This window comes from Carassius auratus, unplaced genomic scaffold (assembly GCF_003368295.1).
Source record: "Carassius auratus strain Wakin unplaced genomic scaffold, ASM336829v1 scaf_tig00024249, whole genome shotgun sequence".
NCBI classification, from domain to species: domain Eukaryota; kingdom Metazoa; phylum Chordata; class Actinopteri; order Cypriniformes; family Cyprinidae; genus Carassius; species Carassius auratus.
The window spans coordinates 6,340-78,428 of record NW_020525327.1 but is presented as its reverse complement, the minus strand read 5'-3'; the positions used below and the strand labels follow the sequence as shown (position 1 = coordinate 78,428).

At 36.2% G+C, this 72,089-nt stretch overlaps 2 protein-coding genes across 3 annotated transcripts; both read left to right on the top strand.

The window, feature by feature from the left end:
• The first annotated feature begins 32,047 nt into the window (after positions 1–32,047).
• On the top strand, positions 32,048–43,389 carry LOC113078115 (protein shisa-6-like). 2 transcript variants are annotated; one of them, XM_026250427.1, is made up of 4 exons: positions 32,048–32,178; positions 34,358–34,378; positions 35,567–35,692; positions 42,687–43,389. In XM_026250427.1, the coding sequence occupies exons 1-4, from the start codon at positions 32,067–32,069 to the stop codon at positions 43,310–43,312; spliced, it is 885 nt and encodes a 294-aa protein (XP_026106212.1). In that variant the 5' UTR covers positions 32,048–32,066; the 3' UTR covers positions 43,313–43,389. The 2 variants fall into 2 exon arrangements, with proteins under 2 accessions (XP_026106212.1, XP_026106213.1); XM_026250428.1 differs by lacking the exon at positions 34,358–34,378.
• A 27,228-nt stretch (positions 43,390–70,617) lies between these two features.
• On the top strand, positions 70,618–71,016 carry LOC113078114 (phosphoinositide-interacting protein-like). Its single transcript, XM_026250425.1, has one exon. It carries the CDS (start codon positions 70,618–70,620, stop codon positions 71,014–71,016), a length of 399 nt encoding a protein of 132 aa, XP_026106210.1.
• Positions 71,017–72,089: the final 1,073 nt, after the last annotated feature.

Below are 72,089 nucleotides of genomic sequence, written 5' to 3'. Positions count from 1 at the left end.
AAATTCCATGGATGTTAAAGGTTCTTCATGGAACCATAAGCCAATAAAGAAACTTGAATTTTAAAGGGGTCATATGATGCGATTTCAGTTTTTCCTTTCTCTTTGGAGTGTTACAAGCTCTTCGTGAATGAAGAAGATCTGTAAGGTTGCAAAGACTAAAGTCTCAAATCCAAAGAGATATTATTTATCAAAGTTAAGAGTCAACCACTCCTACCTAACACGGCTCGTTCTAACACGCCCCCACGTGTCTATGTCACAATGTGGGAAGATTTGCATAACACCGCCCAAATGTTCACGCAATGAAAGAAGGTTTCACTTTCATTCTTTTCAGGCCGATGAGCTTTGAAAAAAATATATGCGTTTCAGAAAAGCAGGGCATAGAGGAGCAACAATAATGTACATTAAGTGGAAAATATTTTTTTGTTTGTTTGTTTGTTTTTTTAACTTTAAACATAAACACATTTCATTACAACAAATACACAAAAGTATGCTCTTTTTAACAACATCATACGACGCCTTTAAGAGACAAGATTCCTTTAAGAATTGTTCACTGAAATTTCTTTGGAGAAGCAAATCTGTCCATCCTTTCATTCATTTATTCATTAATTCATTATTACTTCTTTCTTTCTTTTTCTTTCTTTCTTTCTTTCCTTCCTTCATTGTTTCATCCATTTATTCATTCCTTCATCCATCTGTCCATTCATCTATAATTCCATGAAGAAACTTTAACATCCATGGGACATTTCTATTGCACAAAAGGTTCTTCATAGTAGAAAAAAGATTGTGTTCTTTGTACGTCACACTGTAGGTTGAGTGAAAGTTCACTGGGAAATAAAAAATGGATCTCCAATGGCATCACTGTAAATAAATAAATAAATAAAGGTCCCTATGGAACACTTGAAAGTAAAAAAGAGAAAAAAAAATCTATTTGCAATGCTTAAAAGTTGGGATGGGTGCCGAGAACCGATATTTTTTTGGATGTAATTGGGTCAATATCAGAATACCGATAAGCTTCAGGACAAACAATACTGTTATCGATACTTTCGTTGTTTTATCTCTGTAAACTTCAATGTTGACAACAAATAAGAAGCTGCTGCTTGTCATTTCCCTTCACTGAATGATGTGTCCGATGTTTGCTCGATGTGTGTGTGATATCCAGCACATGTGCTGTGTGTGTGTCTGTGTGCAGTCAGTCATCATGGCAAGAGTGAAACGCTTTCAATTTTAATTTGTGGGTGAACTATTCCTTTAATGTTAATAAAATAAAACAGAGAGAAAAGTAACTCCCTGCTCTTGACTGAAGAAATTTAATACAGTTGCTAAAGTTCAGCATTAATACAATAACTTTTTCAAATGGTCAACAACTTTTCACTTAATTTTCTTTTTGCACCAAATAGTATCGATAACATTATCAATAAGTATCGGTATCGATAAAATGTTAACGATACCCATCTCTACTTAAAGATTTTAAGAGGGCTTTTCACAGCAAATGTCATAAAAGAAAAAAAAAATTGGTTTCTCAAAGAACTTTTAAGCAAACAGTTCTTAAAAAAATAATAATAATAATAAAAAAAAAATTTAAAAAAAAAAAAAAAAAAATATATATATATATATATATATATATATATATATATATATATATATATATATATATATATTAGGGGTGTAACGGTTCACAAAATTCATGGTTCGGTTCGATACGATACACTGATGTCACGGTTCGGTTCGGTTCGGTACGTTTTAGATACAGCAAAATGTAAAAACATCTAAACTTTTCAGAATGCCGCAAGCGCACCGCGGGTCATGTGACAAGAACTAACCAATCAGCTTCATCCTTTCCCGTAACAACGTTGAAAACTCAGCCAAGATGAAGGAACAGCTGATCATAGTTGTATATTGATTGCAATTTTGAAATAAATTTAGTAGCAGAGCTACTGCAAGCGATTTTTAGAGCTGCAAATCCATTTATCCTTCGCTGAAATTTCCGCGTCTCATGGAGAGAGCACGTCATTGTTGCTTAGCAAAGACAGACGCCTCACGAGCGCTTCTGCCCGAGCGCTTTGGGAAGGAGGAGAAAGACGTGCTTAGCGTTTTCCATGCGTTTTTAGGCACGATATGTGAACGGCCCCTAAGGCGCTCGCTCACTCAGCACGCGCTGAAGGCTCGTTGCAAAATGTCTAATGCATTTAACAGACCAGAAATATAAGATCCTAAAATAACCAACAGGTCTGGTGTTTGGGTGCACTTTGGATTCCCTGTAAGCTATAATACCGGTGTCTAAATGCTGCAGGGATAGTTTGTTCCGTGCATGTTTCTCTTTTTTTCGTCTTTTCCCAGATACTGACACAATAAGGTGATGTCGGCGTAAATGAGTTGACAAGTTTCAAGTATTTCCGCTGGTGTTTTTTTTTTTTTTTTTGTATTCCCGCTGGTGTACCCTGTCATGTTGCAGATGCGACATACCGTTGTTTTTTTATCCACCACTCTCTTGCCATCACCATTATAGCTTAAAGGGAATCCAAAGTGCACCCAAACACCAAACCTGTTGGTTACAGGAGGATCTTCTTTTTCTGGTCTGTTAAACGCATTGGCTATTTTGCAACGAGCCTTCAGCGCGTACTGAGTGAGCGAGCACCTGACTGAATAGCCTAACATAAACATATAAGTTGGTGTTTTTTTCTTCTTCGGGAGTGTCAGGGGCGTTGCCTGTTACGTCGTTTTGGTTATTGGGCTACCTTGTTGAACGCATATCATTATATTTCTCTCTTTTTTTTTTTTTTTTTTTCAAATATAATTAATTAGTCCAACGAACCGTTTGGTATACAAAATGCGTACCGCGTACCGAACCGAAAGCGTTGTACCGAACGGTTCAATACGAATACGTGTATCGTTACACCCCTAATATATATATATATATATATATATATATATATATATATATATATTTATATATATAGTAGTGTAAAGAACATTTTAAGAATTTCAAGAAGCTTTTGTGGCATAGGGAGGCTCATGGAACCACATATTCCAGTATAACCTGTATTTTTGCGAATGATTTGCTGTGCTGTTCTGCTTGACTGCAGAGGAGGTGCTCATCTGAACAGATCTGGCCCAGGACAGAAACAGAGGCGGTAGGAAGCTGATTTCCGCCCACAGCCCTGAGCGTCTCCCACTGTGAAATGAATTGAGCTCCTGGTCTGAGGGGCAGGCATCAGTGTCCAGTCAAGAGCCCCACGTGCTGACCATCCAAAGCAGGTCATTCTGGTCGTGAAATGTTTCTGTCCTCAGTGTTTGAAAACCCCCCAAAACATGCACAGCTTGTTTAGCTGAGGGTGTAGAAACACACCATTTCTCCGTCTCAGCAGTCAGTCGCCTGGGATTGGGCCGGTTGGTATCATTTGCAAGGATGAAATAGTGAGTGGTATGTATCATTGTGACTTATTTTACTTTATTTATTTTTTAAAATTTTATTTATTTTTTGTTTGTTTATTTATTAATTTTTTATATACTTTAGTTTTGTTTTTGTTTAGTGATTTTGCTTTGATTAGTATTTATTTATGTATTTATTCATTGTTTATTTTCTTTCAGATTATTATATTTTGGAGGTTTAGGTTTCATATTTTATTCTATTTTTGTTTAGAATCATTTTTATTTGTTTATTTTGGTTTATTTATTTCTTATTAAAAGTTCTATTTTATTTTATTTTTCTATTTTATTTATTTTATTCAAATGATGAAGTCCTTTTGACCGTCATGCCAATCAAGCCCTATGATTTTTTTTTTAAAAGGTCACTACTTGATGTCAAATGCAAAATATGCATTCCAACGCAAAACTGGTTGTTAATGAGTGCACTGAAGGACAAAGAGCCCCCATGTCAGATTCACACAGAGCGGCATGTCCGTCCCACATGATTGCATCACTTCTTCTTGTCCATTTCATCACCCGCTGTCTCTTATGTTACAGATCAATCACAAAATACCTGCTTCTTACTCCTTTGAAACTGAGAAAGAGCTGCAAATAACCGAGCGCATTTCTGCTGACCTGAAAAGAAATGAGCATGAAGAGAGTCAGTGATGAGCAAGCTACTTCTAAACTGTAGCTACTAAAATTAGCAAGCTATTAAAAGGGAACAAACCTTAATAAAATCAAATTAGAGCAGTATTTTCTGGTAATGCGTCATTGGCATTGTCTCGAAATATGATGTCAAGTGATTTAACACTTGTCAGTTAAGTAGTATTGCTACATTTAGTTAGTAACTCCCCAACACTGATTCCCACACACATATGAATAACTCCAAAGCAAGTAAAATGAGTGGAAAGGTTAGGAAAGCAGATACACGTGTGGATAGTCAAGCAGAGAGTAGGATGATCTTCAGCGCTCACAGAACTTGAGCACAAATCGAAACCCCACAGAAACAATCTGTGCCGACCCAAATACTGAACAGACACTGAGCTTTCAACAACACAGACACACTACTGCGCACACATTCGTCAAGAGACTCTAAGATTTGTTCATGGTTTACCAACGCTATCTCACGGCCAAATTGTACGTATTTTACGAGGTGGCTTATTCGTACGAATTTGTACGACCTCACTCACTACGATTTGATTTGATTTGTCTAAACCCCAGTGATGGTTAGGTTTAGGGGCGGGGTTAGGTGTAGGTCATTCGTACAAATTCTTACGAACTCGTAAAATACGTACGATTTGGCAACAATCCTATGAATTTGTACGAGTGTGGTCGTACGAATTCGTACGAATAAGCCACCTCATGAAAAATGTACGAATTGCCGTGAGATCGGGTTGGGTTTGCCAAAAATCTCTTTTGCTCACAAAGGCTGCATTTATTTGATAAAAAAAAAAACGCAATTTATTTCTGTGACGTAAAGCTGAATTTTCAGCAACATTTCTCCAGTCTTCAGTGCCATGTAATCCTTCAGAAATCAAATCATTTTAATAACTTTTTTTCCCCACTTTGTTTTGATTTCTTCTGAATAATTTATTATTATTATTATTTAGTATTTTATTGTATTTTACTTTGGTTTATTTGTGGTTCAGTAATTTACATATTGGATAAAGTTGATACGATAAATAAATGAAATGTTTCCCAAAAGAGTAACCTCTTAACAATGAAGTCCAATCTGGGAGGTTTTTTGGATAGTGGAATGCTTCAGAGGGTCTTATAATGGACCATTCTTCCAGTTTAGTATTACGTCAAAAACATATTTTCATGTCCGGATTTAAAAACGCCGACAACAAACTGTGCTCATTTTTTAGTGTTTCAAAGAAAGAGTAACTTTTGACTTTGGAAAAATAAGAAATAATTCAGATTTTTAGGTGAACTGTCCCTTTAAAAACAACAGCATTTTGCTGCAAAGACCAATAATTCAGCGTTCTCAATATGTAGCTTTAAAAGCACAACACCTTGTGAAATGACCGTGTCTCTCTTGAAGTCATATCTGCGGTGAGCAGGCGCATGATGAAAGCACTGGCCGTGTAGAAAACACAAGCAAATTACGGTGTAAAAGTGCCGGCCGGGTTTGAATTGGCGTTCCTGAAGGCAGATTACAATGCAAAGGAAAGCCCTAATGCTCGCTATGCACTCGCAAAACCACAGAAAGCCTCATTAGCAGCGCTGTCATTAGTCTGTTTGAAAAATATCTCTATTCATAGAGCCAGTGCTGACGTCTGTAGTGTAAGAAATAAACAGCACATTGTACTTCTAAGAGAAAAAGAACAGCTGCATTGATGAACGCAGTTATACAACGCTTTCTTTTTTAGATGTATGACGGGTCATTAGGAACAGATGATAGATTGATTCATACACTGTCAGATAAAAACAACCAAATCAAGCAGCGTCAAAAAAGGGATATACTGTAAAAGCTCTACTCACACACCTTTGAATAATAGTAGTGCGGAACTGAATCATATGGAAAAAAAAAAAAAAAACGTTTCTCCACTAATGTCTGGTTTTCTGACAAAGAAACTTTGGTTTAGATAGGAAGAGACTGAACAACATGTTTGTTTGTTTGTTTGTTTATAAATTAGTAATTTAAATTAAGATCGCTTAAAATAATTAAATAAAAAAAGATTACTTAAAATAAGTAGTCTGTGGTAAAGAAACACTCAAACACAGGAAAATGCCATCTGACCAAAATGCTATTTATTTGTTTGTTTGTTTGTTTTTCTGTCTGTTTGTTTGTTTGTTTGTATATCATTACATAAAGTATGATATACAGACACTTTCTTCTTATGTAAATAATTAGTTTATTTATTTATTTATTTAAATAAATGTTTGACAGGTACTTTCTTCCTGTCTAAATCAGTAGTTAGAAAGAAAGAAAGAAAGAAAGAAAGAAAGATAGATAGATCACAAACTGATCAGGACAGAATGGCTGTTTTTTACTCAGCTAATTGAAGTTCAGTAAAAACAAACAGAATTAAGTTTGCTCTTACAGCGCCACAAAAAAATGCCTTGTCTGTAATGTTTGAATCTTTGGCATATATTAGTTGTGTCACAAATGACATATTGTACACTTTGCTCTTTTGCTGTGCCCTATGAAGTGTCCAGCGTTTCACACTTGATTTTGTCAGTTGAATGAGTGCATCATTGGATATTTGAAGTGCACTATATTTTGCCTACTCACACTGTTTATACTATAAAATCGCATTAATTAGTGCAAAAGTATGTGAATTGGAATGGGAAATTATGGGAAATGGGCAATTTCTTCCATCATGCCACTTAAATATGTGAAATACACATTTCTGTGGGTAGCATTTGAGACATTGATTATCAGTTATTTGATATGGGATGTAGCGGGCTCCTGCTCGAATAATCAATGCTGTTTGCTTGTGGTTAATATGCAGATTTCTATTTAAACAGTTTCCTTGAAAGAAGCTGAGCACAGAACCATGTTATTCAAGTTATTTGAGCATATGTTGTTTTCATATGCGAATCATTGTGCCGCCATCAGCAAAATGCATGGTGTGAGTTATTAGCACATTAGCGAAGTTCTTCAATAGACACTCATCAGTTTCTTTTCTTCAGCGTCCTTTCTGTCGCTACTTCATCACTTAGTTTTTCCATCTCGGATGTGATTGTGTAGTTTAGTTGATATATATAGCACTGATGTTTGATTGAAACTCGCTCACTCTTGCTCTCTGGAAGTCTGTCTTGTCTCCCGTGGTTGACATCTTGAGAGAGATTTTCCTGTGGCAAGTAAATGAACCCGTCTGGGAGCTCTTAAAATATTCTCTTAACTAGGACGATTTGAGGAGGTTTGGGTGGTTTAGCTCAAGGTCCTGTACTGAGATTTCATACGCACTCGTTTACTCAGCTGTCTAAATGAGGACATAACATACCAGACCAGATACAGCTAATTAAGGATAAATAAAAGGAAAGACCATGTTCATTAATCATCTAGAAATATTCAAACATCCTTTAATTATGATCATTTAGTTAATTATTACGGTGTTTCCTGCCCCATGGATTCCTTCGCCACAAATTTCACCTCCCTCGCACGCAAAGACCTTTCCCTGTTGGAGTAAGCGGTTCAGTTCAGACGATGCTGCGCTGAACTCGTTCTGGATCGGAGCTAATTACTACCGCCCGGTAGACCTCCCAGACACCACCGGACTGAGCTGGAGGGAAGCGATCGTCCGGTGTCTGGAGAGTGTCTATGTCCGATCCAAAGCCCAGCCCACCATCTCCCTGCTGCGTGGAGCATCAGCCCGGGTCCACCGTTGATGGAGAGCCCGAGCTCGCTACAGTCGATGAGCCGCATTGGAGTTACAGAGCAATGGATTGCCTCGGAGCTCGACCTGCAAGTGACGTCAGTCAAGGTGCGAGAGCCGGCCACAGGGACCCCCACAAGGGAGAATACCGTGGACAGTGAGAGCACGGAGAGGAGATCCGCCCCCTGCACCGTGGCTGAGGGTAAGCTGATAATAGATGTGGGACTGCTGGTATGCAAGGGAGAGGATATAGAAGAGGACCGCATCGACTGGGATGCTGGGATGCTTGGAAAGCCCTCTATCACTCTTGTTTCCATGTCCAGCCCAGAAAGGGCTGCGGTTTCCATGTCCTGCGCCAGATAGTGCTCCGGTTCCCAATTCCAACCCTGTGTGGTCTACTGTTTCCATGTCCAGCCCAGAGAAGGCTTCTGTTTCTGAGTTAAGCTCAGAGAGGGCTTCCGTTGCTGTGTTCAGTTCAGCTCCTGCCTCCTCCTCCACTGTCGTCTGCCAGCCCCTCTGCTCACCCTCAGCCCACTGTTAGCATGCTGCATGCTCTGTCTTTGCTTCAGGCTCCTCTGCCTCCATTGGTCCGCCCCCTGGAGTCATCCAGCCCTTCCTCCAACATGGCTCCTCCCTCCACTGTGGGTCGCCATTATGGCTGTGGCCTGGGTCCCACCTGGCACCGCATGCTCCAAGTCCCCCCAGTCATCTCCTTGACTCCTTCCTCCATCTGATCCACCGTGGCTCCTCCTCTTTCCTCCTTGGCTCCTCCCTCCGTGGGCACCTCCCTTGACTCTGTCTGCCGGCCTCCTTCCGGGTGTCCAACCTCCTCCTGAGCCTCCTCCCATTTCACACCCGTCCCTCCCTCTGTTGGATCAGCAGCGCGAATGATTAAAACAAGATAAATAAATTCTAATTATTTAAGATATAACAACTGCGCACTTTTGTTATTAAAAATATAATAGATATATATTTAAACTGGTATGCTTAAACCAAGAAAAAATATTTGCTGAAACATGAAATGTCTGCTTTGTTACATGCTTTTATTATTAAATTATAACAATAATTGATTTTTTTATTATTATTATATCTTTTATTTTACTAAATGTATTGTAGTGTATTACTATAATACACTAATTTATTAGCACTAAAATGTTTTTAATTTCAGAAATAATAATTATAACTTCTGAACTCTTAAGTAGGATGTTTCCAGAGGGACTGAGAGTGGCACTTTTGAGCCCCTGAGAGCTGTATGAGTGAGTCAGATCTGGAAGGTGTGATGTTTGGCCAAAGACAGGAACAGCAGTTTCAGATTGGGTTTAACACCCTGCGCCCCTGCGCCAAAACACAGAGTAGCACAAGCGTAAATGTGTTTTATTCTCCTTTCAGGACAAGTGTGGATGTAAACTCTAAACCAAGTGACTAGACAACAAATCCACACTCCACACAAATATTGCTCCTCATATAAACCCATGAGAGATTTCACTCACAAGACATTTCAGTAAACGTTCATTTTTCAAATGTTTTAATATTATCAAGTAACAAAACTGTGGATCTTCATCGATTATAATGTGATCGATCATCAAAATTCCACACATATAAAAAGTACAAAATGTTGTGTTGTCAATCATAATTAAACACTGAATCACATTATTATATAAATCACATTATTAATCAATAATGGCATTATTAATTTTGGATCATCAGATAGATCTTCAAAATTCCACATGCTGTATAAAAAACTACAAATGGAATGTAATTATTCAAAATTAGCAATATGATCAATTTTACATAATTAAAATTCCACACATTAAAAAGTAAAAATATAATGTTTTTATATTTGGTTTTATGTTTAATATAACATTATTAATTTTGGACCAGTAAAATTGACCATCAAATTCACACACACACACACACACACACACACACACACACACACACACAAAGAACAGAGCGTTGACAGAAAGCAGCTCTGTGAACATGCAGAAGATTTGTGGTGAGTGTCTGTGCTGTGTAATATTTAAGATGAACGAGCAGGTGTGTGAGGGTGTGTGAGCACAACTACGTGGTCATACTGCACATTTGTCACTATTACCGAAGATCTCAGAAGCGTAACAAGATGAATGTGAATCTTTGGCCGGAAGAGAGCGAGCAAGAGAGACATTTATTCAAATCAAACACTCTATTATGAAATTCTCCCCAGCAGGCAGCAGGTAAAGGCCTTCATTTACCATGATGCACTGCACTTCCAGCTGTGCCGCAGATTAAATTGGTATTCATGACGCAGACGTCACCTTCACCTCGGACGCCTGCTTTAAATGAGATGAGATTTCTCAGGGGCCAGAGCTCTGGGAAATAAGAGAGTGGAGAGCGTTTGGTTGCGGGGGGAAATAATGGTGTGATGGCAGGACTTCATGCAGCGGGGGGATAAACGTGTTCAGGGAGGCTGATGTCAGTGAAGATATGAGCAGGTGCTAAAGGAGTGTAATCATAAACTGGCCGGAGGGAAACACCTCCCATCGCTCGTGATGACTGAGGAGATTCATAAACTCACACTCAACGCCCATCCGCTGTAATCAGGAGTTTTTGACGACCACAATCACGTTCAGTTTATTTTTATATGAAGTCATGATCATGATAACTTTATTTATAGCAATTTATGTAAAACTGCTGCCTGTGACTTAGGGGCAAAATGAGGCCTGTTTTCTTATTCAACTAATGGTTGTTGACAGGAGGCACTTAGCGGGGTTATAAAAGTTCACCAAACTAAAACCAGAAAAACGTTACATTTTGTGAGTTAAATGTTAAAAGAAATAAAATAAAATAATATATATAATTTGTCATTTTTAATTAATTTCGATATATAGTGTGTGTGTGTGTAAATTTATATATACATTTCTAATTGTCATTTCATTTAGTGTAACTAATACAAGACAACTAACATGAACATGAATAAAAACTATATAAACTATATAGAAAAAAACTACAAAAAAAATAAATAAACGGTTACTTAAACTTTAACTAAAATGTAAATATAAAAGTAAAAACTAATTATTAAACAGAAATATTGTTACAAAGTATACAAGTATTTAAAATAAATTAATAATTAAAAAAATCTTAATAATATACACTATGAATAAAACACTAAAATTAAATATGAATAAAAATAATAGGATAACAAGTATTAGTTTATTTATATTATGGGACCAACTGCTTGTTTATAATATAATATAATATAATATAATATAATATAATATAATATAATATAATATAATATAATATAATATAATATAATAAATAAATAAAGTATAAATATTAGCATTGTATTTTTAAGTGCGTTATAAAATAATTGCACTTATTTAATACTCATTAAAAATGTAATAGTGTTATCTCACTTTATTTTTATTTTATTATAATAATTATTATTATTATTTTATTTTTATTTTTTTTAAAAGACTACATAAACTACTGTTCAAAAGTATGTAGAGTTAATCTCACACTTTGATGCATCAGTAATGAAAGACCCTGAACTGTTACACCCTGCAGGAGGTGCACACAGCTTTGTCACCTGGAGTAATCTGCGGACGTCATGCACTTCTGTGTTATAGTGTGGTATCTGTGAGCGTTCAGACCAGCACCTGTTCCTCTCCTAATGAAGCTCCGTTTACTAAGATGGGTTTCTAAGAGCTAGCGGGAGATATTGAGAACGGCCCCCATGACTCGAATACCTTCAGGAGGAAAACCTGTTCACAGACTCCACATCCATCTATCTATCCGTTCATCCATCCATCTATCTATCCGTTCATCCATCCAGTTTCAGTTAGTTGTAATTCTGCTTCCTTATATTTGCATTCAAATTTCAGTTCTGCATCTTGGGGCTGTTTCACAAAAGTAGTCTAAGATGGTTAGAAGATGCTTGTAAAATCTTAATATACAGTATTTGTATTTTGAATATTTATTATTATGAAACAATCTGCTGTTTGCTGTCAGTTGATGGCCAGCTCAATATTAATAGCTGTATACCCATATTGTAAGTCAACAGTGTGTTCTCACGAGTTTCTGTTTTTATTTTCTCATAAAGAACTTTATGAGAGACATCTCGGAGAATTGCATTATTTCAAGGCCAAATTCTTCTCCGTGACAACTTTTTTTCTCATTTAATTGAATTTGTCCCTGACAGAAAGGCAATAGAAATGAAATATAGTGTTAATGTTAACCGAATGGAAGAAATGAAACATTAAATGGATGTCGGAAGGGGTGGAATAACCCAAATCCAGAAATACTTCATCCTGGTGGGACGTGGTAACGGCCCTGCCGAGAGTCGTTTCGTCAGATCTTCAGCGAGCGCTTGGGAGCTCCAAAATAAGTTTGACATTAATCTCACAAGGTCCAATATCTCCCCGATCTTTTATCACAGCACATGCTTTATATCGCGCCATTCCTCAAACGATAAAAGATAGAGACCTACGACACTGAGGCAGATGGGAAATGAAAGAAAACAATGATTCAGACGGTTGAGAGTGTGTTTAATACAGGTTAATATACGCTGAATAACAGCACTGTAAAATATCTCTCTTTTTTGATATTATTCGAACATGGCTTTTATATAGTTTTGATTTTTTGTGACGTAAAACATGTAAAGTAGTTCATTTTGGTACAGTGGCAATCTCAGTGTCTGTAGAAACGCAGAGGACCCACTGTTACTGATCCTAAATACTGCATCGATTCCTCTTTGGCTAATGTCAAGGTTACCTTCTCGACGGATCTGGGTCTTGGCAGGTGATACTGAGACTCAAATACCTTGAGGAGTAAAACCTGTTCACAGCACGCCGATAAAGTCCTGCCGTCAGCCGTATGAACTGATTCGTTTAAGAGATTTGTGCCAGTTCTGCGGGAGGAAATCTCCTCGGAGGACGATTCGAGTACGTATAATATATTCAAAGATACTTTCATATCATCCAAATGCAAAATTTGAGAAAGTAGCCTCATCTGAAAGCACAAAGAAATCCATTCCGTGCAGAAATGTTCAGTGCTGCACAGTTGTCCTTGTGTTGTGCTGTTATAGTTCACATTATTATGATGAGAGGCTCAATTTCCTTATTTGTGATCCGCTGTGTTTATTGCTTGCCTTTCTAATGACGACGGCGTACTAACAGTACAAGTAGAGCACATAAAGTAAAGCATGCAGTGGTTTATAGTCCCGAGTCTCCACCAGGACCAGCTTGGGTTAATTGTGAATCCCTGGACGACGATCATGAATCACTGTCTGTGGTTTGTGTGGACGATGCAGCTTTAGAAAAGCCTGCATTCTCACCCAAACAACAATTATCTGCGTTTAAGATCCAATTTAGAGGGTAAACTGTGCCGACTCAGGCCCCTGGGGGCCGCGGGGGTCCTGCGCGCCCCTCTCAGCGGGGCGGTTAATGTGACGTGACGGTCAGGAGTGGGAGGAGAAGTTTACTGCATTCTCTGAATGAAATCAGAGATGTGTGAGGAGTTGAACTGAGCTGAAGCAACACGAGACCAGTTGATTTTACAATCATGTGGTTTATTAGAGCACAAACGGGAGATGATGTGTGTTTCTTTCTCTGTCCCAGCAATATGTCTTTCAATAGCCCTCACATCTAAGTATAAAGAAATGTAAAATGATATATAGAGCAGCTGTGGCTCCTGCAGCATCTCATGCTCACCCTCTTCATCCTTAAAAAAAGATTACAGCCGATAAACGCTTGATTTACATCCCGTCTTCTCCCTACAAAAGCTCAAAGTCTCTGTGATGAGGTTATTATCATGTCGCCTGTGTTTCTGACATTAGACTGCAGTCCGAAGCGTTTAAGTGAAGGAGAAAAGCCGCCCAGAAAGTCATGCCATCGCACTTCTGCCTCCATTAGGACGTGTGCCAATGTGATTATAATCACAGCGTATCACCCATTCACTAAGGACAGGCTTTCGCCAGGGGAATTTGATTGGACGCAATGTTTTCCGGCTTCATTCAGCGATCATAAACACGAAAGGCTTCTTGTGAACTGAAGAGCCGGCGAGTTCAAGTGAGACACGCCATTAGTGTTGCTTTTGCGGCAGGTGTGTGAGTTTATTCTGCTCTCGTCTGAGAGTGAATCATTAGTCGGTTGTGTTTAACTGGAACGCGCGGCATCCGACGCCACCTGCATGCATTAACCTGTGCAATTACACAGGTATATTTACCCCTGAGAAGCACGTGAAGCACGTGAAGCCCAGTATCAGCGATTCAGGATTCTAGATCAGAGGCACTGCATTGCAGATCATTGTGACCTGTATAGAGATGCGTGTGCCATATATCAACTTTTATTAGCTCAGAGGTCCCTCTTCCAGAGCTCACGAGACTTTAAGGAGTTATTGGTTGTATTGTGTTTAATAATATATTGGTCTTAGATGTTTGTTTGTTTTTTATTGTAGATACAGTATGGTATTCTGTTCACTACAGTTCAGAAGTTCAGAATAAGGCTTTTTAATATTTTTGAAAGTAGTCTCTTCTGCTCACCGAGGCTTTATTCATTTGATCAAAAATACAGTAAAAAGAGAAATATTGTGAAATATTTTTACGATTTATAATATCTGTTTGCAGTGTGAATATATTGTAAAATGTAATGAATGAAAATGAAAAGCTGCATTTTCAGCAACATTACTGCAGTCTTCAGTGTCACTTGATCCTTCAGAAATCATTATTTGCTGCTCAATTATAATTTATTTTTGATGATCAATTAATTGTATTATTATCGATGTGGGAAAACAGTTTTTGGTTCTCATTATTTATTTATTTTATTTTATTTTTTATTTTATATATATATTTTTTTTATTCATTTTAGGTTCCCTAAAAAATAATGTATGTTATGTATCTTTATGTGTGTGTATATAAATGCTTTTTGCATTCATTTAATTAAACAAGGTGCATAAAATTGTTAATATATCAATGTATTGTTTGCTGTATAATATTTAATGTAATATTGTGAGAAATGTGTCTAATTGCCATTTTTTACTCCTTGTAAAAAGCATTTAATTCTAAAATTGAACTATAAACATGTTTCAATTTATAATTTATTTGTAATTAAAAAATAATTAATTAACTAATTACTGTATATTGTATAATGTTTAATCTTTAATGTAATATTGTAAGAGACATTTGTCTAATGTTCATCACTATTTAAAATTTAGTTTTAACTGCTTGTAGAAAAGCATTTAATTATAATATTGGACTATAAACTATTTGTTTTTACCCCCAGTTTATTTAAAATAAAATAAAAAACGCTGGATAAATAAAAAATGTATACAAATTAGATATTTTTGACAGTAATATGGAGAGCATGGTTCAGATCTCAATTTGAAAATTTGTTGAGAAATAATTCAATGATACCGTTAACAGATTCTAGTATATTGACAAATATGACTATATTGTCAGATATCTTCTGAAACTCTGGGGTGACGTGAGATTTGTTTGCTTTTTTAGGCTTGAGCAAACATCTCCATTTAATGGTACTGGTGTCTAGGAAAAGCGATTGAGATATTTTTATTCATTAGTGATCTTTCAGCTTCAGTAGAGTGTCTTGATTTGATAAAGCAGAAATCAGTCCTTCACTGTCTTTCCACGTTTAAACGGATGGTCGAGGTCGCAGGAGCCCAGCCTTGCGTCACAGATGTTTGTTTCTGAAAAGCACAGATAAAATATATTACCATGCAGCATACGGCATCCCTCCTGAGGCCAGACTGAAATACCAGGCTTTATCAGTCGAGCGTTTCAGAGCGCCTCTCTTCTGAGATCTGACTTCTCCTGCCGTGTGCTTCCTGATATCTGCGGCCCGGCGGTTCATGCTGTGTCTGGTGAAGGTGTTTGACTCCTGGGGACGCGCGCGGTCAGATGAATCGCAGTAACACAGATGAAATCACACAGACAGCCGTGCGTTTATCCGTTCATCTCAGGTGTCAGATGGGCCAGATCGTTACAGCACTTGTGTCGTGCAGATGGGATTTTCCTTGCTCTGCAATAAAAGAGTCTGTGAGATGATCTAAAAGCGAAAGAGATAGAGTCTTAGAAGCAACATTTAGAGTGGGATGAAAAGGATTTTACAGCTTTGTGTATGAATTTGTGGTTGTCGTAAAGTTAAGTTATAACTTTAGAATTTTCCAGCAATTAAAAGCATAAATTATTATAAATATATCATTTTAAATCTGTTTTAATAATAAATAAAACTTATATTTGACAATTAAAAATATCGCTAAAGAACATTGTTACTAAAACAAAATGTTTTTTTAAAGCAAATAATTAAATGAAAAACTGTAAATTTTATTTTCTGTGGCTTATATATTTGGTGAATATATTGCTACAGAAAAATGTTACTAAAACAAATTATCTTTTGTAAAATATATATTTTTTTTCTCATTAAAATGTTTAATTCAAAATATAAATGAGTTTTATTTGACAATTAAATATACTACTAAGAAAAAATGTTACTAAAACAAATTAATTGTTATAAATATATTTTTGTTATAGTTTTAAAAATGTTTTAAAAAATAATATATATATATTTATATATATTATATTATATTATATTATATATTTTATATATATATTATATTTATATATGTATATATATATATATATATATATATATATATATATTTATTTTTTTTATTTTTTTTTCATTATAACCATGTCTTTTCTTGAGAATTGTTTTTGAAAAATAACTACTTAAAAAAAAATGTTGTTTTTTTTGTGAAAATTCTGAGTGTAAAGGCTCGCTCACACCAAGAATGATACAACTAAAATATTATCCACACTGATGCACAATAACTTTTTTGTTTATAATTACTGCACTCTGCAGTTTTGCCATCTGCCGCTTTAAATGCTCACGCTCTTTAAAGTTGGGTGGATTCTGATTGGCTGTCGATGTTGTTATCATTTAAAAGCTGGAAAAAGTGTTCTGCTAGTTGTTGTGTTTAGAATGCTGGGGAGTTCTGTTATGAAGCTGTTGCTGGGCAGTTGTTAGAATGTTCTGATGGGGTTTCCTGGTTGTTGTGGGTGGTTGCTGAGGCTTTGTTTAGGAGTTCTGTTTTGAAGCTGTTGCTGGGCAGTTGCTGGGGTAGTCTGATTGGTCCTTACTAATGGATTTCTAAGCATCACTGGGTAGTGTGGCGTCTGACAGACAGATAGACTGAATGGTTTTGTCAGGTTTGGTGGACATCACTTTAGCGAGGGTTTTATTTCTTTCTTTTCTAACGTGAGCAGTGTGGATCTCCTCTCTGCATATACTGCAGTCAGCTGTGTGTATCTGTATCATGCATCAGCGCTCTCCTCTATTTTCTCATTTTCTGGCTCTTTGACTCTGTCTTGTCTCTGTATCAGTGGCTCTGGAGTAAATGGAGATGGACTCACTTTCTGAATGAATGCCTCACAAACTCTCGCTTTAGTCTCTTCCTCACTTTTAAGGACTCCTATCATGAGAAAGCAAATTCTAGTTGATCTTTTGAAGTAAAAGCAATCCTTGTAGTAAAAACATACTCCAAAAGCCTTGGCTGACAATTAGACCTCAGGGAAAGAAATAAAAGCCTTTTAATCTTAATCAGGTAAGATCCAGATAACAGGGAACATTCTCAGACTGTTGATTCTGAGCTCTCTTTCACATAATGTTCTCCAAACATTAGCAGAAAATGTTTATTTATACTTCATTCATGAAATGTTTTTTTTTTTTTACATTTTCGTTCAATGTTCATGAAACGTTTTCTTAATGTTACGATGTAACGACTAAATGAACATTCAAGTAGCGTTCCCATAATGTTTGCAAAATGATCAAATTGAATGTTTGTATAACCAAGAAGAAAATGCAATAAAAAAAACTCAAAACAAATAAATCAATAAACTGGACGTTTGTGCATTCAGAAAACATTTATTAAATTTATGCAGATGATTTTATCCAAAGCGACTTATTCAGGCTAACATTTTTTACCTAACATGTGCTCCCTGGGAATCGAACCCACAACCTTTCGCTGCTAACATAATGCTCTACCACTTGAGCCACAGGAACATTTATTTATATATAACATTTATAAAGAACATTTTCAAAACTTAATTGCATTAATAACATATTTTTGTCATTGAAACGAACTTTAAAACCAAAGTACAGCTGCTTTTTATTTAGTCTGAACATCGCATTCGTTTATTGCTGTGATGTAAACACAGTAGCTAATCAGCAGCCGGAAGTAAATTGACTCGTTTTATCATTATTTGTGCTTATGCATAATTATTGGTGGGTTAGAATCACATGTAATCATGAATCAGTCCAGAGCTCTGTCTGGAAAGAGGAAGACTGTAGTCATGTTAAATCAGACACTCATGTTTGTTTGTGTGAGCTGGCTAATTAAGCGTTTAGCGGCTGATTATGGTTTTAGGCGAAGAAACGCTGCTCATCTGGACACTCATCTGTTTCACCACAGACCACCCAGCAGCTGCTGTTTTTAGCTTAAGGAGCTTCACACTTTTTATTTAGACAAACACCCAGCTGCAGCACTGCAAAAGCTTTAAATTGGTTCCCAAAATACATTTTTATTTTATAAAAAATAAATTTTATTTGTATTTTTTATTTTTTTTTCATTTTAATTATTCCTAGATTTAATTTTAGAGGTTTAATTTAATTTAGACTTTAGTAAACAAACAACGTTTTGTAAAAGTTTTCTAAAAAGTGACATCACATTTTTACTTTAATTCTTTGCTTTCAGTTAAAAGTTTTCAATACACGATTTTTAAGGTTTAATTAAATGTTGAAAACCATAAATAATGTTTAATCGATTAAAAAAAGAATAATAATAATTAAATAATTTCTTATTCCTTTTTGTAGGACCCTGTGATTTATTTTTTTATTTTTTTGAAATTCAATTGCTTTTTAGTCAAGGGTCAAGTTGAACAAAATTTTGAGCACTATGAAATCCAAAATTTCAATCAGTGTATATATATATATATATATATATATATATATATATATATATATATATATAATATACTGAATTCTGTGCTTTCTGTTTAAAAAACAATTTTTTCATTAAATCTTAATTTTCAAAAATTTATTTATTTTTCCTAATTAAAAAAAAAAACTGCTGTCTGTTTTTATTTTTATGAATTTAAGTTTTAATAAAATGTATTATTAAAAACTGCCAATCAAATTAAAGCATAAGATAATACAACTTTAATGTAAATAAAAATAAAATACTTATTTTTTTTAGTAAAAAAACAAACAAATAAAAAAAAGAAAGATAAATAAATAATATTCATTTAAAAAAATAACTGTACACTGTAAAACATTTAATTTGTAAGTACAACAAAGATTATTGGAGTATATTTTACAAGAAAGTACTATTTTAGACTTTATTTTAGACTTCAAAATGTCATATTCAAATTGAATTGCACTTGACATCTCTAATTATTTTTCAAATTTACTGTCAATTTCTAAATTCTGAACTGTTTGAAATGAATTTATTTCAGCGTATTATTATAAATCGTGTATTATTGTCATAAATAAATCCGTCACAGTGCTTCTTAAACACGTCGGGCTCTGGTGACCCTCGCCGCGGCGAGCCACTCCACAGCACCAGATGCCAATTATTTCCCTCAATATGCTAATAAAGGTGCTTCAGTGACACTTTCTCAAACAAAAGTCTTGGTCTGCTGCCAGCAGCCTTTAATTAATGGCTGATATCACCTGAGCTGGAGTGCTTGTGTTTGTTCGAGAAGCACTAAGAGTCTCTCATCTCTATGAGCGGCTGCAGTAATACAGGCAGATAATCAATAGCGTCGTATAGCTCCTCGTCCAGCCGCTCCACTCCATCACAACGCATCTGTCCGAGGAGCCTGATAGTGGCGCATAAATCACGACTCATAATAAATGGCGGGAGACGATCATTGGACGTTTCTGCCAGTCATGCGCATGGATTTCGTCGCGTTCTCAAAGCCAGAGTTAATTGGCTCCATTCCTCCGTGTCGATGGGGCAGCGTGGAGACCTGGAGTGGTCGATTAGGCCTCACGAATCAATCGGCTCGTGCCAGATGGCGTACGCGGGTGGCCGATAACCTGGCTTACTTAAAAAGAGACGTTTTTGGAGAGGCACGTAACGGGAAGGTCATGCGCGAATGTGAGGGGCTTTTAAAAAGCTTTTACGTCGGGCTGTTTGGCAAGCTGTTGGGAAGAGCTTTTAAAAGAATGTCCCGAGCAATCGATTGTCATTTATTACAGCAGAAAGATTATGCCAGATGCTCGCAAACTTCATGCTTCATTCAGTTCAAGGTCAGATATGACTTCTATGGATGACCATTCAGCTTTGCTACTAGTAGCTCTGCAGATTACCCTTGTGCTTATTGATTGATTGATTGATATTTTTGTTATTATTATAGTTTGTGCACTGCAAAAAATACTTTTGTTTCATGGCTAGAAACAAGACAAAAAGTCTATTAATTTTTTTATTTTCGCATTGTGTTTTTTTTTATTTCTTTATTTTTCTTTTATTTTTCAACGTTATATTTGTAATTATATTCTGTTAATATTATTTTGTTATTATAGATTTATTTATTTGTCATTATTTGTCTATATATAAATATATATATACCATTCAGCTTTAAGGGGTGTAACGATACGCGTATTCGTATTGAACCGTTCGGTACGACGCTTTCGGTTCGGTACGCGGTACGCATTATGTATACCGAACGGTTCGTTGGAGTAATTAATTATATTTGAAAAAAAAAAAAAAAAAAGAGAGAGAGAGAGAAATATAATGATATGCGTTCAACAAGGTAGCCCAATAACCCAAACAACGCAACAGGCAACGCCCCTGACACTCCCGAAGAAGAAAAAAACACCAACTTATATGTTTATGTTAGTCTACGTCAGGCGCTCGCTCACTCAGTACGCGCTGAAGGCTCGTTGCAAAATAGCCAATGCGTTTAACAGATTAGAAATGAGAAGATCCTCCAATAACCAACAGGTCTGGTGTTTGGGTGCACTTTGGATTCCCTTTAAGCTATAATGGTGATGGCAAGAGAGTGGTGGATAAAAAAACAACGGTATGTTGCATCTGCAACATGACAGGGTACACCAGCGGGAATACAAAAAAAAAAAACACCAGCGGGAAAATCTGGGATATATGCGTCAGTAGTATCTGGGAAAAGACGAAAAAAAGGAGAAACATGCACGCAGCAAACTATCCCTGCAGCATTTAGACACCGGTATTATAGCTTACAGGGAATCCAAAGTGCACCAGACCTGTTGGTTATTTTAGGATCTTATATTTCTGGTCTGTTAAATGCATTCGACATTTTGTAACGAGCCTTCAGCGCGTACTGAGTGAGCGAGCGCCTTAGGGGCCGTTCACATATCGCGCCTAAAAACGCATGGAAAACGCTAAGCGCGTCTTTCTCCTCCTTTCCAAAGCGCTCGGGCAGAAGCGCTCATGAGGCGTCTGTCTTTGCTAAGCAACAATGACGTGCTCTCTCCATGAGACGCGGAAATTTCAGCGAAGGATAAATGGATTTGCAGCTCTAAAAATCGCTTGCAGTAGCTCTGCTACTAAATTTATTTCAAAATTGCAATCCATATACAACTATGATCAGCTGTTCCTTCATCTTGGCTGAGTTTTCAATGTTGTTACGGGAAAGGATGAAGCTGGTTGGTTAGTTCTTGTCACATGACCCGCGGTGCGCTTGCGGCATTCTGAAAAGTTGAGATGTTTTTACATTTTGCTGTATCTAAAACGTACCGAACCGTGACATCAGTGTATCGTATCGAACCGAACCGTGAATTTTGTGAACCGTTACACCCCTAATATATATATATATATATATATATAGGAAATATTGATTTTTATTTATTTATTTCAGCAATTTAATTTCTTAAATGGGGGTAATTATTGGAAACAAAACTAGAAACTTTTGTGTACAATGAAAAAAATAATGAATGAATGAATGAAATAGAGCAGGGGCTGAAAAGTATTCAGCACATATGAATGCTCTGGATGCATTTGCTGTAGAAGTGCACTGTAGACTCACATACCGGAAGCGTTCACTCAGATGAGAGCTCAGCGCTTGAGAACATTCTTACGAACTTCGTGGAATTTATCTTAAGAAATGTGTTAATTTATTTCTTGAGAAGATTTTCGTGAATCCAGCCCCAGGTGAATTTCTTGCACCTATCTTGTGGCACACAGGCCTTCATCAGGGCTAAATGAATGAAATACTTGTGTGCATCCAAATTAAATCCGAATGTGTGTAACATTCAGCCCAAAGAATGAAATTTCAATGTCTTGTACAGACATTCGCTTGTAATTTACAAAGTCTACACTATTGAGGAAACCCTTGATTACAGTAAATGATGAGGGAGACTGTGCGGTCTGTGACAGCATCCCTTCAGGAAGTGGACTTGTGTTGGCATAAAAAAAAGAACAAATGGATCGGAGGTGGACTGAATCAGAAAACAACTTTCCTTTGTCTTTCTCACACGTACAGATCCCTGCCTGCAGAAGCGTCACGAGCTCGAGCCTCATCAGAAGGACCTGATGACTAATTATTAAGTGTCTTGACAGCAATGACACATCTTGCTCTTTTGTCATAAAGCTCCAGGGTGGAAGGTGTTAAATTTACAAACTAGGTTAAATCCTGCGAGGTCTTCCAGAACAGAGCTGAGTCGTCCAAGCCTTCAGACTTTCTTCCCGTGACTCCTTGAACTCTGGACTAACTGGTGTTGATTGCGGTTTATTGATGTGAATGCTGTTGGTTTGCTTGCCAGTGTTTTTTCTGGATGTTTCATTGATTGTTTGATCAATATTTGATAGCGACAGCAGATTCACTCGTGTGTGTTCATCTCTAGACGACAAATGATGCCCGAGTGACGCCATCAAACATACTATGATTGATTTGGATTAGTATGGATTAATTGAGTGACCAATGTGGCGTGAGATTTTTTTTTATCTGGTCTAAATGTGAGAGATTTGTAGCTCTTCTGTGGTGGCCTTTTATTTTTTATATTTTTTTATAGAAACTTTTAACATTTAATGTTGGCCTGACAAAGTCTTGTCTGAAGGCTTTACTCAGAAAAGTAAGAGAAAACCAATAAAATGTTGCCAGCGTGATTTAACACTACATCTGTGTAGCTAAAATATTTGAGCATTTTGCCAGCACAATTTAGCATGTTGCTAACATGATTTAACGCATTGCTAGTGTGTTTCTAACATGATTTGGCACACTGTTTTTAGTCTCAGTATGTTTTGCTATGCTGCTGGCATGATTTGATAGTTTGATAGTATGTTTCAGTATTTTGCTAACATGATTTAGCATACTGATTGCATGATTTACCAAATTGTTAACATACTACTATTATGATTTAACACATTGCCAGTCTGCCAGTCACTTTGCTAGGATGTTTTACTTTGTTGATAGCATGATTTAGCAGCTACCTTAATGCTATCTAGCATTGTTTAGCACTTTGTTAGTATCTTTAAAAATGTTGCAGGCATTTTTTAGCATATTATTAGTGTGATTTAGCATGTTCACATAATGTGCCATGTTGCTAGCATCTGAAAGCTGGAGTAATGATGCTGAAAATTCACATGAATACATTTTATTTCAAAATATATTACAATAGACAACAGTTATTTTAAATTGTAATCATATTTCACAATTGTACTGTTTTTACTATATTTTTAATCAAATAAGTGCAGCCTTGATGAACAGAAGAGACTTAAAAACTAAACTTTTGAGCAGTACTGTATTCTAGCATCGTTATGCACAAATATTATTGTTCACAATCAGAGCGAAGTATTCCTGAGAGCCTGACGTTCCTGGCAGGTTTCGTGTGATTATCACAGAATAAACAACAGCCGCATGTAAGCATGCAAATTATGCATTCAAGTCTAGTCACTGAAATGTCAGTACGCAGTCAAAGGCAATCCATAATTGCCAAGTCATTTACAGATCTGTGGTGCAATTTTCCAGTTTGTGGCGTCTTCACAAAGCCTGACATTTCTCCCTCATTAGAGCAGTTTATATTTCGTGCCTATTCTCTGCAGCCTCGTGCCGCAAACACCAGCCTAATTGGGAGGAAACATGCAAAGCAATTAATCAAACAAAATTAGTGCCAATGAGAATTCATGAAAATAATCCACTTTACGTTTTTTTGTATCCTCATGCCGTTACGCACCGTTAACCGAGTGAGAAGCTTGTTGTGGCGGTTTGGAAAGTTTTGATTAAGCCACACAGAATTAAAGTAGTTTATCATTCCCTGCTGCCGGAGAGAGCTTCATTCACTTGGTTTGCAATCTTTTGACCATTTTTTTTTTCCAGTAGCAGCAGGGTTGAGGGAACAAGATTGAGTTTGTGGCTCTGCGTGCCAAGCGTTTTAAGAGAGACACTCTGGTTGAATGAAAGAGTGAGATCTGATGTGCACTGAAAAAGACATTGGTGTAGAAAGAGTTTGCACTTGGAAATTACAAGGTGTGGCAAGCAACAAAATACTGAAATAATATTTTCCTGTAAAACATACTCTAATCATCTTTGTTTTGTTTATAATAAATACAGTATACTGTATATATTTTTTTACTTTGAAGACAACATGGAAGTTACTCAAGTTCACTTTTGAAATGTGAAACACCTGTAGAGATGAACTTATTGTATGTGGCCAAAAATGTGCATTAAAGAAAGGTTTACCCAAAAATAAAAATTAGCTGAACGTGTCCTCAGATTTGTAGAAATGTAGCATTACATCAATAGTTAATCTGGGTGCCGTACAAATCTGATGAAGAAACAAACTCATCTACATCTTGCATGACCAGAGATTAAGAACATTTTCAACAAATGTCAATTTTTGGGTGTACCGTTTCTTTAAAATCCCTGTAATATTCACAGTATTTATCAAGTATCCTGTGAAGCATATTTGACTGTTTTGCGTTGTTTTGTACATCATGTGTTGTTTCTCAATCTCAGCTCCTCAAGCTCCTCCAGGACATCATGTCACGTCAGCTCACGCTGCACCCCGGCGGTCGCACGAATCACTGCGTACAGATAAACACAGTTTTGAATGATGTTACTTCTTTCAAATTGAGGAAGACATCAATTAAATCTGTGCTTATCTCTACAAGCAAGGCAATGAGAGCCGGATCCCAGCTCCAGCACGCCACGACCTGCCAATGACGGATAACACAGCTGTAACAGAGCTTAGTCTCGCTTCACAGCCTGTATCGCCCTGGAATATGAATGATGCTGTTCTATAGAGGCTCATAAAATGCATTTCTGTACTTAGCCTTCAAAAGTTTGGGGTCAGTAAGGGTTTTTGTTTAAGGAATTAATACTTTTATTCTGTGAGGATGCATTACTTTGACTAAAATTAACAGTAAAAACATTTCATAATGTTCATAATCATCAAAATCACCATATTAGAATGATTTCTGAAGATCATGTGACACTGAAGACTGGAGGAATGATGCTAAAAATACAGCTTTGATCACAGGAATAAATTACATTTGAACATTTAACACAAAGAAAAAAAATTATTTTAAATTGTGAAAATATTTCACAATTTTACTGTATTTTTGGTCAAAAAGAAATGAACCTCTGGTGAGAAAAAGTGACTTCCTTCAAAAACAAACATTTTACTGACCACAATTTTTGAATGGTAGGATGTATTATATATTGTATTGCTGTTCAGAAATATTAATTAGTAAAGTTAAAGTGGTTTTGTGTGATTTTCCATCATTCTTTCTTTTTTTCTTAAGTATATTAGTATCAAAAGCATCTCCTTTATAGAAATAACAAGAAAAAAGGACATTTTCTTCAGAATGAAACAGGAAATTCAGCTAGAATGAATGTAGGACGAGACATGATTTTATCCATCAGGAATTGATTGCGTTGTCAAAAGTGGGGATTACATACAGGATTGAGTTTGGCTGTTGGACTGCTTGGTTTGAAAACTATGATCTTGTAAATAAAGGTGGTTTCTGGTACAGAGCACAGTGTTACATGATGATATAAGATTATCACGTGAATGTTTTCTCTCTTAAACCGCATGCTGATGAACTGTGCACGGTGTGACCAGGAATGCACATTAAGAAAGTAAACAGGGTCGATTTTGACTTGAAAGTGTGTTGATTCCTCCATCTGTTACGGACAGAAATTAGAGCTCGTGTGAAAGGCCTGCAGAGCCGCGCAGAGCAGTTTGATCCCCGTTGCCAGCTGAGAGCTGTGAAACGGCCCATTCCCCTTGCAGACCACTCAATGTAGGGCACTAGATTTAGAAAGCGGCCTGGATGTGAGCTCTGCGCTTTAACTCTTGCTCTTAAAGCTGCAGACAGCTGCTGCTCCTGTGTCAACGTGAAGTTAAGAGATCTTTCCTCGTCCTGCTGTGTTTGTGAGATGAATATAAAGTCTGACGTGCCATTCATTTTATGAACGATCTGATTCATGTTTTGTCCTTGGTAGAAGAGCATACTGGGGAGTTGCATTGAAGGAGGGACTCGAGCCAAATTTAGAGACAAGAATATGACTGAGACTCATGAACGGAGGGCACTTTTCACTCGAGACCATCTAGAAACCTCAAAGCAACACACTAAAAGCCACTCAGAAGCGCCTGGCAAACACCCAGAACATCTTAGCATCAAGACAGACACATATGCTCAAACATATGGGCAATCCTGTGAAAAACATGTCCATATTTCACTCTAAAATTAAACTGATAAATACATATAGAAAAAGAAGTTTTGTGTTAAGAAAATGAACAACTTTAAGTTGTTTTTTTCTCTTCTCTTCTCTTCTTTATCTTATTTATTTATTTTTTGCATTTTGGATTTCGACAAGTGTTATTTTAGTATCGTTGCTATAATATTGTCGTTTTTGTTAATATTTAGAATATATTACTAGTTTTTTTGTTTTGTTTCCATAAAAATTTTAGTGAAGTTTTAGAATTTATAGTTTTGATTAAGGTTTTTTTTTTTAATTTAAAACTAGCTGAAATTAGAAAAATAAGTATTTTATATATTATTTTATTTGTATAAAACACAGCTAATGTTTATTTTATTGCAATTAATATTTAAATATTAATATATAAATATTTAATATTTAATATATAAATATTTTAATATTTAATATATAAATATTTTTATATTTAATATATAAATATTTTTATATTTAATATATTAATATATAAATATTTAAATTTTAGTAATGCTAATTTTGTTTTTACATTTTAGTAATGCTAATAACCCTGATAGTGACAGTTTTTGTTATTGTAGTTTTATTTATCTGATTATCTGAAATTTATCTGAAATAATGATTATTATTTCGTGTATTGGTTTATGTAAATGATTGTCTTCTTCAGCATAAAATTATGTATTTTTTTATTTCATGTGGTTGATTGATTGATTGATTGATTGATGTCATTTTAATCAGCAAGGATGCATTAAAGCTATTCATATTCATTCATGTAATTTTTTAAATATATTTTCAGTGGTGAAATACTTGGTGGTTTCATTTTCCTTATGCAAAATATAATTTCTTCTTTCTTGGTTTTGCTGTTAGGGTGAACCGTATTCAGCACAATCGTCCATTCGTCATAACAAATATGTTATCTTATTTTATTTGAGGTAGCTAATATGAGGTTACCGTTCTTCTATCACCGTAATCGTGACCGTATGGTGGAGAACTGATTTGATGGAGAAGTTGTTTGAAAAGCGAGGCGTTTTGTCAGAGCGTCATTCATACTTTGAGCGGTGTGTTGTATTGAGATGAATAAATTCCCCAGAAGCGCTGCTCGTGTTAATCAGGTCAGCAGGAGTGTGTTTCTGCACTGGCCGCTCTGAGATCTCTCAGCGTTTGATTAACATCCACCAGCAGGTTTTTAAGTGGCTGCCGCACACAGGACACTTCAGAAAGTGCTTTGTTCCAGCCTTTGGGAATATTGTCACTGTCTGTTGGATAACTGCCTTTTTCTAGGTCCACATTCATTTGTGTGCTTCAGTGAGTTATTCACACAATTCATGTCACATATATTTCATATATGCAGCACCACTGTATGTTTTATTAAGGGAGTAGTTTCAATCCCATTTCTTTCCAAACTTGTATTTTCACAAAAGGAGATGCTGTTCTTTTCCAGCTCCATCATATGAGAGAGAAATGTGCTTCTGTTTCTCAGACAAAACAATTAAATGATTTCAGAGAACTTGTATTGTAGCGCACAAGTATTACTGACTACTTTTATGATGCTAAAAATTACAATTTGTTTGAAATTGACTCCTCGGGTCATCAAAGATATAGATGAATTTGATTTTCATCAGATTTGGAGAAATGTAGCATTATATCACTCAGCAATGGATCCTTTGCAGTGGGTGGGTGCCGTCACAATGAGAGTCCAAACAGCTGATAAAAACATCACAATAATCCACACCACTCCAGTCCATCAGTTAATGTCTTGTGAGGTGAAAAAACTGCATGTTTGTAGGAAATAAATCCATCATTACAGTAATTTAACTGTAAACCACTGCTTCTGGTTAAAATACGAGTCCTCTATTCGTACAAATGCAGTGAAAAAGTCATCTTGTCTGAATCAAGAGAGAAATATGAATAGATCAAGCACTGTTTAAAAGCCGAAACAGACCAAAACAAGTATTATAGAAACAAATATGTCAGTGGATTTGAATGAATTTGTGGATTTGAGGAAAATAGGAGATTTACTTTTTCAACAGAAGAAGTGTTATTATGAATTATGGACTCAACAGCTTTTCACCTCTCATTCTGACGGCACCCATTCACTGCAAATCTGTTCTGATGAAGAAACAAACTCCTCTTCATCTTGGATGGCCTGAAGGTGAGTGCATTTTCTGCATTTTTGGGGGGGGGGGGGTGAACTATTTCTTTAAGCAGTATTTATCAAATTTTTCAACTAAAGCATCTGTTAACCCTCTTCTGCAGTCGGGATTCTACTGTAAAAGTTGTGAAATTAAAATGCTAATTCTCATTTCTCAGCATGATTGTATAATGACTTCACACCCCTGTGAATCTGACCTAGCGGCGTGTGTCTCACATAACTGAATTAGAGGGCAGGGGTTGTGACTTCTGTCAGCAAACAGCCTCTGTTTAGGAGAGAAGAGGATGTAGAAATAACTTCCAGCGCTTGAGGGGATCTTTGACATTTCCTTTTGACACCAGGCCTGGGAAACTTCATCAAAAAATGTAAATTCAGAGAATGGTTCACTTAAAGGCGTAGTACATGTCATGTACAAGAGCACATTTTGTAATTGATGTCTGGTGGAGGGGAACTTCTCCTTTAAATGCCAAGGTGTTTTTTTAAGTGCTATAACATTGGTCAAGGATGTGTCACCATGCAACAATTTATTTATTATTATTTTTTTTTTGTAATATCACTAAATTATCAAAAATCCTAAGCCATGATTTGATTATTCAGCATCTTAAAACAGAACAACAACAACATATTTATAGACAGGCCTACCATATAGGCCTTTTTAATTATTACTTTTTAATTAATGTACTCATTTATTTTTTAATTGGCAAATTCCCAGGGAAAATCTGGTAAATTGGCAGACTTTTGATTGATTAGTGTGATAATGTGCAGGAAGTTACTTGGTAATGACTAGAAAATGAGTTTATTAGATTGCCTTTCACAGAAATTCAGCACAGATTGAATATCTGTCAATCTATCTTTACAAACTTTGCTTTTCTGGTTTAAAAGGACAGTTACATTCATTTATTTTTATGAATTTAAATTCTGCATTCTGTTTGCTTCCTCAATTTTAATTGAAATCCGATTCAGGAATTGATATAATGGACAAAACTTTGAAATTATTATTATTATTTTTTATGTTTTTGAGAAAAGTCTCTTCTGTTGACCAAGGCTGCATTTATTTGATCATAATAACAGTAAATACAGCAAAAAAACTAAAATATTATGATAATTTATAACAAAAATTTTTCGATTCAAATATATTGTAAAATATAATTTATTTCTGGGATGCAAAGCTGAATTTTTAGCATCATTACTCTTCCGTGTCACATGATCCTTCAGAAATCACTCAAATATATTGATTTGCTGGCTCAAGAACCATTTCTGATTATAAGAAATGTTGAAAACCGCTGTTCTGCTTCGTATTTTTTCAAAAGAACATTTGAAACATTTGAACGTTCATTTGAAAATTTGAAATCTTTTATAACATCTTAAATGTCTTTTCTGTCACTTGATCAATTCAATGCATCCCTGCAGAATAAAAGTATTAAAAATGTGTCATTATTTCAAACCTTTGACTATTAGCGTGTATGCACGCCAGTGTTTTGCAATGAAAATTAGTTTTAAAAGTATAGCATGGCTAAAAGTCAATGTTTTACATTCTACCTTTTTTTGATGATCTGCCTTTCTTCATGGGATTTTAGTTTACAATTTTCCTATTCTGTTTGCTTCATAAAGTGATTTTAGTTAATGTGTCTCAACATTTACAACTCTCTATTGAAGAATGTTTTGCTATATTGTTACAGAGGAAATCAGTGGGAAAAAATACTTGCAAAATCAAGTGGACAGTCCCTGTTGTTCTGTGCTCGATGTGTGTTATCCACAAACCCTTGAAAGGCCTAAAACTGTGAGGGACTGCTGGGGTTTGACAGCATGTGTTGTTATTCTGTCAACACTGAGCTCAAGTTGTTTGGGATCGCCATTTGAAGCTAATTGATCCCGTCTCTGCATGTACCTGCAATGAAACATGAAACACGCTCCAAGGGTTTTAACAAACGCTGCATTCAGGAAACTGTTTTTCAGGCGTCATGCAAAGCAAAAGAGATATTTCTTCTTTCAAACTCTCTCCTCACTGTCAGTCCTGATGAAAAGCGGGTTTGGTTTATGTAGCAAGGCTGCAAATCGCGTGTCCGTGTGAGGCCGAGGAAAGCTGTTTCTTGTCTGAAAGCACCAAACAAGTTCATTTAGGTTGAGAAGTGCAGACGGGATAATTGGTCCCTTGATCAAAGCTGGCCGGTTGAGTGGGACAGCAGCTAGCGCTCCTGCGGTTTAGCATACAGCATTGCTTTATGTAATTGGACTGTGTTTTCTGCACCTAATCATCTGTGCTTGTCTGTTTCACTTTGGCCCTCAAATCCACACAGCAGAAGACAGCCAACAACTCTGTGATGGCTTGAAAGCACCAAACACGACATGTTTTTCTGCTTTGTGTCTCAGGACGTCCAAACCTTTTTTTAGAGCGAAATTGTTGTTTACCAACTTATTTCATGCTAAGATAATTGTAAACAGAAAAGGTGTCAGTGTTGATTCGCGACTGCGTTGTAGCCGGTCAAACACGCTGATGTTAATCACATATTAACAGTGGGTTTTCGTTCTGTTGTTATCAGCAGTGGCGTTTGCTAATGAGATATAATTGTGTAAATGATACTGAAGTATCCCCGTGTCCCATTTAACACAGATTTTATTTGTCTACTGAATGCAAGACGCTATATTAAAACCCCTAGACACGTCTTTGGAAACTCATAAGCGTAATTCCCAAACCTCTGAACGTTAAGACACTGAGTAAATATGAATATCAATTGATTTACAATTACAACACAGCTGTGGCTGATCATTAAGAGCGATTGCTGTGTCAATGACTATTGCTGGGACTTACTTGGGGTTAATGAATTGAACAAAAGATTTCTAAAATATTGAAATTGGTTACTTATCTTGCAGCACAGAAACTTTTGAATAATGAATAAGTCTTTTCTGCTCACCAGGGAAGCATTAATTTGATCACAATTACTAATCACATTTAAATTACGTAATATTGTCAAGAATCTAAAATAACTTTTTGCAAAATGAATAAACAATCACAGCAATAATTACATTTTACAATATATTCACACAGAAAACTATTTTACTGTTTCTGCTTTATTTTTAATGAAATGAAATTCTGCTTCGCTGAGCAGAAAAGACTTATTTTGAAAACTTTTTACGACTTGTATAAGCAACACTCGTTTCTTTTCTCATTTCAGTTTCAGGAGTAAACGCTGATGTCTAGCAGAAATGGAGCAATATTGCTTTTATTCATTTTTCTTTATTTGTTTAAAGGCTTAAAGCTGCAGTTATTACAGTCTACTTGTTGATTTGATCTTGTTTTGCTCTCTAAAACTTTTCTGTGCGTGTTCCTGAGACGTCTCGGGGGGATTTCTGCTCGTCTTGCGGGTGCTGTACAGATGTTTTCTAATGTAAACACAGACACACTGTCTTCCAGCAGCATCTGCCGGTCAGGAAAAGTGTAAAAATGGCACAGAATCTGTCACGCTGATTAATTGGTATGGAATACATTAAACCACACCAGTTTTTCCTTGGTTTTCTTTTGACAGATAACCATCCACACGACTACACCAGCCACCTGGATCTCTCCGGGTCACACACACCCAAAATCGGTGAGTTGTTCCATATCTTTGTTTCCTGTTAATCCCCGATCACTCATTTCGTCTGCAGTAATGAAACTGACGCTCAGAGTTTAATTGATTTGTGACGACATCTCGATACTATCAGCATCTTCCACATCCAGATGGTTTGAAGGGTGAAGAGCGTGGTGTTTCATATCAGATTGGAGTAATTAATGGAGCTAGATTTGATCTCGAGCAAAGATTTTCGTAATTAGCCGCATCAGATGAGCGCTGATAATCTCCATTACTCAAGATGCTTAACTCCCCGACAGCCCTCGAGATCAGAGACGCCTCACTCCCAAAACTTGATTGGGATGAAAAAAGCAGGGTTTTGACAAAAACAAAACGGCCTCTTGACAGGAAATTAAAAGCTTAGCCTGTAAATGGAGGATTGTGTAACAAAACAGTATGCTAATCGGATCGGCACAGTTTGCCGACTGTGAAAAGCCACACTTGTATTTATTCTGACTTTATATCGTCTTCCTAAATTTTATTTTGAGTGAAAAAGCTTTTCAGAGCATAAGCACACATCGGTCACATCTCTCGCGGTGAAAAGGCAATGCTATTAGCGTATGCACTCAATTAAATCAAACTTATTGTGTGCTAGATATCACTGAAACCAGTTGATATCAGCTCACTCCATTGATAAAATGCTTTGTCAGCTCCACCCAGAGGTCCAGGCTAAAACTTTCTAGTGGAAAAAAACTTCAATTAAAAGAAAGGCAAACTATTAACTGCCATGGATGAATATTTAGTGAGTAATCCACTATTTTATAGAGGGTATTCAACATTATAAGTTTTACCTGAGATTTGGAGCCAAATTTTTCCAAAGTTTGCATGCCTGTAACTCAAGAAGTATTACAGATATCTTAATATCTTTCTAGATTTTGGTTCTTAACAAAGATTTCTTATGGGATCTTTATTTTTAAGGCTCAGCATTGTTCAATCTCAGAGATATGGGGATCACAGTATGGCTCCAGGAGTAAATTGTACACGTTTCCAGTTCCAAATGTGGTCACTTTGCATACATCTGATAATAAAGGGGACTATCTTAAGAACAAATCATGTTAAAACTAGAATTGTATCTCATTTACTTCTGTCAAAACATCTGAATAAATAGATCTTAACTGTCTGAGAGGAAAAACTGATATGTTTTCAAAGTTGGCATGCCTGTACAACAAGCAGTATTAAAGTATCTTAATAAGCTTTTAGATTTTGGTTATTAACAAACTTTTATTTTGATATCTTCATTTTTAAGGTCCTCTAAGGTTTAATCCCAAAGATATGGGGATCTCAGTGTATCTCCATGGGCAAATGGTTAAATTTCAAATCAAATATGGGTCACTGTAATTTAGCTTATACATATCGTATTTGACAAAATTGTCATTTTGAACGCTGCCTACAAAATTGTGGATTACACAGTGAAAATTAATCTATGATGTTTAATATTTTGGCTTTCAGGACTATTTATGTTTGTCATTCTTCAGGAACAAAAATAAAATAAAATTTGATAGGGATGTTTCCAACCTGTCCTCCAACCAATACGCTCGTATAGGTCATTTGTCCCCTATCGGCAAAAGGTTTGTTATTAATGTTTTGTACTCTTTTATTTGCACTCTGATTTGTGTTTTGTGTAGCTCAGTTAGTAGATTATTGCGTTATACCTTGATATGTAATGGTACTATCATGGGTTCGATCCCAGAGAACTGATGTGCACGAAAATGTATATGCTCAATAAATCATAATTTAGCATGATTTCTGTTAGGATTAGGTTTAGGGGTGGGGTTAGGTGTGGTCATTCGAACGAATAAGCTACCTAGTAAAATATGTAGGAAATACTGTGAGATCGGTGTTGAAAGTCCACACATTGCATTTAAATAAACATGCGTTTTGATTGGTAATGACGTTTTACGTCATTTCATGACGACAGACGCATCGCGATACTGTCATTATTTTTACGCCCGCTAGAGGACGCTTAACTTTAAAATGTAAATATAGGTCGTAATAAGGTGATTGCACAAACAAGCTATATGGTTGTTTTTTGTTGGAGGACAGGCTCGATGTTTCTGAATTTGGTTGAAGCAGAATGATCCTGCAATATGTGACACCGTGAATCAAAAGCATGCAAAAGAAAGTTACTGATTTTGTTTTTCTTACTTGGGTTTGTTAGGACACCGAATAGAGTATTACGGTAAGCAGTACACATGTTGTACATGTGTATGATTTCTCAATTCTTTTATGTCTGTGAATGTAGGGTGTGCTCTCTCTCTGTGTTGGTCTGTGTTTGTGTGCAGTCTCTCTGTGCTTACCTCCATACATTTACACTCTCTGTGTTGGTCTCTATACTGCAAAAAAATATTTTCTAACTCAGTATTTTGTCTTGTTTTTCAGTACAAATATACTTTAAATCTAGATATGTCTACTTAAGATGTGTAATTACTTATCTTGTTTTCTGAAAAATGCAGAACAAAATGTTATAATTTTGATTGTGGACAATTAAAATGTCTCCACAATCTGCTTTTGAAGAAATGTCGTAGTATCGTGCTACAGCTGCAGTTCTGGCGCCATCTCAATACACTGTACAATGCCACATGCATTCACATCAGTGTTAACTGTATTTTCTGTGCTCTGTATGGAACATCAGTGTGTGTTGAAGTCTTACCTGTGTTTGTTTTCAGACAAGATTAAACATTAAACAAAGTATTAAACACACGTTCAGTATTTGTGCTACAACTGTTTGACCTGTGCCTGTACACTTCCAAGACATAAATGAGTTTGTTCTTCCTCAGATTTGTAGAAATGAGAAATGTCATTCTGACGGCACCCATTCACTGTAAAGGATCCATTGCTGAACAAGTGATGTAATGATACATTTCTCCAAATGTGATGAATCTTGGATGACCTACCGTAAGGGTGAAGACATTTTCAGCAAATCAATTTGTGGGGGTGAACTACTCCTACAGGACAGTTTTTTACTAGTAAACAAAACAAAAACTCTGTGGAAGAAAATAATTTTTTGCAGTGTATATGTGGTCTGGTATATTTGTGCCTATGAAATGTCATATATACAAGTCTAGAAACACAAGCCTTTGAAAATAGCCTGCAAATCCCAGGCCTGGCAGTTCATAGTCCCATGAGCACCCAGTAAAAATGAGGGAACGACATTCCCAACAAGTGTTTTATTGGCTGAGCAAATGCCTGGACCAACACTCACCCTCATTAAACAAGTCCAGCACACACACTTTCAGACAGATGCCATGGAGGCCTGCATACACAGAGCTGGAACTGCTTTCTCTTATATGGGATGTGTTTCATCTCTCTCTCTCTCTCTCTCTCTCTCTCTCTCTCTCTGCTTCTTTTTTTCATTTCTGGCCTGCAGAGAAGCCGAGAATGAACAACATCCTGACATCCCAGACTGAGCCGTACGACCTGTCGTTCTCCAGGTCCTTCCAGAACCTCACGCACCTCCCACCGTCCTACGAGATGGCCATGAAAGCAGACTTGGGTGCATACTCCTCCCTTCGTTATTATCCACTCTATATAAGAGACAGAGAGATTCATTTTCATACATTCATACATTCATGTGCAGAATTCACATGATAAATTATACAAGAATTGCATTAGAATCGACTCTTCTGCTCACCAAGGCTGCAATCATTTGATCAAAAATACAGTGAACTTGAACTAAAGTGATAGTAAAGACATTTATAATCATACAGAAATGTTGGAGTAATGATGCTGAAATTTCAGCTTTGATCGTAAAAATATAGTCACATTTCACAATATTACTGTTTTTACTGTATTTCTTATCAAATAAATGCAGCCTCAATAAGCTGAAGAGACTTGCAAAATATATGAAAAAAAATACAAAGAGTTTATTTGTTTATTTGTCTGTAACCCAACTGCAATGTTTCATTGAGATGCATAATGAAAAAACATGAGTTTTGAAAATTGTTAAAAACTGACTTATCTGTTTTTTCAAATGAACTCTGCAAACTGACCCCTAGTAGGTTTGTCTCTCAAATGAGAAAGTTTGCATGATCTGCTGTGACTTCAGTGTCCTTGCACAGGACGCTCGCCTCCACAGGGACTGTGACTATAATACATGCACTGCGGATAAAAGCACCTGCTAAATGGAAAAATTACCAGCTGACTGGCTTTCATTAAATACAATAGGGCAGGATAGATTAAACACGAAAGTATTGACATGCTGCGTTAACATAGAGCTGAGCCGGATGAAGAAAATGACAAGATTGAAAACCAAGAGAAATCAATAATGAAGCTTCAAAAGGACACTGATCTCAAAAACAAACTTACCACAAATGACAGAGAATAAGAAATCACAAAAAGAGACAGACATGGACAGTCATAGAAATGTGGGAGCGTTAATGTGGATTTTCTGTACTGCGGGATGTTAAAACAATGGTGCTTGTGGTGTCTTAAATCACGAGGGCTGTTTGTAGTGCTGTTTGAGTAATTTAGGGCTTCACCTGCTGTGAGTCGACCAGAGGCAGACCTGAGAGTAATGAACCGTAATGGAGAACAATTACTCAGGGTTTTAATAGGGAGAAGAGAGATAACATGTTATTTTAAAGGATTAACCCTTGAAATACTACTGTTACATATTTGATACACACATTTCTAAATGATCAAAACTAGTTAAAACCTGTTAAACTCACAATCTTCTGTACTCTTATTGATAGCATCACTTATAACTTACAATACTACTTATACTAATATTTCAATATTAATACTTGTTGGACTGAATCAGGTTAAGTTTACTTGATTATCCAGACATAATTTTTAAGAAAATCATGTTATAATGCATCAAATCTGATTATCTGGCTTTTGAGGAGCGCTAGTTTCCAGAAGCTTCACGTTCACTGTTCCTCATGGAGAAAAGATCTCCACAAGCCTCCAAAACATCTCACATCTCGTCTTTTGAAAAAGATTTATTATCTCTCAAACATCATGACATTAAACCACAGTGTACTGAACATCAAACTAAGCATTTAAATTGGTCACTTTCTGTGGCTCATAATGCAGCTGACCTGACAGTTTAGCACTCTTGCTCCTCGTGTGATGGGACGTCCAGCACACTTCATCCTGGAAGGCCAGTAGCTCATATTGTGCGTCTGTGGCATAAGATTGCATTACTGTACGCTGATCTAAAGCAGATAATTGAGCTCTGGGGTCCGGCGTGACTGTCCGCCTGACCTTTTCACGTCTAATGTCATTGCCTCACATCGGCACGCTCGGTCTTTGAGCGTGTTGGGCCGCCTGCGCTGTCAGTGATGGTAATTCTGAACTCCAGCAGCTGGCCAGCTATCAGATCCTGTCTTCATTAACTCCAAGATAAACAGTCGAGCAGCGAATCGATAGCTGCTCACAAACACATTCATCTGCAGCGGCAGTCTCTGTCCACTGCGGATCAGAAAGAAAAGGAAAGCTACTTATATAATATATAATATGATACCAAAAAGAATTTCATAGTAATAATTATTTTATTTTGTTTAATGTTTTATGTAGAAATACAGTATTGTTCAAAATAATAGCAGTACAATGTGACTAACCAGAATAATCAAGGTTTTTAGTATATTTTTTATTGCTACGTGGCAAACAAGTTACCAGTAGGTTCAGTAGATTGTCAGAAAACAAATGAGACCCAGCATTCATGATATGCTCGCTCTTAAGGCTGTGCAATTGGGCAATTAGTTGAAAGGGGTGTGTTCAAAAAAATAGCAGTGTCTACCTTTGACTGTACAAACTCAAAACTATTTTGTACAAACATTTTTTTTTCTGGGATTTAGCAATCCTGTGAATCACTGAACTAATATTTAGTTGTATGACCACAGTTTTTTAAAACTGCTTGACATCTGTGTGGCATGGAGTCAACCAACTTGTGGCACCTCTCAGCTGTTATTCCACTCCATGATTCTTTAACAACATTCCACAATTCATTCACATTTCTTGGTTTTGCTTCAGAAACAGCATTTTTGATATCACCCCACAAGTTCTCAATTGGATTAAGGTCTGGAGATTGGGCTGGCCACTCCATAACATTAATTTTGTTGGTTTGGAACCAAGACTTTGCCCGTTTACTAGTGTGTTTTGGGTCATTGTCTTGTTGAAACAACCATTTCAAGGGCATGTCCTCTTCAGCATAGGGCAACATGACCTCTTCAAGTATTTTAACATATGCAAACTGATCGATGATCCCTGGGATGCGATAAATAGGCCCAACACCATAGTAGGAGAAACATGCCCATATCATGATGCTTGCACCTCCATGCTTCACTGTCTTCACGGTGTACTGTGGCTTGAATTCAGAGTTTGGGGGTCGTCTCACAAACTGCCTGTGGCCCTTGGACCCAAAAAGAACAATTTTACTCTCATCAGTCCACAAAATGTTCCTCCATTTCTCTTTAGGCCAGTTGATGTGTTCTTTGGCAAATTGTAACCTCTTCTGCACATGCCTTTTTTTTAACAGAGGGACTTTGCGGGGGATTCTTGAAAATAGATTAGCTTCACACAGACGTCTTCTAACTGTCACAGTACTTACAGGTAGCTCCAGACTGTCTTTGATCATCCTGGAGGTGATCATTGGCTGAGCCTTTGCCATTCTGGTTATTCTTCTATCCATTTTGATGGTTGTCTTCCGTTTTCTTCCACGTCTCTCTGGTTTTGCTCTCCATTTTAAGGCATTGGAGATCATTTTAGCTGAACAGCCTATCAGTTTTTGCACCTCTTTATAGGTTTTCCCCTCTCTAATCAACTTTTTAATCAAAGTACGCTGTTCTTCTGAACAATGTCTTGAACGACCCATTTTCCTCAGCTTTCAAATGCATGTTCAACAAGTGTTGGCTTCATCCTTAAATAGGGGCCACCTGATTCACACCTGTTTCTTCACAAAATTGATGACCTCAGTGATTGAATGCCACACTGCTATTTTTTTGAACACACCCCTTTCAACTAATTCAACTAATTGCCCAATTGCACAGCCTTAAGAGCGTGCATATCATGAATGCTGGGTCTCATTTGTTTTCTGAGAATCTACTGAACCTACTGGTAACTTGTTTGCCACGTAGCAATAAAAAAATATATGAAAAACCTTGATTATTCTGGTTAGTCACATTGTACTGCTATTATTTTGAACAATACTGTACATCTACTTTTAATTTTTATTATTATTCCTCAATAACCCATTTTCTATTTTACAGTGAAATATTACAGTAGTAATTTAGTTTTTATTTATTTTAATATTATATATTTGGTCAAATTTTGTAGTTATTAAACAAGCACAGCTTTGATCACACTTTAAATCAAAGTTTGTTGGTTTTGTGTTAGGAAATGTCATAATGGCTTGTGTGTGTACTGATTTTAACTGAAATAAAGTATAAAGCACATCTCATGCAGTCCGGCAATCATCCCAAACACCTACTGCTTCATGAGTAAGGAAAGTAAAAAACAAACAAACAAACAAAAACATGGCAACATCTCCGGAGAAATGCCCTATTCTTGAGTTGATCTGCTCCTCGAGAACTCAAAACGTCCCACACACACTCAGATCCAGAGGGACTCATCATAGCTGCATCAACTCCGACTCTGAGTTTCCTGTGCCATTGTTGAGAAAAACAAGGAAAAGATAAACAGCGCAATAAAAACTGAGAAAGTGAGGAAACAGACATAAAAAAACAGTTTAGTGCTGTATTTCACATCAGCAAAAGCGTTTCTGGACCTGGAGCTTTCACATCAGTCTTACTTTTTTTCTCCAAGTCATAAAATTCTAACTTAGGACAGAGTTTTGTTCTTATCAGTCAGAGTTTGTTCTGAGTTTGTTTTCTTTTGTGACTGATACGGTTATTTTAGTATCCTTAATAAATTATATATATATATATATATATATATATATATATATATATATATACACACACACACACACACACACACACACACACACACACACACACATATATATATATATATATATATATAATGTATATTTTTACATTTTTTTTCAGTTGACATCAATGTTTTTTAGTTGTTTTAGTGATTATGTTATTTTTTTATGTTTTATTGCTTTGTTCCTTTTGTTCCTTTTTTTACTTATTTAAAAATTTTAGTTTAAACGCTGCCTTGGCAACTAATTTATTAACTAACTTTAATAATTTAATAGTTAATCATTTATTAACTAGCTTTATTTATTTATTACAACTAACCATAACTTCGTTTTAGTAAGTAATGTATTACTATTTTTTGCTTTGAATAGTTTTAATTTAAACCTGCAGTAGGTAACTTTTGTAAAAATATATTTTTACATATTTATTAAACCTGTCATTATGTCCTGACAGTAGAATATGAGGCAGATAATCTGTGAAAAAAATCAAGCTCCTCCGGCTCCTCCCAGTGGTCCTATTGCCATTTGCAGAAATACATCCGCTCCCGGTAATAAACAACCAATCAGAGCTGCGGTCCGTAACTTTGTTTGTGTTCAAAATGTATATAATAAGCGAGTACACCATGAATCCATTTTCCAAACCGTGTTTTTAGCTTGTCCTGAATCACTAGGGTGCACCTATAATAAGTGTTTATATTCGGACTATTTTAGATTGCTTCGGGGATACCGCGGCGGAGTAACCCAGTACCTTTTGTGATTCTTCATAGACATAAACAGAGAGAAGTAGTTCCGGCTATGATGTAGTGATGGGAAGTTCGATTCTTTTCCGCGAACTGGTTCTTTCGGACGGTTCGATTCAATAAACCGGTTGAAAAAATAGGTTCAGGGGTTCTTTTACGCTCGACGTAATGATGTCATTGGCGATGACGTAATGGCGTCACGCCTATCAAACATTCAAATATATAAAGTCAGTAATCATAACTTTAGTCAGTTAAAAACCTCATAATCATTAAAAGTTTACATTTGAGTTTTGCAACAACACCCAAATACAGTAACAGCAATAATGTACATATGAGGATTTAAGTCTTGAAGATATAAAGTAAATAAATTAGGTGTCATCAGCGCAGAAACCATGATCCACTTACTAAACATAATCCATTGCGTTTATTTGTTATTAAATTAACTTACGTTTCGCCAGATTGCCCTTCATCCAAGCCCTCGGATTGGCACAGAATTTGATAACATTAGCACAGAATCAGAATCAATCACCAAAAGAATCACTTCGGTTCAGACATGCTGTGAGTCAGTTGGCTTCACGCTGAATTGCACATGCGCAGTATAATCAGCTCCTTGGTTCAGTGTACTGATGATCCGAAAACCGATGCAACCGGTTCTTGACTCGAGAACGAGAATCGCTGCTGCAGTTCAGTATCATCAGCTGCTCTACTCGTGTTCATGTTCTGTTTACTACAAACTCAATTTGTGAATGTGTCATAATTAACTATAAATACAGTACAGGTATTTTCATAAATCATCCCTTATTCTTATTAAACATAGAGTCTTTAGAGTCTTAATTATTGTCCAACTTCCCTGAAAACCCATTTGGCCAATACATTATATACAATATACAGATTGGAAACATTCATCTAAAAAAAAAATATATATATAGTTATTTTATCACACTTTTGGATGTTTAACAAAATACTTAAATTACACTCATGCGCAGTATCATCAGTTCATCGGTTCTAAAATTGGACGCATCCGACAGAAACGATTCTAGGTTCAGTGTACTGGTGATCCCAAAAACCGAAGCAACCGGTTCTTGACTCGAGAACGAGAACTGCTCCAGCAGTGGGCGTGTTCATTCATTATCTGGCTCAGCTCGGTGTTCATCTTCAGTTCGGTCTTCACAGCAGTTCAGTCAGTGTAGCCTACTGTTTGAGTAAATTAATTACTCCGGGACATTGATTTATTCTGACTCAGAGGGAGTGTCAGTCACATTAAAAAAGTTAACAGCTTAAGTAATTTGTGGATTTATGCTTATTGGAGACGTGAACCGTTTTAAACGATTCAGTTCGATTTGGTGAACTGGTTCAACCGGTTCACTAAGAAGAACCGGTTAAATTGAACGATTCATTCACAAATCGGCCATCACTACTACGATGTTCTTCCGCAAGACGCAAGCAGTTCTGTTTATTAACCGCTAGAGCGTCAAAAGTTATCGACTGCAGCTTTAACTTCAATGAACTAATCACATAACTAATTAGTTAACCAGTTCAAATAACATAGATGGTTTTTTTTCAATAGTTTGCGTTTGAGAAGTTTGCCCTTGGAAACAAAATAAATGTTCATTTTAGTTAAGTTTCAGTTTACTTCAAGTAATGTGAATGTTCTTCAATATATATCTTTTGATTGTTTTTGTTGTGTTTTATTATTTTGAATACATTAGTAAATTTGTTCACTCTTTTTCAGTTCAGTATTAGTTTAAACATACTTCAGATTTGTCTAAACTAAAAAGAGACAAGTAAAAAATAAGATGCGTAAATGTTTTTTCCATCGTTTTATTTTACCGTTAACAGCCCTGCTCTGCTCTCTTCCTCAGGTGACAAGGATGACGAGTATTACATCCGCAAGCACCATTTGCCTGATCCGACGCATCGCGGAGGCAACCTGCAGACGCACATGATCAAGTTGAACGTGGATCCACCGGCGCAGCGCCAGAAGCCAAAACGCGTGCAGCGTGCCATGTCCCAAGACCACGTGCTCTCACCCGCCCACTCCAAACCACATCGGGACTATGGCCTGTCGTCATATAGCGGCGGTACCGGCGGTCTGTCCCCGTACCACGGGCGTATCCTCTCGGAGGAGCAGCTGCTGTCGGCCGAGCGACTGCACTCCCAGGACCCACTGCTCTCACCGGATAAGATGCTCTCCCTGCGGCGCTCCAATTTCCGTGAGAAGGCCATGTCACGGGCGCTATCGCACACGGACATGTTCGTACCGACCACACCGGTCATGGACCGGCACTACAAAATGATGAAGATGCATTCGCACCCCAGCAGCAGCAATGAGTCCTACAACACACTGACTGTTGAAAGCGCGCAGGTGGGCAACAAAAGGCAGGCGTTCGCCAACCGCCGCATGCATACAGTGGACCACCTGCAGTATATCCCTGGACATCACCATCATCAGTACAGAACCGCCAGTAAGACTGAAGTAACTGTCTGAGAGGGCGAGAGGCGGGAGAGCGAATGATGTCAACAAACAATCCAGCTGGAGGAATCCGCGGCGGCCCACTTCAACAGGTTTCTTTTTTAAGCGTCCCACCTTGAACCATTCCCGCTTCCAGCGCAATCTTTCCTCTCCATCAGTTCCGGGTCGGCTTGGGAAGGATCTAGACTTTCGTCTCGCACGTAGAGCAAACGCAAGGGCTTCGCGCATGGACGCCATACTAGAAACCTGAAACTATTTTTCCAGAACTGCTGTGAAACCTGCACTGACTTTATACATGCAGTAAATCAGAACCTATATAGATTTATGATTTCTAACTTGAGTCCTAAACAATAGTGATAGCGGTTGAATATAAACTGTTGTAAGCACTTTAGAGAGTGCCTCTTTTCAAAACACGTCCCGTTTCGATAACGAAGTGGGGAAAGGGTTTAAAAGCACAATAAATGAAAAACGTTGTTTTACTTTCATTTGTCACATTCCCAGCTAACAGGGATCGTTTTTAGAACTTTAGCGAACATTCTGGGAAAGTTATGAACAAACGTTCTATCAGAAATGTTAATAGAACATTTGTTTAAAGTTATCTGGTGTTTACAAAATGTTCTCAAAACATTAGCACTAAAACATTATTTATACACTGTTTATGGAAGATATGTTCCTGAAACATTTTGGCTAGATTATCTGTTTTATTATTTTTTTTATTATAAATTTTTTTATGTCATTCTCATAATGTTGGCAAAATTAAAAAAAATAATGTTTCCCCAGTTTTCTTCAAATTAAGCTCTATTAACCTAATTTTGTTGTTCTTCTTCCAGTAACCTTTATAGAATGTTCATTAAAGTTATCTGGATTTTTGTCTGATCTTTGTATAATGTTTTTTAAATGTTACTTTTGAATAGCAAATTGAAAGAAAATTAAATGTTCCCTTAATGTGTTTCAAGTTAAGTCTTTAACTCATTCCCCGCCATTGACGAGTTATCTCGTCATTCAGATGACAACGCTACCCCACAAAAGACGAGTTTTTACGGCTTTTTGTGTTTTCTCTGTTATACACTCGGGGGCGCTATTACACATCTTCTGAATGAGTACAAAACCTCCCGAACAAAAACACACGAGAAACATACAATCTTTTATGTAAAGAGATGCACAGTTTTTGATAAAAATGCGATTTTCTCTCCTTTTTGCCCAGAATTATGAATTTTTATGAAACCTACCTATATTCAAGTGTTGATAAAAAAGAATGCTTTAAGCTAGAATAAAAACAGATTTTTTTTTAAAAAAAAGTAGAGGCTGATCTATATTTATTTTGTTGTATTGCATATTTAAATATTCATACAGCAAAATATACTGGAGGCCATCAAATTTTTGTCAAAATTATCAAAATCGCTGGAGGTGCCTGGGAATTTTTTTTTAAATGCTTGCGGGGAAAGAGTTAATGTTCTCAAAATGTATTATAAAAGCGTAATTTTTCCCCCTAAACCCATCTAAAGGTTTTTTTTTTAAATGGAACTTTAGAATGTCAGCAAATATTCAAAAGTAACATTCCCATAATGTCTCTGCAAAATAATAAATTGTGATGTTTTAGTTGGATGTTCATCTAACATCTTTTAAATGTTACTATTTATTCAAAAGTAATGTTCCCATAATGTTTGCAAAATTATAAAATGGAATGTTCCTGAAACGTTTGCATAACCAAGAAACAGAGATTTAAAAAATAGGTAAATACTCTCGACATTTAGAGAATGTTCAGAACTAAAATTTGTAAAACTTAATAGCAATGTTAGCAAAACATTCCTAGAACGTATCTTTGTTAGCTGGGTTATCTCTGTTTGGTTTCGGAGTTTCTTCTACGATTTGCCGGTCACTGAGTGTTTAGTGCACCTGTGAAAGTGTTTCATTCTGCGTAGGTGATTTGTAAATACGCTCGGTTAGCTGCAGTTAAACAGTGAGTTAGCTTTGTGGGTTTTGGGTTGCTTTTTGCATTTTTATTGGTTCCGTTCAGACATTTTCTAGCATAATCAACCCACCCAAAGTATATCTGACGACACAAATGTGTACAGTAATGTGTGTGTGTGTGTGTTTTCTAATCTGTACTTGTAGACTAATGGTGAATAAATTTGGTTGATTCAGCCATTCATACGCATTGTCTGCTAGTTTTGAATAGGAATCATATTTCCATTTGATTTTATGATTGTCCAATACAACATCTCTGACACGTTGAACAAACAGACAAAAGCAATCGAAAGCAATTATGGTAAGAAAATGAGTGGTGGATGATTAACGATAATGGAAGATATGCATTTCATAAGCTATTATACCAAATCAAATGGAGTTTACTCTTGAGAAGGGTGTTAATTAATAGCATTCTCTATATAATGCTTATTATGAGTCCATCAAGGAATTCCCATGATGCTTTGGCACAGCGATGATGGTCTGCGATTGTGTGAAACAACAAGGACACTACAGGGAATTTGTGCTGTTGTCGATCTGTTGGTTCTTAAGAAATAAGGTTTTAAAGAAATATATGATTTGGTGAAGATTATTTATTTATTTATTTAAAAACCTTAATAATTGGATTAATTTGATTGGTTGTTATAAAGCTTACAAGATCTCTCGGCAGCATTTTCTAGAATAAGGTAACACTTTATTTTGATAGTCCGCTTTAGTCATTCTACTAACTATAAGTAACTTTACACTACATGTCAACTAATTCTTATTAATTTGACACTACATGTCTACTAACTCTCAGAGTTGACTGTCAGGTTAGGTTTAGGGTTATTAGAATAAGCTGCAAAGTCTTTTATACTGAAGTCAGTATGTTGCATGTTGTGGACCAATCAACATAAAGTGTTACCTAAAATAATATTACCACAAAAAAAAAAAAAAAAAAAAATTATAAAACATACTTGCATGATAAATATTTTTTTTATTATTATTTTGATTAATTTATACAATTATTTATTTAAAATATTTAAACCACAGAAAAACAATTTCTTAACTTTCTTAAATTTATCTTTAATTTGTTTTAAAAGCAATTTTATTATTTTGTTCCATTACAATGTGCACTTTTAAGCTGTTAAGAAAATTGCTGTAACATCACACAGAAAAGCTAGGTAAGTTAATTTATTGTGCTAATCTCATATAACAAAATGTGGATGCTTTGAAATGGAGTGTATTTTATATCCAATAAGAATTACATCATTAATCCATTTCTTGCTTTTCTTCTATTCCAGGCAGCATCTACATTTTTCCATGTGCTTTTACAAAAAATCTGTCAGTGACATCACTACGTGTATTTTTATTTTTATTTTCTGTCCTTGTAGTTGATGTTTTTCTGTGTTTGGGTTTTATTTATGACCCTGCTATGTTTCAGCGTAACTGTTCTACTGGTGTATGAGACACTCTGACAGCTTCAGCAGCAGGATTCATATGGGACATTTTTTAAAGATTCCCAGCTGCTGGAAAGATCCTCTTTTAATTGGCTGTTAACTTGAAGGACTGCGGCTGTCGCTCCTTTACTATTAGAAACAGTAAATTGTGCCATCCAGCTGTTTGAGGCCAGATTTGTCTACCAACAGGCACCGACTTTTTTGTGATTTTGATCTGTAGTTTTGACTGTCCACACTGTCATTACATGATGAAATCAGACTATAGACATTGTGGTCAATATCTGGATATATCAACACTAGTTGCTGTAATATTGACTCACCTGTTAGACTCATGATAGAGTAGCTGTCAGAGTGGAAAGAGAAAATTGAAAACTGGAAATTTTGCCTCTGGTCATGTCATCATGTCATCCCACCATGTCTGACAGAATAAACACAACTACTGAGTACTGAGTATTTACAGACCTTCATTATTCCCTGCCAACCTGAAGAGATGTTTTAATAAAAATGCATTTTTTTGTCCCTACAACTTCTGCATTATCAATGACGAGAAAATAGACAGTCTAAGATTTGTCTTCTGCTCACCAAGGCCTCATTTATTTGATCAAAAATGCAATAACAACAGTAAAATTGTGAAACATTATTGCTATTTAAAATAACTTTTCTATTTGAATATAGTTTCAAATGTATTTCATCACAGTTGAATTTTCAGCATCATTATGCCAGTCTTTAGTGCCACATGAACTTATAAGGGGACCATTAATGATGGTAATCACAAGACACACCTGAACATAATGACACAATATAATTAGTCCAGGGGTGTGACATTACTCCCCACTCTCGGAAGGTGCGACCTTGCACCGAGGAACAGCGGGGGGGGGGGGGCAGCAGACAAAGACCATGGAGAGAGGAGCCAGGGAGTTGACAACGGAGGAAGGAGCCAGGGAAGACAGTAGAAACCTGGAGCAGGAGGAGCCAGGGGGGACGCAGGCCACAGCCATGATAGGGACCCATGGTGGAGTCAACAGAGGGAGGAGCCATGGTGGTGGAAAGTCTGATGATCGTGGCAGAGCAGGTGGAGGAGGAGCCTGAGGCGGAGACAGAGAGCCGATGAGCCAGAGTGACACCAAGGATCCTGAGGGCCAAGGTGGAGTAGATGGCGCCGGTGACCAAGGAAGAGGTGGGGATCTGGAAGGACTTCACTTCGAACAGATCATTCAGGGCTGGCAGAGATTTCATATGAGGTCAGGAGAATAGGTGACATGTCTGTATATATATCTAGATTAATTAGAACTTCATGACTGTTCATAGAGCACTGTTCATGGAGCGCTGCTTACCCTCAACCATGGTGCAGTGGCCGAAGCTTCCCTCCGCACTCTCTCTGTCCATGAGACTCTCCACCGTGGCCATCTCTGTTGCCGGCTCTCGCACCTGGTCTGACATCGCAGCCTCTGGCTTTCCATCAGCAGTGGGTTGAGGCTCCGGCACCGTGCAGCGGGGAGATGGTCGGCTGGGCTCTGTGTCCGGAGAGGGGATGAAGTCGCCCGCGATGTCCACAGTCAGAAGCGATCCACAGGACACCAGCACCCACTCCACAAAGGTGGCAAAATACCCCCAAGGACCATCTCTGGACAACAGCACTCTGCGCTCATCAGTCATCCTGGTATTGTAGAAAGTGCAGACGCGGGTATGCTTGTCGATTTCCACAAATAGTTTCGTATGATACTCGAAGGAAAGGCTCCTTTGCTCCAGCAGGAGGAGGAAGACGGCAGGATCATCCATAACAAAACAAAACAAAACAAAAAAACAGACAAAAAGGAAAAAACTAAATGCAGGGAAACACACCACTTTACTTTTTCACGGTCCAGTCTTCTGTCATGATTTGGTGCGGGCGAGAAGCACGCAAATGAGAAAGATGATGATACACAGTCTTTAATAATCCATATAGTGGTAATCCATAGGGAGAAGGCAGAAACACATGTAATGTATGCATCGACGAGACTGGAAAAAACTGAACTAAATTCAACTTATAAGTGAAACATTAATGAGGGTAATTACATGACACACCTAAACATAATGACACAAGATAATGAGTCCACAGGTGTGACTTTGTAGTAATGATTTTTGTAAAACCTTGATGCATTTTCTTCTTCTGCATTCTTTTTTTTTAACAGAACATTGAAAAGAATAGCATTTTTGGATATTAAAATATAACAAATGGCTTGCTGTCACAGTCAAAAACAATTTAATGCATCCTTGTAGAATAACAGCAGAGACGGACAGTAACTAAAAACAGTTACTTGAGTATTGTACTTAAGTCCACTTCTTAAGTATCTGTACTTTACTTTAGTTTACTTCTTTTTTTTTTCTAGAAAAATTTAACTTCACTGCATTTGAAAGACAAACATTGTACTTTACAAAAAGCTCTTTATTCCCAAGATACTACAAGCTAGTCAGTCTATTCAGTAGCCTACAAATGCAACCTGAGAAACGGCCTATATATTTATCACAATTCGGGCACTCGTGTAATGTAATCAATGATGTACATCTGAGTAAACAAGACAGAGGGATGTTTGCGAGTGGATGGCATAGAAAAATGGACTGGAACACAGCCTTTGTAAGACACAGTCAACAAATGCACTGAGCAGCACTGCCTTCAGAAATTAGTCTTAAAAGATGAAAAGGTAGTATGACAAAGATATTTGTCCTTTCCTTTCCTCAAAAAGGAGTTGAAAGCATACCGAGCCATTGAGGAGACAATGTTTCTCAAGCGCTTTTCCGTCAGCACGATGCGAGATGGAGTGAAACATGGACAAATGTGTTTCATTAATTCGTTCATATCCACTCATACCCCACTCCACTCCTCACAGTTTTTGCATAGGGCCCCCAGATGTCTAGAATCGGCACTGATTCTACTTCACAAAATAGTGAGCTTTTAATACAGTAATAAGCTGTCAATGAAGCAACTTAGCATTCCTTCATTACTCATTTTAAAGTTATATTTCAAATTAGTAATGGAGGCTTGTGCTAATCTGAGATTTAGACTGAGAAACTAGTTGTGCATACAAAAGTTTTTTAAGACAGTCCGTGGTCATTCCTTATTTGTTTACACACTGCTGTCAAAAAAATTCAGTTTTGACTGCATTTAAACCACATACTGGATACTTTTCGGACTGCAGTGCAAACAGATTTCAGAGTCGGTTGCACTGACTAATGTTATTTTTGCCTTGTGTTTGAACAAAGCTATTGGATGTCAGCTCTGGTGACATCAACATCATAAAGGACTCAGTCTGAGCTGTTAAATGATCAACATGATGGCCAGATGGCCACTATTACCACTTTTAATGTTGAGGAGACCAACAAAAAAAAAAAAACCTTTCAAAGAGTTTCTCTCCATCCTAATTAAATATAATTTCAGATCTTGCAGGATACGATCAATCACTAAAATGGTTTTCAGCAAACAGTTTCACAGATTATTCATCTGTGCATTGTTAATGACTCTGGTTTCTGATGGAGGATGGTTTTCGTATCATGTATTACAGATGTTTTGTGTGTCTCTGATTGGATGCTTTGTAGTCTAGCTCCTCTCATGAATACAAGATCAGTACTTGTGTTCTCAACGGCCTGAAGTGCTACAATCAAATTAATTCCATAAAATTATTAATAAGCTTAAACATTAGCATAGCTAAGATACGGACATCAAAACAGACTTTGAAACACCTCCGGAGTTTCGCTGAAGGTGCTTTGTAAAAAGTAATGACAAAAGTCTTCGTTCAGTACCAGATGGTGAACACTGATTTCCCTTTGATGCGATAGTTTGATCTTGCTTCTAAGGCGGTTTTGTTTGTGTTTTCTGAGCTCTGTGTTCAGAGGGAAGGCGGGTCTTGTAGTGCAAATTATTCATAATATCAGAAACATCATCAACTTTACTTAGTGATGCATCTGTCGGCTGATGAGGACCAGATGTTTGCTGCTGCATGTATTATAGTTTTTAATTATGTTTATAAGATGGATAGTTGTGATTCTTAATGAGGTCTCATATTATTGCCCTTTTTTCTATAATGTTTGATTGCGGCAACAGAAATGTAATATATAAATGGTGTAATTAAAAAAAAATCTGAAATTGCCATGGTAAAAATAATATTTGGTATAAAACAATGCATTACTTGCAACCACAAAAAAAAAAAAAATAATAAAAGAAGAAGAAGAAGAAAAAAGACAAAATGACCATGCTGAACAAGCTATTAGGTACAACATACAACGTTTATTGATACTATTTAAAAACTGACATAAATATTTTATAATGTCATGAAAAATATATAATTATTCAATAATTTATATATTACTGTACATTTATTTGCTAGAATATTGAACTGCAACAACAGTGATGATATATATACAAACATGTGTACAATATGTGGATATAAATGCATAAACTTTCTGTGCAGTCTTAAAATAACCAGTATTGGTTTCAGTACATGCTCTTACAGTAAGACCAAAACTTACAGTACGTTTACTAAACTTTTTTTTTCATGGTGTGACCCCTTTAAGAGCCCAAGTCTAAGATGAATGTGAAAGCAGCAGAACGGCTGGTCCTGTTCCATCACAACACAAACGCCTCCGTCCCTTTACACTCAGTGATTGTGGGGTGATACATCTTTCCGGACATGAGAACAATGCCTGCGAGCTCTAATTCTTCACGACAGCACTGTAAATAGGCCACAGATATGATGCCTGCTGTTATCAAAAACATTTGCATTTAGATGGGAAAAAAGTATGAGGTTAGTTTGTGCACAATAGATGTCAAATGCTCGAATATACATGTTGTGCTCAAAATTTCAAATATATAGCTATATATAAATGTTAATTGTTTTAACAAAACAAGAGGGATCATACAAAATGCATGCTATTTTTATTTAGTGCTGACCTGTATAAGATATTTCAGATAAAATACATTTACATATTAGTCCACAAGAGAAAATAATAGCTGAATTTCTAAAAATGACCTGTTCAAAAGTTTACACTTGATTCTTAATACTGTGTTGTTACCTGAATCATCCACAGCTGGGTTTTTTTTTCTTCTTCTTTTTTTTTATGATAGTTGTTCATGAGTCCCTTGTTTGACCTGAACAGTAAAAACTGCCTGTTGTTCATTGTATTATCTTTTAATTTATAGGACGTCCCAGTTTAGGTAAATGCTACTGTCCCTATTTATCTAACATGTTCAGGTAAATTAGGACAGTAACAAAACTTGATAAAAATAACATAAATTGAACAAAGAGACATGCATATCATTGTATAAAATTAAATGATCACATGAACACTTGTAATAAAAAAAAAAAAAATTATATTGTTGGTTGAAATACTGATTATTATAGATTGTAAAAAAAAAAATTATAGACTTTAACTATGAATAGGGACTTACCGTGTACTTTCTCAGACCTTCCAGCATTTGAGGGGTAATCATGCCATTGGACTTATCAAATGTTGATATTCAAATGAAGTTATTACAACATTTCAATACCACCCATTATTAGCAATACTTAAAAAAAAAAGCACAACACCAAAAGCTTATTTGTCCCACTTTAGCTGATCTCCCACTTTTGCTGACTTTATGCATCCCCGGCAAGTATAGGCAGCATTCATGCTTTTTTCTCCTCAGAAATGTGATTACATTTTGTTAAACATAAGCAAACAGAAAAACTGAAGTTTGCGTTCAGCGAGTGTTTCCAGTGAATCTTGATCAGAGTTCAGAGCGGCTCTGATCTGGAGATCCAGGAGGTGAGCGAGAGAGAGAGGAAAAAAAACTTCATGAATAATGCAGCGTGTCACTTTCTGTAAATGTTACTTTATAATAAAGCGTGATATCTGAAATGTTGCGGCTTCCAGCAATATGACACTGACAGGGCTGAGGGTAATTATTCTGACCCGGCTCAGACTGCTTGCGCTGCACAAATCCTCTATAAGCAGCACCGTATACGTGTTACAACAACCAATCTAAATGCGACTTGTGAAAATGAATCAGAGCAGCTGTCTGGAATTTGCATGTAATGACTTCCTTGTTTGCTGTTATCTTAAGTGAGAGAATAATACCTTTACTTTATGAATACTAATAAATCCCTAGAGACATTGCATTCAAATGCCGCTATGTGTTATTATTCAGGCAGCTGCTGTAAACATGTCAACAGTTTAACTAACTGCTCTGCAAGATTTCAAACTGTTGAGCTGAAGAAGCAAGGCTACGGTGCATTCGTATTACCTTGAAAGTGACAAAAGTAAAGGGAGAAAGTGCAATGCTCAATAGTGGGAGGAAAATGTCTCTGCCTCAGAAGCTCTTGATAACATAGAAACACTCAGCATTCTGAGACGCACGCTTAGGACAGCGCATGCGCAGTGGCTGGTCTAATTCAAAATACAAGCCATTGTTATTTGAGCATAAAAACAACATCTTTGGGGTGGTTCATGTCAGATTGTGTTGCTGATTTTAGATATGGCATTTAACTGTGAGTGTGGTAAGCTGTTTCGAGCGTTTTATTATGCACAAATGATATTTAAGGATTTCAACAGTAGAAATGACTTAAAATTGTCTCTCACAAAAAGCTGATGTTCAACTTAAGTCCTGTAGTACGTAAATCACATGGATGACTTATTATTACAGTTGGACATTGGACATTATCACCTCCCTCTGCAACTGGATTATGGATTATTTCTGACCAACAGATCTCAGCATGTTCGGTCAGGCTTAACACCGGCGTACCACAGGGCTGTGTGCTGAGCCCATTCCTTTACTCCCTATACACCCACGACTGCAAGCCTGTGCATGGATCCAACTCGATCATTAAGTTTGCAGCCGACATCACGGTGACTGGCCTCATCAGTGACAATGATGAGACTGCCTACAGGGAAGAGGTACAGCACCTGGCCACATGGTGTGCTGACAATAACCTGCTCCTTAACACCAGTAAGACAAAGGAGCTCATTGTGGACTTCAGGAAGAAGAAAGGAAGCACGCACGACCCCATCCACATTAACGGGATGGTTGTTGAACGTGTCTCCAGCTTCAAGTTCCTGGGAACCACCATCTCGGAGGAACTGTCCTGGACCACAAACACCTCCAGCCTGGTCAAGAAGGCTCACCAGCGCCTCTTCTTCCTCAGGACACTGAAGAAGAACCAGCTGTCTTCAGCCATCCTGGTGAACTTCTACCGGTGTGCGATCGAGAGCATCCTGATCAGTTGTATCACACTCTGGTTTGTAACTGCTCAGTTGCTGACCGCAAGGCACTGCAGAGGGTGGTGAAAAATGCCCAATGCATCACAGGGACACCACTTCCTGCTCTTGAGGACATCCAGAGGAAATGCTGTCTACGATGAGCTCGCAGCATTCTTAAGGACTCCTCTCACCCTGACCATGGACTGTTTAACCTCCTCCCCTCCGGGAGGCGTTTCAGGAGCCTCCGGACAAGGACCACAAGATTCAGGAACAGCTTTTTCCCTACAGCTGTCTCCTTGCTGAACTCTGCCCGCTGACTACCCCCCCCCCCCCCCACACACACACACACACACACGCACCACACACACAGATTCCTCCCCCTCTTTAACACTACATCTGTCTGATTTATTTATTTATTTACAACAAGCAAAAACAGAAAACTTGTTATTACTTGCACTACTGTCTGTTCATCCGGGAACACGAAGTAATCAATTTGCACACTGAAATATTTTCTATGCACTTTACTGTCCATTGTACTCATGTAAATGATGTTAATATGTTTATAGTTCTGCCCATAGTGTAGATACACTTTTATAAAATCCATCTGTATAGTATGTTCATAGCACACCTATCTGTATATCATGCTGATAGTATTTATAATCTGTAAATTATGTCCATAATACTTATCTGTATATGTTATTGCACATATTGTAGACCTTCTATATTCTGTACTTACTGCTTATTGCACTTCTGGTTAGATGCTAACTGCATTTCGTTGCCTTGTACCTTACATGTGCAGTGACAATAAAGTTGAATCTAATCTTATCTAATCTAAATAAAAATAATGGCTGTGTGTTCATAAACTTGCACTTGGAAACCCATTTTCAAAAATATGCGTTTTCAGTCCCCAAAACGCAGTTGTTGTGTAATCGAACATGCAAAATGCATAAAAAGTTTACAGTTTTTGGCTAAAAATGTTGTAATGTAAATGGCCCCTTAATGTTATGGTGCTTTTATGGTGTGTTTATATATATATATATGTATATATATATATATATATATATATATATATATATATATATATATATATATATACAAACGTCATAGATAGCTGTACTAGTGAATCATGACTTATGCTGAATGAATCAAGATGCTTTCATGGGGCTCTTTGTCCAATTTGAAGATTAACATGTTTTAGATTAACATATCTTTCTTTATAGTGCTGTATGGAGCAACATTCAGGTGAGAAAATGATGACAAAATGTACCTTTTTCAAAAACTTCTGGGATTTTTTTCTTCTTCTTTTCTCTCTCTCTCTCTCTCTTGAGAACTTTACAGATCATTAATATGTTGCTATGTTTGCAACTTTTTCTCTAGATTAAAGTGCTTTGCAACCCAAATGATTGATTGTGGACAAGGTGGTCTGGGGTGACCACGTCTCAGCAGTTCCCAGGGCATCATGGGTCCTGTGGGTGTAGAAATAGAGATGAGAAACCAAATGTGAAGCTGGGAACTTCTGTGGGGCTTACGGAGGAATCGATTCTTCACCTCAGAAGGAGAAAATGCATTCTACAATCCTGTGGGAGTCCGAGGGATTCACCTTTACCCTTCTCCGCTGGAAAAGTCTTTATGCACTGAGCTCAGGTCAGACTCCAGGACGGAGTATTGAAACACTGATCTTTGCTGAACCTGTTCATATAATTAAAACACTTGAGCCAATCAAACTGAGCATCCTAATGAGGGAATATGACTAGAACTGTGATTTCCTAACTGTGGGAACAAAGATATGCTTGTTTCAGTTTGCTGTTGGCCTAAGATTATTTGGGAACAAAATAACATATTTATTGTTACTATAGAAAAACCACCAAACCAGTGGTGAGGGTCAATTCATCTGGAAGCTGTCAATCACAGAAAAATATTACTCTGTACAAAATATCACATAAATTGTTACTATGGAAAAACTGTTATTTGATAAATGCAAAAAGAAAAAAGAAAGAGAGAGGGAGAGACAAAAATTACAGAATGACAAGACACAAAAAGTTAATAGTGCAACAAAAAAATTACTACAGTAAAAATTCTGTTTGTTTAATTTTTTATTGTTACTATTGAAAAACAATTTATTTAATGTAAAGAAACAATAGAATGTACAAAAAATGACAGACTATAGAATGTATACCCCCCCCCCCCGCAAAAAATAAAAAAATAAAATAAATAAAAATAAAAGGAATTAAAAAGAAATTACAATATAATATATATATTTATTTTGTACAAAATGACAACTTCTGAACACTTCTGATTTGGTAAATGCAACAAAAATAAGTCAGTAATTAGACAAATATGAAAATTTTTATAATAATGTTTTCTAAGTAATTTATAAACATTTTTTTTTCTTTTTACAGAAAAGGTTATTGCAGTCTGTTGTTCTCCAGTTTTTTATATTTCTTCATAGATACATTTATTTCAAAGTGACTTATAAAAATGTTTCAGAGACAAACACATTTCAAGAATGAGAAATTATAGGTCAAGTCATAGGAGTAAAACTTGAGAGCTCTTAAGAATTTTTTTATTTTTTTTCTGTGACATTTGGACTGCCTATAAAATGTTTTTGTTGTTTTTATTGAATATATATATATATATATATATATATATATATATATATATATATATATATATATATATATATATATATAAGCCATGCAGAAAAATGATGAGTTCTCTCTGTTCTCATGAGCTCTATATTTTTATCCAGTTTGTTAATTCACTTAATGCAAATATTTCCTTCAGCCATTAAATTGTCAAAGCAACTACAGATTTCTAGCAAATTATCATTTAGCAACTTAAACATTTGCTGCAAAATATCATCAGCAACTCTATTTTTTATTTATTTATCTTGTTGTGATGTGTAATGTGAACTCAATGCCTCTGTAGAAAACAGCTTGCAAATCAAATATATTAGTGTAAAAAAATAATAACATTATAAAGTCAATAATCTTAAAAAAAATTCATGCTGCAGTGATGGGAGTTTACAAAGTTTTATCCAATAAGCAGCATTAAATCCAAATTAAATTGTTTATGCAGACTCTGTAAGGCTACTTGAGATGATATCTGAGGGAATATAGTTGGTCTAATGTGTTTTTATGCAGATTACATTAGCTGTTTCCTTATACTTATGTTGCGATCACTTTAAGAAACCAATAAGAATCTGACTTTACCACAGTTAGGGAAAAACCCATATCCATGGTAAAATCAATGTAAGGTTGTTCACTTTCTTGTTGCCCGATGCTCTGAAAGTCAATGGTGCTGTGAATCTCTCTGTAATACTCTCTCCATCTCTCCCACACAGAAAGTGAGTCTTGTTCGGGGTCTTTGGCCCCATAACTCTTCTTTATTGCTTTGGCTGACTTTACCACGGTAAGCGCTGACAGAGGCCTTTGTGCTCTTAGAGGAACAGCATGTGTTACAGGAGTCAATGGGTTCAGATCCAGTTTGAGATGCTGGACAATACGTTCAGGATCCGGAGGGCAGACGCAACGATTAAACTCATCCGGAGGATTCAAAAGCTTCAGAAGATGACTGGTGTGTTTTCAGGCGTTTAAAGATGAAGTGTGTGTTTTTAGGATGTTCAGGTAATTTTGTGGTGTATGTTTAATGTTTACAGTCACTATGAGTCAGTCATAGATCATTTGGACAGACAAGTTCAAGGAATAGTTCACCCAAAAATGACAATGTGCCAGAATGTGCTCACCCTCAGCCTCATCGAAGATATAGATGAGTTTGTTTCTTCATCAGGACAGATTTGGAGAAATATAGCGTTACATTACTTGTTCAGAAGTACTTGGTCAACAGTGGATGCTCTGCAGTGAATGGGTGCCGTCAGAATGAGAGTCCAAACTGCTGATAAAAACATCACAATAATCCACACCACTCCAGTCCATCAGTTAATGACCCGTGAAGAGAAAAACTGGGTTTTTATCCATCAAATCCATCGAGATGTCTTTTTGCATTTGTTCTGGTTAAAATATGAGTCACTTATAATGCTTCCTCCAATGAAAAAGTCCACCCCCTGTTGTCTTCTCACATCAAAATCCACCCACAGATTTATCTAGATCTGTTTTGGACTTGTAAGCAGTGCCTGATCTGTGCAGATTTCTCTCCTGATTCAGACGAGACGACTCTTTCATTGGAGAAAGCTAAATTATGGACTAGGCCTATATGTTTGGATTTAAAAATGTCTATTAATTTCTTACAAACACAGCTTTCCTCTTTCGTCATAAATGGCTGGACTGGAGTGGTGTGGATTATTGTGATGTTTTTATCAGCTGTTTGGACTCTCCTTCTGACGGCACCCATTCACTGCAGAGGATCCATTTCTGATATAATGGTGATATAATGCTATGTTTCTCTTAAAGCAGATACACAGCTGTGTGAGGTCAAACATCTGTTTTATTATAGAAATATACAATGATGATCCAGCAACAAATCCTAAAACCGGCATGTGAGCTTTGTGGTGAGAAACATATAATCAAGAGAAGACAAAGAGACCGTGCAAAGATGAAAGACTCTTCACTTTTATCTCACAAGTGCAAAATACATGGAGATGCATTCACAAAACATTCAGTGAATCAAAAACTGCAGTAAAATGTGTTGCTTGTTGCTTCCAGTGTTTACATGAAAGTTTTCAAGGCACAATGAATGAATACATTATTATTGGTCATATAATTGTATGTTTCATTAAATGTTTTACAACATGTCCCTGTCAAAAAGAGAGAGTGTGCTTTTGGTTCACAAACAGAGGTTTTATTCATCATTCTCATCTCTTAAAAACTTGCTTCCATGGGAAATATTATTAGAAAAATAAAAATGTAGTTTTGAATTGCTTTGGCCCGCTGAATTGATTTGGAGCTAATTGTGTTGAACAAGCAGTGTTTGCTGTCTGAAGACTCATCACAGCGGCTCTGTGTAAAGTCTAATAGAGTCTGACTCGCTGTGTTTCTCTAGTGCAGGTTTTCAGATGAATGTTCACTAATTACCCTAACAGACTCAAAAGTTTGCTGTTTGATCAGAGATGATGAGCTGTTTCCCCACGACACAATAGCACAGCACACAATCATTACCAAATAAACATCCTGCAAGGTGCTTCATCAATGCTTGTCGCTTTTTGAGGTTTGTTGTTTCTGAAACACGAGAAACTGTCAGAGCAAAAACATAAAACATAATTTACATTTGAATTAATCTGCAAAAAAGATGAATCTGTTTTCTTTCATATTGCATAAAGCGATTAAATATAACCCATATTCTGTTTTGTTTTGATTTGTGTGCTATTGCTCCGGTTGCTAGCGGGTGTCAGAATTACATTTAAACTGAAGTTTGTGAAGGCTTACTTGATAACGAAAAGTCATTTCACATAAAAATAAATACAAGAAGTTACTGTAAAATAACTTTAAATGACCTTTCTAAAAACTTTGATAGATTATACTGGATTTACAATTCGAATAATGTTGTACTTTTACTTACAATTTAATATAAATACAGTACTGGCAATAATGGAGGAATTGAGGGAACGTATTTTTTTGACGAGCTCAAACGTTAAATCGTGTTGATTCATTGTAAATCTGGCCCTACATGAAAACTTACAGTGAGGTAACTTTCTAAATACTTCAATAGATTATGTACAAAATTAACTTTTTTATACATTATATTTTAGCCTTTTTTTATGAATCTCTTTAAATGTAGGAAAATTTAGGTAAACAACAACAAAGGGGAATTCAGGTCCCCGTGTGATCTGTGAAGATTGATTATACTTTGTTTTGAAAGAAAATACATAAATTTAAATAGATTTTATTTTGGTTATTTGTTTAACGCATTGGATTGTTAGTGTTTATCTTTTTCTTATTTTGTTCATGTTTATTGTGATATTTCACTGTCACATGTTCACTTGATTTTTCAAACTAAAGATTTTTCAAACTAAAGACGGTATGAGTCAATACTGAAATCGATTGAGCCTCAAGAGGAAATGCACAACTAGCTGTCATAAATGTTAATGTGCGTTTGAAAGAGTGAAAGGGAGCGGGTTCAGTTAAAGAAATCCATGAAAGAGAGAAAGCTCTTCTGGGACCATGCAGTGAGGGTTTGGTAACAGTCTTTAAAACACACACACACACACACACTATCCTACCCACACTGTGTTAAATAAATAAGTAGCTCCTGTCAAAGGAAGGGAATATGATGAATCCACACCTGTTAACAACGAGAGAGAAGGGCTGGTCTCTCGGTGAGTATTTGCATGTGCTATTAATGTGATCAACGATGACATTCAGTCCCTGGAAAACAGTGTTTGTTTTCTGCTGGACATGATCTCCACTGGCTCCATTAGTGCTGATTACAAGTCATCTGAGCTCCCTCTGCTTTTGCTGTCTACTGTGACATTTTAGGGCAACATCCAACTGACTGATTCAGAACAACAGTGAATAACACAAATAGTGTGTCAAATAGCGCATTTATTTTCCATTCTTTTCGTTATAAGTACATATATATAGTAGTTGTTGTTGTTTTTTTATTTGGGATTTTTGTCATTGCATGCATTCTGGCATTGTCTTCTTCACAAAGGACGTGTGTAGTGCTGCTTTAATTTGGAGAAATTAAAGAAAGCAACATTATTTGGAGTACGATACCATGCAGCACACTAGATTTCAGCCACTGTTTAGTATGATTTGGGGTGATTTATAGACCGTTTTCTTGGTTGTTTGTGTTTTTAGCATAAATCTGTCACTCCTTAGGCTTCTCAGGCTCTTTAAAGTGGATTCTGATTGGCGGTTTATTATTAGTGATTCAAACGTTTACTATGTTTCTCTGTTGGTGAGATCTGGACTTCCCTATTCTCATAGAGTTCCTAGAACAGTTATTATTCTTATCGTCTTTGGTGTGAACGGGCCTTTTAAGGTACTAAAAACGTTTCAGAATTTCCTATTTCAGATCTAGATGTCCATCGATGAGTTCTCCTCAGTCTGTGTGGTTTTTGTTCAAAGCACGGTGTGAAGTGTTCTGGCATGCAGGCAGGGGCGTAGCCATCTTTTCAGACGTGAGGGGGACAGAAATTTTATATATAATATCAATATTTAAAACATCATTTTTTTTTAAACAAATTTTTATATAAGGAAATATAAGGATCAAAGATCAGCATTTATGTGAAATAAAAAGCTTTTGCAACATAATACACTACACTGTAAAAAATTTCTGTAAATTTACAGCGTATTAACAGCTTAAATATACAGTACTGAACTGTTTTCTAAAATTACGGTGTCTTACCGTAAATGCACACGTGATCGGTGGGAGAGGGGGAACCAAAGGCTAGCTGGCGCATGGAGGAGCATGGTTTCACAAAAGTTTTATGGATTTCATCTCAAGTTGACGCTCATTTACAGGTAAGCAGATCAAAGTCTGAATAAATGTTAATCTTAAACTGTAGCGATTTTTTTTTATGTGGGCACAATATTTTAATTTGCCTTTGACAAATCTTGCCAAGACGGTGGACTAGCATAAGTTACTAATTTCTCCTGAAAGTTCAGTGTATGTATGTGTGTGTTGTGAAGGAGAGATTCTTGCAGCTAATTGCATCGTTTTTTTTCTTTCCTGGTGTAAAATCCTGTAAATGTTAAACTTGTGAAGAGTTATATATAAAATACTTGCGTTCGCTGATTATTTCAGTTTAATATATTCGGCAACAGTAGAAGATGAGCACGTGATCGGTGGGGGAGGGGAGCAACGGTTAGCGTCTGATACCAGAGAAAAGCATCATCAGTCTCAGTGAATAAAACATAGTAAACGGATTTTATCTCAAATTTAATCACGATGACAGATAGCAGATAACGAGGATCTGAAGTAAGTGTGTTTGCTTGATTTTCTGAAACACTTATTTGCACAATTATATTTACATTTTGCATTGGCGCCAACCCAGTGTGGTTTAAAATGGAGGATTTGCTTTATTTGCCTTCTTGTTGCTAAGTTAGGTGTGTTTAAAGTTGCTAACTTATATATTATCCTTATATATAGGGAAATCGAAAATAGGCCTGTAAACTTAATTTTACTTAGGAAGCATAAACTCACTGCCTTTTGCATGAGCACTTGACTTGATCAGTGGATGGAGTAACGTTATGGTGAGAAACGTTTGTTTTTTCGGAGTGACCCATACAATTTAATTCGTATCTAAAACAATTTAGAGTATAATCTAACGTTAAATATATTCTAACTTATTGTTTATTAAGTGGGCTTTGTATGTGAGCACATTTTAATCACAGATTTTGCACTGGATTTATTGGCACAAATCTCTATATCACAGAGGAAACGTTACTTCATCCACTTACATTCTAACTTGTTCCTCAGCCTCAAATACAGTTTTGTGTGTGTGTGTGTGTGTGTGTGTGTGAGACAGAGAGAGAGAGAGAGAGAGAGAGAGAGAGAGAGAGAGAGAGTGTGTGTGTGTGTGTGTGTGTGTGAGAGAGAGAGAGAGAGAGAGTGTGTGTGAGAGAGAGAGTGTGTGTGTGTGTGTGTGAGAGAGAGAGTGTGTGTGTGAGAGAGAGAGAGAGAGTGAGAGGCAGAGGAGAGAGCCGTAGACAGAATATTTTTAAGTGTTTTGAATGAAAAGTTGAAGGATGTCCCAAGCTGAGAACATACATATGGTACACCTGCTTGTCAAGATTCTAACGTTAATGTCCCACTTCCAGGAACATGAAGATGGACTGGATTCGTATGCAGATGTAAGTATTTAATTTTCTTCTTTCCACTTTACCACATTATGTTATGTAATATTATTATTTGTGTATTGTGTGTTCTCTACAGGTTGCAGCATCTGCATCTGAGGTTGAAAAGACACTCAATCTACCTGCCAATCCTCATCTGATTTTGCTGGGTTAGTGTGTCATTACACATGATGAAGAAACATTTACTGATGGTTGAGGTATAAAATTGTTAACATTGCTGTTGTGCATGATTGTTAAAATTGCTTCTTCTTCTTTCTTTTTTTTTGTGAGTGTCCAGTCAACATTTTTGACTGCAGTTGCAACAGTGTTTGCAGTGTACTACTTCTTCAACCTTTAGTATCAAGAGGCGGCTTGTTGCACATTAGAATTTTTTCAAAGGTAAGTGTTTTCCTTTTTGCATATGTTTTTATCACTCTCTTAGAATCTATGGTAACACTTTATAATAAGTATACAGTAGTAAAGTAATAAATTATTTGCAAACTAGTTACTTCAACCTTTCTCCTGTGTTCTACTTGTGTTCTTCCATTTCAGTTTTTTCAGTTCATCATCTGAAACACTGTCAAATGTGGTTTTATTCGCATGCCAGACACGGAGAAAATAGGAGAAAGGCATGTAGATCCACATTAAATCCAAACGAGTCAGAATATATATATATATATATAGATCCTTTGCTATTGATTTATAAGTGCTTTATTACTTTATACTTATTATAAAGTTTTACCAAATTAATCTAAATTCTAAACCAAATTAATGAATCAGAATTTTGAAAAATGGTTATTATACACTTCAGTAATGTGTAATGCTACTTTCCTTAGATGATTCTATGGAATATACCCAGAAAGAGGCTAAAAGACCTGCAGAGGCAAGGTAGTCTCCAAGAAGACGGGGAAGGGGGTGAATAAGAAGTCCACTACAGTCAATCCAAAGGTTGCCGCTCTACAAAAAAATCGAATGGACTTCAAATGGGATTTCATCTAGGCAAGTGAAGTTACACATACATTTTCATTAAATACAGTTCTTAATACAACTTATTTCACCGTTCAAACACATAAAATATTTCTCACATTTAAACCTGTAATTTGCATTGCATAAAATAAAATAATTTACAGCAAAGAAACGGTTTTATAGATATAATATTCAATGGAGGGACTGAGAGCTCTCCGACTAAATCTAAAATATCTTAAACTGTGCTCCGAAGATAAAAGGAGGCCTTACATGTTTGGAACAGCATAAGGGTGAGTTATTAATGACATAATTTTCATTTTTGTGCGAACTAACCCTTTAATATTTAACTTAACACTCATGAAGAAATTAAGTAAATATGTTTTAATTTTTTTTGTTTTGTTTAAATTTTTTTCAAATTACATATTAATGGTTAAAATACATTTTAGAAATCAAATAGCATGTCCATTTAACTGAAATCCTGAAACTGATTCAGTTAAACAATTTGTCAGTAATTTATTTTTAGGAAATACGTTTTTTTCTCAAATTCCATTTTTATTCCTGTTACAATTAAAACATGGAAGAACAGTTGTGTATTATTCCTTAAACATCATTTTTAATGATTATTATAATTTTTATTACTATAATTCTTATTTGTATTATTATATTACTTTGAAAATGACATATTCTACTGTACAAAAGTGATATATTTCCGTCACAATCACATCACATTAGACCGAACCTTTATTTTGAAGGATTGATTTAAGAAGCTTGATTTTTCTTTTCTTTTTTTTTGTATGTGGGCTAGAGCTGCAACTATTGATTATCTTTTCTGTAAACTAATCTATAGTGATCCTTTTTTTGATTAGTCGAATGCTTTAACCATTATTATTAATTTATTCTTTTTTTTTTATTAATCTAGTGTTTCTTTTTTAAATTATCTAATTAATCCTTTGGATAACTTCACAAAAAATTATAAGTACAACATCTAACATAATATTTCTACTTTTATTAATTAATACACTAATCCACATCGCGATTTCAGTTAGTGTACAACACAATTTTATTGTATTCATCACAAATGCGACAAATTCTGTGACAATCCACATTATTTGCCTAATTCCGTTTTCATGACTGGAATCCGTGAATGCCTCCCATGTTTTTCACATAGTGGAAATCGTAGGGTCCTAAGTTTCTAAAATGTTTGTGTAGTATTATATATATATGTTTTTTGTTATGTTCTATTAAAATTCTGCTGATGTTATTTTAACTTAAAAAGGATTTTTCTCAATGTTTCTGTTTCAGACTACACCCCTCCCTGGCTACACTTGCATCAGAGTTGGTGACAGCTTTATGCTTCTGAAACGTTCTTGGACTGTTCTACAAATCCTTGCCAGGTTTTGACTTTTATTACACAAAAATAAGATTCTTGTTCAGAAGTTGTTTGCCATTTCTTAAAGGCAGTTTTTAGGGGAATGTACACTCCAGGCCCATGCCCATGCATTGTCATACTCATAGCACACAGCTACACCTTAAATGGCTGCTTGTTTTGTGTTTTATATGGTAACTTAAATTAGTTTAAATATGTCTACAGACTTCTGCAGGGTTCATTTTGCACATTGTCTGTTTTGTAATGCTATGGTTAATTTTCTTCTCTTCATCTCATCTTTCTCTAACACATACAAAGACTGATTCTTCCATTTTGATTGTTTTTTTGTTTTTTTTTTGAGAAAGCATTTGAATTATTGTTTGGGCACTTAAATAAATAGTGTGCTTTAAGAAATACCCCCTTGGTCTTCTCTTTTCTGTCTATTTGCTGCCACTTTTTTGTATAAATGAAATGCCAGTTTGTGAATTTGTTAAAATACATTTATTTTTAATAAAGTTAATGATTGGCAAAATTGCCAGTTCTATGGTAAAAAAAAAACAAAAAACTAGAATACAGTAATAATACTGTAAAATTACGGTACACTGCTGGAAACCCTGCTGCCAGTATATTACTGTTAATTTACAAAAAAAGCCGTAATTCAGAAAACTGTAAAATTACGGTACACTGCTGGAAACCCTGCTGCCAGTATTTTACCGTTAATTTACAGAAAAGCTGTAATTCAGAAAACTGTAAAATTACAGTACACTGCTGGAAACCTGCTGCCAGTATATTACCGTTAATTTACAAAAGAGCCGTAATTCAGAAAACGGTAATAAAACTGTAAAATAACGGTACACTGCTGGAAACCCTGCTGCCAGTATATTACCGTTAATTTACAGGACAATTTTTTACAGTGTATATCATTCAATATATAATTTTATTTTTTTGGAGAATTTTTTTTTATAGAAATTAACACTTATATTTAGCAAGGACTCTTTTGTGGGTTCGAGTCTCAGGCCAGCAACACCACTGCTCCCCGGGCACCGCAGCATAAATGATGCCCACTGCTCCGGGTGTGTGTTCACTACTGTGTGTGTGTGTGTGTGCACTTTGGATGGGTTAAATGCAGAGCACGAATTCTGAGTATGGGTCACCATACTTGGCTGTATGTCACTTCACTTCACTTTGAATTGATCAAAAGTGATGATAAAGTAATAATTTTTCAAAAGATTTCTATTTCAAATTAAATGCTGTTCTTCTGAACTTTCTATTGATCAAAGAAACCTGAAAAAAAAATCTACTCCGCTGGTTTCAACATTATAATTATGTTATTTTATTTATTTTTTTATTTTTAATTTTTTTGAGAAGCAAATCAGAATATCAGAATTATTTCTGAAGGATCGTGTGACTTGAGTAATGATACAAAAAATTCAGCTTTGAAATCTCAATAAATTACATTTTGAAATATATCCAAATAGAAAACAGTTAATTTAAATAGGTTAGTAAAAATATTTCACATTATTTTTTTATCACGTAATAAGGCAGAATAGTTTCTATTCTTTAATAAATGCTATGTCAATTGGTACTGCATTGTTAATCCTTTATTTATCACCTGCTGGAGATTAATTGAAAAACCATATATTGTTGCAATCGTATGTTTAATGTCTTTGTGTTTGAAAAAGTTTCTGGGCTTTTTTTTTTCTGTGTAAAAACTGTTTTCATACAGCGATAGCTGGACGCTTTTGCCCATATTAGGATCTTCCTGAAATGACTTTCTGCACGAGAGCGCCCTCCAGCTTCGAGTATGAATGAAACGCACACTGCAGGAGTGTTTGCGCTCTGTGATGTCCATCTCGCTGTATTCTGGGTCCGAATTTAATATCAAATCATATGCAGACTATCCTGTCTCTTTGAGTTTAAATCTATAGTTATTCACACCAGCTCTTGAAAACCTCTATGAGAAAAACTTGACAGAAAAAGTGCGGGGGACGAATTTCCATGATATTAAAAGTGGGGGGGGGGGGGCACGTCCCCCGCGTAATCTACGCCCCTGCATGCAGGGTGATTTGTCTGATTCGAAGCAGATTTATCGAGTTGTCTGTCTGGCTCCAGGGCTTTTTCGTGTTGCGGTGAGGAAGAACATGACTCTCTTTTTTTTTTCTTTTTTTTTTGAGGATTTATCTGCATTTGTATCAGTGTAGCTGCTTGTTTGGAACAGACCGGCGCGTTAGACTGTATTTTAATTAATGAATGTAATTAAGTTAACTATGTCAACAGGTCTGAATGCAAACATCACTCTTCAAAAAGACAAACTACCAAGAGCCAAACAGACACCGCTTCACATTTAGACACTCTACCGTTAAATTAGGGCTATATTTTTACACCATAGTTTCATCGCCCACCTGCTTTAAAATCATCTTTAACTGATAGCTGTTTTGGAACATGGTAGCTGTTTTTAGAATCTTGAAATGAACAAATTAGAACATTCCTTTAAGGTTCCAAAAACTATTCTTAGAACATTCTTCTGCTACCTTGGCCTGGGCTACTTTATTTTCACCCACAATATGTTATTTGTTTCGAATCTCATGGAATGAATTCACTTAATATTTAAATCAATATTAATGTAAATTTCTATATAGCCTGCATTTGAATATTTTATGTAGGTTATAGGTCTACTAACCATTTCCGATGGGGTTTTGACCAGACGGATCCATCCCGGGGTGAGATGGAGCATTAAAGTTCTGCGGTTCAGTTTATAGGCTACTTGTTTTGATGGAGAGATGGACTTTTATTGCTTTGGTTCTGCTCTACAGGAGGGAAGATGATATTTCTAAGGTTGTCCATAAACTGCTCACAACTGCTCTTGGCTGTGTAAAAGTGTGTGTGTGAGAGAGAGAGAGAGAAAGACAGAGAGAGATCCACATGTGAGCAAGTGTGTTCTGAATACTGTCTTTCAGAGAGAACACAGACCGTATTGATTTTATTTAACTAGTGGACCACAGTTTTCCTGCGGTTTAGATTCAGAGCTGCTGGTTAAGAATACATCTCTACTGCCCTCTAGTGTTGAGCACCGGCACGGCGATTCACTCCAGTGAAGTGCTTGCTTCAAATTGTTTGTTTTAATTAACCTTTAGAACAATGATTTCTTTGTCATTTCAAAGTCGTTTAACCAATTATTTTTTTCTCTTTTTTTTTAGTTAAATATTTAGTCTTCTTAAATAGGTTTGTTTGAGTTTTATACCATGACCTTCATAACTTATTGCTTTTTAGATCCGTACTTGCTTTCTATTTTCATTATTTACAAGGTAAATAAGTGTTAGATTATTATTATATTTTTATACTATTGTTTATTTATATGTTAATTGGCTTTTGATATTTTCAAGCTTTATTTTAGTTGTAGAGTCAGTATACGTTTAATTTTTTGTTGGATTATTTCTGTTAATATTACGCTTTATTTTTCCATTTTTTAAACTTTATTGCTTAAATTTAACTTTTGTGTATGCTTAGGGTACTTTCTTTCTTTCTTTCTTTCTTTGTTATTGTTTTGGCTTTGTTTCAAACAGCATGAATTGTGTCAAAAAAACATAATTGTGTCAAAACCTCAATCTCATTATGTAAACAAACTGGCATTTACAGGGTTAATCCTGAAAAATAATTTTTGATGATTAAAAAATCTGTCAGTGAAAGCAGAAAAAAAAACAAATATTAATATATATCTTTATGACAGACTTCTTCTTATTTTAGGTTTAAGTTTAGTTTAGTTGCAAAGGCAAAATGTTACTATTTTAAGTTTAAGTCTTTCATCTTATATATGTATTTTATTGATTTAATTTTAACACTTATTATGTATCTGTTTTATTTCAATTACTTAACGGTAACACCATTGTCCCCCATCCCCCCGTCTCTTCAGAGCAGATGTGCTCAATAACAGATCAGACAGATCATCTATGCATTATACGGAAATCTATATTTCAGGACAGAGACACACAGAGCAGTTCTAATCATATTTAGTGGCAGTACTACAGTAACACTAGGGTGTGAGATATCTGGAAAGCATGTGTTTGAATGATTCATTTCTCATATCTGAAGTTGAATACAGCTTGTGGAATTCATCATTCTGTGCATATACTATCTGTAGCTTTTTCTATCATTTGCATGTCTTATCTTTATATTTTGATGGTAAAGAGAGAGTGAACGGACAGAGAGAGGAGGAGAAAGAACAGGATGAGTGAGTGTGGAAATGAGAGGAGAGGAGGGGGGAGAATTCCACTTAGTGTCCATCTAATGCACTTTACCCCACTCACTCTCTCTCTCTCTCTCTCTCTCCCTCTCTCTCTCTCTCTCTCTCTCTGTATCTCTCTCTCTCTCAGTCTCTCTCTCTCTCTCTCTCTCTCTCTCTCTCTCACGCCTCTGAGGTCTTGGATCATCTCACAGCAGAGGAGTTGACAGGACTGATGCTCATCTGACAGATCAGACAGATATCAGACTCAAGAGGATCCTCACGATTACACACACACACACACACACACACACACATCTGACAGGTAAGACCTTCCAATCAGTGGCTTTTTAACCTTATTTATTCATAACGAACGAGCAGCAATATACTAAAGTACAGAAATGATCTGCATATCTATCGTGTATCTTTTGAAATCTGTGCATTATGCAGAAATGACTCCTCTAGCTGTGGGCTCATGACTGGCGTTCACTGCAGTGTGATATATTCACACATGGGCTGTTTCTGTAGAGTAGCTGATCGGGGTGTGGCCCTGTGTGCTCTTTAAACTCAACACACAGTTATTTTCCTCCAGCAGCAGCAGTGCATGTGGGTGACTGCTGGGAACTTCTGTGCTGTGCATTACATTCATCCTAACATTGTTTAGAGTCTTATAGTTGGGAATGTTTTCGTGATGTTTGACAAGAAAAGCATAGCTGTTATTAATGTCTGTTTTAAATATTAAACTAAAGATCTGTGGTCTTGACATGAGTGGCGTGTTGTTGAGGAGAGTTTGTGCTGTTACTTTAGTAACTGATCAGATGCACCCGCTGGACCAGAAAACAGGTGACTAAATCACACAGATGCACAATGGAGAAGGAACGGGACAACATCTAAAAACTAGATGCTGACCGAGCGAGGGTGTGGGACTTGACGATGTTTCCTTTTATTTTAAATGACATTTATTTAACTTTAGTTAACAGTAATATCCCTGCTCTTAATTTTGAAGTCTATTTTATTTTCAATAACAAGAAATGCTTTTTATTTTATTTTATTTTTTTGCTATAATATTACTTGATTTCATTTTTATCATGTATTTATTTAATCTTTGGCAACTAGCCCATATTAAATGTTTTTTTTTTATTTTATTTTTTTTTATATATACTTTTGAATAATTCTGAAAACTTTTATTTATGTATTTATTTGTTTATTTTTTGGTAGGTTTTGGTTGTATTTTTTACAGAGGCACTGCAGCATTAACAATAATGCATTATTATATTAGTTTATTATGTGAATGTGAGACTAAATGCTTAAATTCAGAAGATCTCAGTTTGATTATCATCCGCAGGCTTGGCCAAACCAGGCGTCACAGTGCTGTTTACCAGAGACCGTGTGAGGCGCAGGGGTGCGGGACGTCCAAAGACATGCCATCAGTCCCAGAGCACCTGGCCCTCAGTGACTGTCCGGGCTCATATTCCCGCGAGCAGCTCACTCCTCGCTCCGAGAACACGGTCTTCAGCCTGGCTCACAACGACACCTTCTGGACCCTGCAGCCCGCTGCGGGACACTGCGAGTACTACTGGCAGGCCATCCTCCTCATGACCTCCGGGGGCAGCGTGCTGATCTGCGGGATGGTGCTGAGCGGACTTTACTTCGCTGGCTTCTCCATGATGGCCACCAACATCCTGGGCCCCGCTCTGCTGTCTGTGGGGCTGATGGTGCTGGTGGTGGGGATGGTTTTGATGCCCATCACACGACAAATGAGGGATCAGAGCGCAACCAAACACCTCTGCAGTTACTACAAGCCTCAAATAAACATCTGAGGAGAACTTAATCGTTCTCTAGTAGGATAATTAAGTTCTCTTAATAGTAGGATAGTTCACCCAGACATTAAACTTCTGTCTGTATTAACTCATCCTTCACAGTGACAGAAGTTTAATTTTGGGGGGTGAACTAGCCTTGTAAGGCAAGACACTGCAGGCAAAACAATTTTTTTGTTTGTTTGTTTGTTTATGCGCTGTTCAATTTTGTGATTTTTGAGCTATTTTGCTTCCTTAGCTTGTTTTCTTTCAGACTAGGGTTATTATCATTAATTAAAGCTATTAGAAACATGTTTTGTTACTTGAAATAAAACAATTATAAGCATAAATAATGTACAAAACTACTACTAAAATTAAACTATAAAATCTAATTAAATTAAAAATAAAAACAATAAAAATGTCCTCCCTGCAACAAACTGAAATGTTTAAGCCAAACCATTAGAATTACCATACATAAATAGTAATATTAAAAATAAATACAGTAAAATTACCAAAAAAATGTAAATAAATTAACTAAACATTTAACAATTTTTTTTCAATGTAATATTTAACAAAATATAACATTTAAACAAAAACTGAAAATATAATAAAAGCAAATAAAGCAAAATATTAATAAAAACTACATAATATAAATTATGCTAAACTGTTTCAGAATAGTGAGAAACAACCAAAACACACATTTAAGTGTCCGTTTTATTACATTCGATTAACTCGCAACTCTTTTTTGCATATTTGCACATAACATTTCAGAAAACATCAAATTCAAAACAGTCATCTTTTAATGTACTGTAATTAATCAACTGGGGAAACATATTTTTATTTTATTCACCTTTAGTGTCTTGCCTTAATTGAGATACTGCATCACTCATCATCCTGAACAAATGTATTAAACTTAACTTGTTTTTGGATGACTAAATGAACAAAAAATCTGATAGACTCCACATCTGCAGTAGGAAACAGAGACTAAAGGATGGACTTTTTCCCCTGGGTCTGAAACCATGCATTCTTCAGAAATGTAAGAATGTCGTTTACAAAGTTTTCTGCTTCGCTTAACCAGCGTGGCGACTAACCTGCCT

Excerpts from the sequence above, each read along its gene's own strand:
- LOC113078115 (XM_026250427.1), top strand. The coding sequence starts at position 32,067 with ATGGAATACATTAAACCACACCAGTTTTTCCTTGGTTTTCTTTTGACA. Across the intron at positions 32,179-34,357 it reads GTCACACACACCCAAAATCG|GACACCGAATAGAGTATTAC; the intron begins GTGAGTTGTTCC and ends TGGGTTTGTTAG. Across the intron at positions 34,379-35,566 it reads ACACCGAATAGAGTATTACG|AGAAGCCGAGAATGAACAAC; the intron begins GTAAGCAGTACA and ends TCTGGCCTGCAG.
- LOC113078114 (XM_026250425.1), top strand. The coding sequence starts at position 70,618 with ATGCCATCAGTCCCAGAGCACCTGGCCCTCAGTGACTGTCCGGGCTCA.